Below are 72,089 nucleotides of genomic sequence, written 5' to 3'. Positions count from 1 at the left end.
AGAGTCGCCAAGATATGCAGTGTGTGATAGGGTAGACGTAGGACCAGATGACGATGACAGGATGGAGGGACCAAGACATCTAGCCTTCGGGGAAACGAAAGGGGAGAGGGATATCTGGGAGAGCCCCCTAATTGAAGGTGATGACCTTCTACCATTGAATCTGAGGAAGCAGAATGTTGGGTCAGAGGATAAGCCTCAAATACCATAAGTGGAATATGACTGGGACGAGCAAACCACCAAGGAAAATTTTGACCTATTGCATGAATATTAATACCTATTCTCGGCTTCAGTGGCAGAACTGAAGAGAATAAAAGGAAACCTTGTGGAGATGAAAATTGTCTTGAGACCAGATGCCCGACCAGTAAAACACAGACCATACAAATTAAACCAACGGGTGAAAGAGAAAGTTAAGAGGGAAATTGACAAAATGTTGGAGGCAGGAATCATCTTCCCGATGGATGAAGTTGAATGGATAAGTCTAATAGTTATTTAGAAAAAGAAGGATGCAACTGAAATCAGAGTATGTGTCGACTACAAGAGCCTAATTAATGCATTTGTGCATGACCTGTTTCCCATGCCCTTTAGCGATGAGGTCCTAGACAATGTTGCAGGGAACGAAGCATATTCGTTCACAGATGGTTTCTCGGGTTACCATCAAGTCAGAATAATTGAAGAAGATAAGAGGAAAACAACATTCACTATGGAGTGGGGTTCATATGCCTACAATTTCATGCCATTTGGACTGAAAAATTCACCAACAGTCTTCTCAAGAATCATCATAGCTGCATTCAAAGATTATATTCATAAGTTCCTATAAGTTTACATGGATGACTGGACAGTATACAGTCTGTTGAAAAAACTTGCCAGCTTATTAAGAATAATGTTTGAAATATGTAGGCAATTGTAGATCTCCTTAAACCTCAAGAAATGTATCTTCACAGTCCCCTTTGGAAATCTGTTGGCCATATTGTCTACAAGGATGGATTATGTGTAGACCCTGCCAAGGTTGCAGCAATTATCCACATGGAACCATCGCGCAATGTCAAACAACTAAGAGCAACGCTAAGGCATACGAGGTACTATAGGCAATTTATCAAAAATTATGCATCCATCATGGCTCCAATGGAGAAATTATTGAAGAAAATGGAAGAGTTCATTTGGACTGTAGAATATCAGACAACCCTAAATAACTTAAAAGAGAGACTAGTAAGCGCCCCTATATTGGTGTATCCTGATTGGAACAAAATCTTCCACGTGCACATCGATGCATTAGGAATAGCGCTGGGAGCAGTCTTAGCACAGCCATGGGAGAAAAACATGGACCATCCAGTGTAATATGCTAGCAAGAAGTTGTCTACTACAAAAAGGAACTACACAACAACCGCAAGGGAAGCCCCGACAATGGTTTACTCTCTCCAAAAATTCAGACACTACTTACTGGGCATGCCATTCAAATTTTTCACAGACCATTCTGCGCTCAAGTATTTAGTAAACAAGCTAGTGCTAGAGGGGAGAATATGCCAATGGTTGTTGTTGTTCTAGGAATTCACGTTTGAAGTAGTGGTAAAGCCCAGCAGACTCAATGTGGGACTAGACCACTTGTCGCAGCTAGAAACAGGGGAAAATGAAGGAGCAGTAGATGATTAGTTTCCCGATGCTGATTTATTCAGAGTAGAGGCGATTCTGAACACCCTGGAAAAAATCACCTTATTCTTCACAACTAGTCATTGCCCATCAGAATACACAATAGCGCAAAGACGACACTTAGTAGTTAGGGCAGCAGATTACCAGTTGATTGCGGGAAACCTTTATAAAATGGGCTTAGATCAAATACTGAGGCACTGTGTCCTTCAACATGAAAGGAACAATGTCTTATGGGAGTGCCATGCAGGGGTTGCATGAGGTCATGTAGGAGGGAAGGCCACCACAAGAAAGATACTCCACACAGGACTGTGGTGGCCAACTATCCATAAGGATTCTAAATAATTTTCCAGGACATGCGACAACTATCAAAGGGTTAGAAAGCCGTTGAGACATGATGAGCTACCTCTACATCTGGTCCACACAATGCAGGTCTTTGATAAGTGGGCAGAAGGCTTCATTGGACCCATTTATCCACCAGCAAGACATTCACGAGCAAGGTACATCATAACAATAATAGAATACCTCACAAGGTGGGTAGAGGTAGCACCCGTAAAGGACTACACAACAGAAACAGCGGTAAGGTTCATATTTGAGAACATCATTTCACGGTTCAAATGCCCAAGGAGCCTCACAAGTGACCAAGGCACACATTTCCTTAACGAGACCGTTGAGTCTCTATTAAAGACATTCATGGTTCAACACAACAAGAGCAGCTTGTACCACCCACAAGCCAATGGTGTAGTAGAAGCGTTTAACAAGATATTGGAGAAAGGACTCACAAAATTCATATCTGCCAATAGGGATGACTAGGATGAACGAATACCCGCGACCCTATTGGCATATAGGATAAAAGTAAAAAGAATCCATAAGAAAACTCCATTTCAACTTGTATATGGAAGGGAAGCGGTAATACCAGAAGAATTTATACCACCCAACATGTTCATCTCAAAGGCAACGGGAATGATAGACAACAATGCCTTAAGAGAGCGACTAAACTAACTGATGGAACTTGACGAAACTCAGTTTTTAGCAGAATTCCATCAATTAGTAGAGCAACAAAGGCAGAAAGCTTGGCACGATAGGCATATCAAGAGGAAGTCATTTGGGGTAGGGGAACAAGTGCTCCTTTATGACAGCAAGTTCCAAAAGTTCCCAAGGAAATTGCAGATGCACTGGATGGGTCCATTCATAGTAATAGAAATCCGAGAGTCGGGTGTAGTTAGGCTTGCACAACTAGATGGAGTCTTACTGCATGGATGGGTGAATGGCGCACGCCTAAAGCCTTTCCGCAACTGAAAAAAATAAATAAATAGATAAATAATAAAAAAATAAAAATAAATAAATTAAATTAAAAATTAAAAAAAAAAAAAAAATTAAAAAATAAACAAATAAACAAAGAAAATAAAATAAAATAAACAAATAAACAAATAAATAAAATAAAATAAAAAAATCATCATCAATAAAATGGGCAGCAGATATCAATAAGATTGTGGCAGAGTTTTCTCTTACCGCAACCCATTTGTGGTCCGAGGGGGGAATTAGCGTCAGTAGGCACACATGTAGTCCCTGTCAGTAGAGTCAGTGGGGGGGGGGGGTGTAGCATGAATGGATACGCATTCAATCCCAACCAGTAGAGTTAGTGACCACATATGTAATCCTAATCAGCATAATACACATAGGCATGCACTTTTTCCAACATGTATGACCATGCAGAGACCTATCCCGTCTTCCGTACCAGTAGTCATTTCCTGATTAAGTAACTAAATAAGCAGTTGTTAGAGTAGGAGCGACAATATATTTTCCCATTAAGCGTAAAGTTAGTTAACAAATAAACACATCACGACAAAATAAATACGCCATGCAGCCCACTTTGTACCTTCGAGTCCATGTTAGGTTGTCACGTCCAAGTTGGCCAGCAGCGGCAAAGTCTAGCCAAAATACATGGGAAGATAGATGAAGTAATTAGTTATTAAGGCCTCATCAGTCAGGGAACATCATGTTAGGACCGGCTACTTAAGTCGCAGAAGAATGAAGGGAATTCCAGAATTCCAATTGCAGATAGCAGAAGAGTTACAAGTTCGTCCTTAAGAACAGGAGCAGAGACAGAAAACCAGGAATCCCCCAGTGCAGAGAGTTTATCACAGGAGAAAGGAGATGGCCAAAGGACTTGTATTAGTTCCACAAGATGCAATGGATGCATGAATTGAAGTAGTCGACAATTTATATGGCAAGTATGACAAGGCAAATCTGATAGACAATGACTTCACAGACTGTTTCCAGTTCCTAGCCTAAAGGAGGATGGAACTAAGTCCTCTAGGGTCAGGGAAGAATTCAAAGGATTACAAAGATCAACACTCCTCCATTTGAGGAGCCTACCTATGTTCGACACTCAATTTGTCGTGATGCAGTGTACCAAGCTACTAGTGAGAAGGATGCATGGAAGGTCACAGTAGCTGGATAAGGAGTACCCTATCCACATGGAAGATATCAGTTGGCTCACAGGACTGGCCGAGGGTGGAAATGCAGTTAGCATTGCGTTCTAGGCAAGGGTGAATCGGGGCAAGAAGTAGAGTGAGGACAAGATTTATGCCAAATATGGGATCGAACGGGGTGGCAGAGGGGAGAAGTTAGATAATATCAAAAAGAATGACATTAAATTTTCCTGTTACCTCATTGTAGGAAAAATTATGTGGCGCTACACAAAGAATGAATGCACCTCGGATGCCATCTCAGTTGCGGAACATTGCTGCCGAGCGGAGGTGCTCAACTGGTCAGCCTATGTTCTCTACGAGTTATTTGAGGCATGCAAGGACGTATATAGAAGGGGTACCAGGTTCATGTTTAGATATCTGTTGATGTCACTGGCAATGTGGAAATGGAGGCCATCGAAGAAAAGGAAATTGGCACCCATCCTTGAGGGGCAACCAATTGCACTTTGGTATGACCCCTGGAAGGCATCAGGAGACCCTAGCACAAAGGAGATCAACGAGATAGCCTTCAGGGACTGGTATGAGCAGATGTTGGCCACTGTCAGGTCGAAAGAGAGGATACCAAAGGCTCTGTTAGATGAGTTCTCAGAAGACCTTTGGTTTGGTGCCTCCCACACACATACGTACCTACAGCCAAGGTGCACCCATCCTCAAACGTTTAAGATGAGACCTCTGAGGTTTGTCCTAACTAAGGAAGCGCTACACAGAGAAGTGGGCTCATGGTCGAGAGTGGCTTGCGAGATAAAAGAAGGTAGGCACAAGTACCTTTTTGGAGCGCTGACTCCCAGGGGCAAGGCGAAGATGGGGCTGAGAGCAGCAGGAAGTGGCCAGCCGAGGATGAAATCAAGCCAATGGTGCTCCAGATGGAAGAAAAGATGTTCGAGCTCCGACGAACAATCGCCAGCTTCGGGTCAGGTGAGAGCAACTACCCCACCATATTTCAAGGCTCCACTATGTTTACACTGATCATCATGACGGCACTATCCATAAATCTCCCAACAGGCGTAGCACAAGCCCCCTCTCAGCCCACAATCCCCAAGCCAAAGAAAAAGCTAGTTGCCTGAATCCCAACTATCAAGAAATCGGAAGTTAATCCACCAGCTACAATCATCGACCTCACTATGGAGGTCGAGAAATCAATCCCCACAACCACCATCATTGAAGAGATCCCCACCACCACCTCCACTGCATTACACCAGTCACGGGAGTCATCCCCGCACACTGCATCAACCTCCGCGACTTTATCTAAAACCCTTCAACCTGGCTGGCGAGGGACGACTACGGAAGCAGAAGTCCAGTCAGCTAGGTAGACAGAGGGCACCACTCATACCACTGGGACGCAACCTACAAAACTCACCACATTCCCGATGCTTTGGTCGGACCCACCAGAGGGGGGAAACTTGGAGTCTACTCTACAGGGGGAGGGTTGAGCCGTACCTACCACCCTTCCCTATAAGTCTCTCAGTCTGCCTGATTCCCAGCATCATTCCACCCACTCCACAGTTCACCCCGCCATCACAGGAAGCCCATTCACCCGCCTCCCATTCTGAAAAATCAATCGCCAGAATCCTACCCCTACAACAACAGTTCCCAGACCCTAGCACAATGTAGACCGAGACGCTCCAGCACTGGTCGTCAGCTCAATTGTTTTCATTTATTCAGCAAGCAGCACACAGAGCCAAAAGGATCCATGAGGACTTGGCCCAGGAGCATGAATGACAAGAAAAGTAGTTGCAGATGGTGACCGATGAGCATGATCACCTACGGAAAGAAAATGTTGGATTGCAGACCCAGGTTGATCAAGTCACACAGCAGTTCAGATCACTATGGCCGACCATCACCAAGGTGGATGCTGAATTATTGATAGACATGGATAATTGCACACTGGTTAGCTATTGTGACCACATCCAGGTAGCATGCTCGCGTCTGGCAGCCAGCAATACTGAGATGAAGAGAAAAGTGGTGACGATGAGATTTTCATTACCAGATCCAGTAGAAATTTATGCAAGGATAGTTGAGGGGAAGGTCAAGGAGCTAGAAGCCAAGGAGCAAGCCTTAGCCGATGCCCTCACTGACCGATATGCCCTGATGAATAAGGTCCATGACTGGTCTGGTAGCCTGGCACTGAATAACCACTTGGTCTACCCCCTCCATGAGCAAATACAGACTTTGTTTGCCATCATGAAAGACTGCACAAACCCCACCCAGCTGCAGCAAATAAACAATCAAATCGACACCCTCCAAGCTCAAGTTGATAGTATAGAGAAGGAGTTCACATGGATGAAGAAGATCATCAAGGATCTGCAGCCTCTGGTCCGAATGCAGGTGTTACTTCTGAAAGAGGTGTGCGACTCCAGTGGGCAGCAATGGAGCGACATCGAAATCCAACGGCCAACTGAACTGACGTCGCACTTGGCTGAATTGTTTACTCAAGCTGTCGATGCAATTCTCACCCAGCAAGACACTATTGTTCAAAATTACACAGTCTGCAGGCAGCAGACAATGACCTCTGTCCCGAAGTTGGAGCCTTCATTTGGAATGGGGGAATTGCAGGAGCAAGAAGGCACAACAAAATGATATGCCACCCTACAAGCAATGATCGAAGCAGAGGAAGCACCTGCACATCTGACAAAAGAACCAGAGCAGCCAATAGCACAGCCACCACCCGTAGGATCAGCAAGACTGACAGAGGATGAAATGACTTGACTTGGGGATGAGTCAAGGAATTGTGGTCGGGGCCTGTTGGGGCCTTTGTTTAAATTTTGGAAAGGTTTTGACCCATTTTGACTGATTAGGGGATGAGAAGGAAACGGGTGGTAGCAATGGTTGGTTGGTGGAAAAAGCAATTGCACAATAGTTGCAGCAAGGTGGAAGCGGGAGGCAAAGGCAGCCAAGGGTGCGGGAAGGTGCAAAAGAAGCCGAGGGGAAGAATTGGCAGTCCAAGTAATGGAGAAGGGATATATAAAGAGAAGACCATGAAATGAGTGGGGTTAGATTAGGCCAAGTTAAGGGAAGGTTGAAAAGGAATCTTGTTGCAGACGATGGAAGGGAAGATCGCAGGAGCTGATAAGACATGGTCTATGAAGTTGCACAGTACCTGCAGAACTGATCCGGGTATTTCTGTAGTTGTTAACAACGAAAGTCGAGTGATGTTGTAATGGTTAACTTTTATGATTAATATAAAGATCTGCTAAGATTAGCTATGGTTTATTATGTATTCAGGCCGTGTGTATGAGGGATCTTTAAACTTTTTTTCAATGACTTAACAATTGCATGTAATGGGTAGTTTGTGTGACATCATGAGTATGATGTTATCTCTATGTTTTATATAATGTATTCATGTATTTGATTGAATGCAACTCAATTAAGCCTTGCATGACTCCATTCTGAACCCTTCTCCCTTTTGGTCGTGACGCGCCTCAGGTGAGACTCCTTCCCCTTTGGGGTAACGTGAAAATGTCGGTGCTATCCTAGACTACAGCGGACCATTGTTGGCCTCCTGTGCCCGAACCCAGGGCCTTCCCCCTGATGACTCTCGCGAGGCAATATGTATCCAAGGAAATATCCTTGTCTGTGGTTATTGATAAAGGTTTTGGCAGGATTCTTAGAATAAAACTTTCTCCTCTGCATAATCTTGCAGTTGACCTAATAAAAATTCAATTTGTTCAGGTCCATGTTCTCCTCCTCTTCTTCATCTGGAATTCCCATTTCCTTGAGCGGCAGGTGTCTGTTGATAATTTGGGTGGATGGATGGACGTCCAACGAAGGGAGATGAATCTGCATCCCGGATCCTTGTTTTTGTTACTGGAGATCGAGCTCGAAATTCTTAGTAAGATCTTCTTATTTTTTCTTCCCTTCTTCTTCTTCCTACCTCCTTTTATCTTCTTCACACTTTATTTTATGTTCTTCTTCAACCCTTTTCTTCTCCCTTTCCTCTTCCTCCTGTTTTCTTCTAAGCTCTTCTTCTTCCTTTTTCCTTTTCTTTATCTCTTCCTTTTTTCTCCCCTTCCTATATTCTTCTTCTTCATTCCTTTTCTTTTTCTTGGCCTCCTATCTCTTTCTTTTTTTGTCTTCCTTCTTCAATCGTTGTTCCTCCTCCTTATTTCTCTTATGTTCCCCTTCATGTTGCTATTGTTGGATATCCTCGGGCTATTGGCCTCCTAACTTCTGCGATTGTTTCAGCTCCTCTTCCCTTTTTCTCCTTATCTCTTTCTTTTGCCTAGAAAGAGTTGCATTTAGTTATTCCAGGGTTTCTCCATCCTCATCTCTCTCTTACTCATTTAATGGGTCTTCTTTTTCATTTCTCTTATGCATTTTATGCTTCCCCCCTATATTTTTTTGCTCTTTCTTCCTTTTAAGTGTTGTTTTATGGTCTTGTAGACTTATGTTTTCTTGTGATTCTTCTACCTACTCATCCTCCTTTTCCTGTTGTTCACTCGACCCTAACTCCCTGGTAGCATTATACCAATTCCTAACATTATCTTAATGGAAATCCTTGTTGTGTGCATACGACCAATTGAAACGTGATTTCTTGTAGTGAGTTGCCACAACCCCACTTGGGTCATAAATGCGATGACTCAAATCTACAAAATAGTACCCTTTCATTCCTTCAACTTATGTATTAGCTTCCTTAAAACTCTCAAGGATGTATGCTCTGATAGTCAAAGGAAAATTTGGCCAAGGCTTCTTCTTTCCTTTATGGAATGTTTTGGGGAAGCTCGTGGTCATCTGATAACAAACCTATTGCAAGAGTAGCTTATTCATCACCAGACTAGGGAGAGAATGAGGAGCCTTATATGAGCTAAAAAATCTAATGAAAGTGACTTCTTGAATAGGGAACCAGTCGACCACTCTGGTGATTTTTTTCCTCACTCTCTTAGACATGCATGGAGCTTCCTCTCTAAAGAGAAGTTGGTAGAATGGAACGAGGAATGAATCAGAGGTGACTTCATGCATATTCTTATATTTTGGATCCCAAAAGATCTTGTAATGAAGGTGCACAACCTCTGCTACCTCGAGGGTCCAGTTACGTCTCTAATCCTTGGAATGACACCTTACACACACTACATCTAAGAGATTTGAGGCCATATAAACCTATAATGGTTGGTCCTTTTGTAGGTTCTTAAATGGTTATATATTGGTCTTCAGAGCTGAAGCCATAATGATTTACCAGCTGAAAATGGTTCCCTTAGTAGCCACCATATACACGATAAGTACCCGAGTCCCGAGGAAGGTGTCGATATCTTCCCTCCCATACAAATGGTTCATCATTTCTGTCATAAGTTGGTAGACCTTCATAAGGCCCTCTATTCTGTAAATATGATTATTCTTGAATCAGAACATGGAGAGTTCTTCCCACCATGGTTTAAGGATGTCTGTAGTTGACATTTGGGAATCCAACATTCATTTAATGTTAAAGGTCTTCTCTTTCTCAGGTATCCTGTAGTAGGAAGCAATGTCTGTAGTAGTAAAAGAAGCAAAATCTTCACCTGTGTGGCTCCTTATAACCCATCGCTTTGTATCTATGTTCTATAGTATCCAGACAAAGGTTTCTATGCATGGGAAGACTAGAAGATGCGTGGCTAATTTGTGCAGCTAGGACCTCTTGATATTAATATATACTATGAAGTCTTCCTAGTCCCGGGGAATGATTTTCTTAGAAAATTCAGAGTATATATTGAACCAGGAGAGATTTGTGGTATTGTTAATCTTGCATGTCATGTCCAAATAGATCAGTGGTGGTAGTCCTGCTGGAACTTTTTGGACATTACTCTCAGAAATTTTGCAAGAAGACTTGACCATTAGGGGCTCCATCTCTCCATAGAAAGATGGTATTTATATATTGTGTAGATCGACATCACCTGGCATTTCAAACAAGTAATCCCCATATGAGAGCGATGACATAAATAATATTAATCAGAAGAATGACCTTGAAACGAACTTCAAAATATGAGGGATAAGATGAGAAATTTTAACTTAAAACTTGGTACGGAGGCTAGGTCGCAGGTCACACAAATATAAGGGTTGCCAGACCTAAGGGGAGAAAAACAGTGACTTGGCGACAGGATTGCTAGATAGAGTTAAGGGTTGTAGGTCATGGTTTGAGATAAATCGAGTGGTCACATTATGGGCTATTTTACAAGTTTGTGGAATGAGAGGGGTTGCAAGCTCGTGGTTTGGCGTAGGTCGCAAGGTTGTGATATAGACCTTATCGTCCTTTTTTGAAGCATGAATTGGTTCCTTTGGTAGATTTAATGAAACTTTCATGGCTTGAGGTGGAAAATTGGATCTCACGAGGCTTAGGAAATAATGACGGTTGAGGGCAAGGGAGGTGGGCTTCATATTAGGTTTAGTGCTGGAGAAATGGGATGCTAAATGGATAGACAGAGAGTCTGGAAGGTTTTAGGATGAAATGAGCTTGGAAATGGCCCAGAGGAACAAATAAACCCTACTAGAGGAGTGTTACACTAAAAAATGTCACCATGACTATTTACAGTTAGTATGGCTCAATCAACAGTCATGCTACCCTCTTAGGCAAGTCTTATGCCTCTGCTATCCATCTCAAACTCAAAAAAGAGAGAAAGTCTTGTAAAAAATGTGTTTATCTCTGGGGACGCAGGTTCTCTCAAGCCTTACCTGCGGGGACGCTCACAATGTTCACAAAGGCTGCATCCTTGGACGCTCTGTATGTTAAGGGACAGGTGCGTCCTTCTGTAAAAGGCAAAATGCGCAAGTTTCATCTTAAAAAAGTTACTTGTGGTTACTTCTAGAACTTTCTAGAGGTCGGTTTGATGAAATGGATGCGCCTCCAGTTGGTTCATGTATCCCTATTAAGGAGGAACTTATCCCATCAATAAGGGAGCTATCCCACCCAAGGAGGGGGATTATCCCATTGATGGTGGACCTGAATAACCTCTTTACAGCACTATAAATAAAGGCATTGAGCCAGAAGGAGGGGAGGTTGGAGCTATACATTTTATTTGGGTAAATGCTGCAGGAATTAGGACTCCCATTTAGAACCTTGTGAGGAGAGATTGTCTTTGCTTGATTCTACTTGGAAGTGGGTGAGCTTTGTCAAAGTAGAGGAAAACCCTTGATGGACCCTGGGAGGAACTTGCACAACACCAAGGCCAGGTTGTAAGAGTTTCTTTGTTTCGTTATTAATACAAACTGGTTTATTTTTCTCAATAGCTTGTGTTAATGAGTTATTTCATGTGTTCCTTGGTCTGCATGTTAAATATATGTTTTATTATATGAAATGCAAGTGCTTGGTAATTGTTTGATTGTTTGTGGTTGCAGGAATTGACTTGAAGGAGGAGCTCATCCGGATCGGCAAGGACGGACTACAACAACCGCGTTTTGGAATAAGGTAAGCCTAAACACTTGTAGTTTTCATGTGTTAAAAGATATATTTAGAGAAAGATCACTCCATTTTGTCTTGTTTGTCGCTAGAGAGTTTAGACTCCTAGGGAGGTCAGTTGTGTCCGCACAAACGACTTTTTCCGCCACAACAAATTGGCGACTCCACTGGGGAATCCATTAATGAGAAAGTCTTTTCCTTTGTGTGAACTTTGCTCTGAGAAAATCATTTTTATTTTTTGGTTTTTGACTGTGAGAATTAGTATTTGGGTGGCTTAGCTTTAGATTTAGTTAGATTTGGTTTTTCTTAACTTTTCCAGAAGGACGCACCCTCTGAGTACTGCACAGTGCGTCTTTGGACGCGCTGTTGCCGTTTGCACAGAGCGGGCCCGCGCCTGTTCTAACGGGTTGCCTGCGTCTTCCTGTAAAAATTTAGGAAAACTCCATTTTTGCTTTAATTGCTTTTAGATTTTGGTTTTTCTTAGTGTTTTCTGCCCAGATCCTTTAGTACCCTGTCAAAAATTTTCACCTGAACTTGTTTCATTAGCATTCCTGCTTTTAGCTTTCATCAATTGGGTGTATTGAGTCTCTTTTTTGAGAAATTCTTAATTTGATTTCCTTTGGTCATTACTTGGAGGTTTCTTTCAGTCTTTTCACAATTTTGCATCTTTTTGCTTTTGTTTTTGCAAAAAAATTTCCCCCTCATTCGCCGGGGGGGGCTAAATTGTGTATGAGTGTTAATCGCCTTTGAGTGTTTTTTATGTTTTGGTCTTTGGAACTCTCACCCAATTTTCTCGACTTGCACTTGATTGGTTCTTAGATTACATTAGAATCATCTTGTGTTTGAGAATTCTCTTGCATAGATCACATTTGCATAATTAGAGTTCTCAGTTTCAGAATATGAATGAAAAATGTGCATAGATTACATTTGCATACTTTTCATGTGAATTGTGCATAGATTACAATTGCATAGTTTACATTCTGAAAAATCAATCGTAGATTTAGATCAGCTTTCTTTGATTATAAAAACTGGTTTGGAATTGATTTGCATTAGTTTTTCTTGATGAAATTAGTGCATTAGAGAATTTGTTAAATTTTCTCTTAATGATCAATTTTTTGCATTGTTGGAAGTGAATGGAAACTCTCTCCTTACTCTAGTTAGGATTCATCGAATTGAAAGGATTGCATTATCATATTCGATTGCATTCAGTTGAGTCGGGTCATAACACCATTGGTTTCATCTCCATTTACCCATTTGAGTAATAACGGCCTTAATAACACAGCGCTTAATTAAAATTCATCTAGTAATTTTTACATTTCTAGGGCTCTGAAACACCAACATAGCTTAGGCTAGGGTCTTGGAGTAGGTGAGTACTTAACTCTCCAAGACTACAAAACCAAACAGATAGTTTATCTTGAGTAGAATAAATCCAATTGTTTCAATTGCACTCTGGGAAAGCTCCTCTTAAAGGAGAAGCACGAGCTCGTGTCCGAACCAGTGAGGGGATCATTCCCCCCTCGTTGGGAACGACGCCAGACAGTACGTATTACAAACGGTAAACCTCGGATTAACCATTGTCGAGGAGCCAGGGGTCACTTATCGGTAAACCTTGGATTGTTGTCAAGGAGCCGGTAAGGGGATTGAGCTTGCTACTCTGCCCTTGCGTGCTGTCGGAGTTTAGACTGTTCCCCCAGGTGTATTTGTTACTGTTGGTGACCTTAGTGACCATAATCTTTAGGGTTCTACCGAGGTGACGGTTGAGGGAAGGTCCCACTGTACCTGGAGCAGACGTCGGTTATACTCACTTGGATTTTCCGGGGGGTTCACTTCACTTCGAGACGGTTAAAGTGGAGGAACTTGTGCCGGTCTATTCATTAAGCAGGTTGCCGGGGTAACTGTTCCACCCGCCATTTCTGTACTGAATTCTGCGAGGTTGGGCTTCATCACCAACTAGTGTTTTCGGTCCGGAGAGCTTACTGTTTGTGTGTGGTTTGACTCCTAGACTTGATAGCGCGTGTTAATTTGTTTGTTTTTACTTTTAGAGACCATAGGTGTGAATTGTGAATTTTAGTTGTTAAGTGTGAATTGTGAATTGTTAATTTTAGTTTTAAATTGTTAATAAAATTCACTGAAGTTGAATATAATGGCAAATGTTCCGGAATTTATCAACCTAGGAACCCCTCCTAATGAGAATCCTAGTACTTTTCCTTACTTTGGAAATGTTGGTCCTCCTTATATGGCTACTTTGTCATTACCTGGATTTACAATAGGTTTACCGATATGGTTATTTTCAACTTCGTTGGCCCAAAATACTCCAATTGTTCCATCTCAACCGGATGCTTCACCTCAACAGAGTTCACCATCTCAACATCACCAACCTTCTGTTGACCCTTTACCTTCTTCGCCTAATTTTTCTTCCTCCATTTCTTCCTCTTCGCCTGGTAAAAGCCTTGATGTTAGTAACCAGGAGGCTAAGAAGAAGAAGAAAGGGAAGAAGAAAAAGAAGAAGAAGAAGAAGCAAGATAAGAAAGAAGTCAACCAACCAACCATGGCTGTAAGTGTTAGTTGTGTTGAGGAAAATTCCGACATGCATCGTAAACCCAAATACCCTTGCAGGCTTTGTAAGGGTGACCACTTCCTTGTCAATTGTCCTGGTATTCCAAAGGTCTTGGAAGTATGGTCAGAAAAATCTTATCAACTTTCCGTTGATCCATCAACCAGTGATAGTCAGGTTCCTGGAAAAAGGGTAAAGTTAGGTTTCCTTGTAAGTTATGCAAAGGGAGTCATCAAACTCACATTTGCCCTCACATGGATGAAGCCTCAACATTGTTGGAAAACCTTCCTGTTCCACAGCAAGAATTTCCAACTGGTTACCGTAAACTTTCTCCCAACCTACCGTCAACTGACGGAGTGATTGATTTAAATTCAAGTACAGTCGATCACACTCTTCCATTGGAGAGTGAAACTCATGTCACCCAGGTTGATGATCCGTTAGTTGATCAAGTGGTCGATTCAATTTCACATTCGGTCGATCACACTTTCCCTTTGGAGAGTGAACTTCATACCGCTCAGGTTCTTCTTGTTACATCAGATTCTTCTATGCCGGGGGGCATTTCACCTGTTTCTACAGAACCCCCTCCAAGTACTGAGGTCTTTTCCTTCGATTGGAATAGACTGACAGAACCTCGTCTTCCTTCCTCCATCCCTTTCCAAATCATTGTCAAGGCTGGTGGTAGGGACATACATCGTACTCAGGTAGATGAAGGTGCTTCTGTTAGTATTTTATCCTCAGCTGTTTGGAAAGCTTTGGGTTCCCCTCAGCTTGCGCCTATTACGCAGAATCTGAAAGCTTTTAACAGAACCATTAGTGAACCTTTAGGGATCCTTCCTAAGTTTTCTATTACCTTGGAAGGTAAAACTGTTTGTGTTGATCTTATGGTAGTTCGAGGTCCCTTGGATTTCAATTTACTCCTCGGGCGAGACTATGTTTATGCAATGAAAGCTGTCGTATCGACACTCTTTCGCGTGATGTCTTTCCCTCACAATGGCAGTATTGTGACTGTAGACCAGCTTTCGTTCCCTAGTCTTTTTTCAACTACCAATAATATGACACCCCTAAATGTTCCTGATTCTAAAGTGGTATCTACCCTGCCACGGGTTAATTATGTGGCAACCGGTCCCATGATTTCAGTTACCGATGTAAGTGAGCCTCTCACTGTTTGCTCATCTTCCTTTGATTTAGCTCCGGTAATTGACATGGAAAACTCTATGGGATTACTTGAACACGATATTCTTATCCCTTTTGAGTCCCTTGACATGTGTTCCTTCCCAAGAAGTATTCTTCCTTCGGATGAAGACCTCTTGGAAGCCATGATCAAGGTGTGTCCATTGACATGTCTTTCCTCTAGTTGGAAGCCATGATCAATGTTACGAGGATAGTTTGTTCCTCTCTCAACCTCGTTAAAAAATGAAATTGGATGTCATGAGGACAGTTCTTTTACTGAGTCAACCTCATTAAAAAATGAATCAGCTAGTTTTTAGGTCATATAGATAGTTAGAAATTAGGATGTAATGAGGAAAGTTCCTTTTACTGTGTCAACCTCGTTAAAAAATGAATCAGTGTGTACGAGGAAAGTTCCTTTTACTGTGTCAACCTCGTTAAAAAATGAATCAGGTATGAGGATAGTTCTTTTCTTGTGTCAACCTCCTTAAAAATGAAACAACTCCCTTTTCAAGTTAAATATTGAAAGTAAACCTTCATTCCTTTCATCCATCTAGTTGAATGCAATGAAGCCTGGGGGGCATGTACCTTGTTTTGCATCATTATGCTGGGGGCATGCGAACTTGTTGAGCATAGTTCCTTGTCTTGTGTCAAGCTCGTTAAAAAATGAATCAAGGATTTACGAGGATAGTTTTTTCTTGTATCAACCTCGTTAAAAAATGAAACAGGCTGGCATGAGGACAGTTCTTTTACTGAGTCAACATCATTAAAAAATGAATCAGCTAGATTTTACGATATGTAGGTAGATTGTAGAAAGTAGGGTTTGAGGATAGTTCTTGTTACTGAGTCAACCTCATTAAAAAATGAATCAGGTTTGAGGACAGTTCCTGTTACTGAGTCAACCTCATTAAAAAATGAATCAGGTTTGAGGATAGTTCCTGTTACTGAGTCAACCTCGCTAAAAAATGAATCAGGTATGAGGATAGTTCTTTTCTTGTGTCAACCTCTTTAAAAATGAAACAACTCCCTTTTCAAGTTAAATATTGAAAGTAAACCTTCATTTCATCCAGCCGGTTGAATGCAATGAAGCCTGGGGGGCATGTACCTCATTTCGCATCATTATGCTGGGGGCATGCGAACTTTATGAGCATAGTTCCTTGTCTTGTGTCAAGCTCATTAAAAAATGAATCAGGGATTTTAGAGCATAGTTCCTTGTCTTGTGTCAAGCTCGTTAAAAAATGAATCAAGGTTTTTAGAGCATAGTTCCTTGTCTTGTGTCAAGCTCGTTAAAAAATGAATCAAGGCTTTTAGAGTAAAGTTTTTGTTAGGTAGATTGTAGAGAGTAGTTATGAGCAAAGTTCCTTGTCTTGTGTCAAGCTCGTTAAAAAATGAAACAACTCCCACAAGTCTTTCCAAGATCTTGAAAGTAAAGGTTCATTCCATCCACCTCATTGAATGCAATGAAGCTTGGGGGGCATGTACCTTGATTTGCGTCATTATGCTGGGGGCATGTGAACTTATAACAAGCATAGTTTTTCATTTCAAGCTTGCGTAAACATGAAACCGAATCTGAGCATAGTTCTTTTCCTGTGTCAAGCTCATTAAAAAATGAAACAAATCCTCCTCTACTTGAGTCAAGAGTTTGACTGGATCTCGTAGATGTTAAGTTGTATATTTAGGTTAGTTATTTTAGTTTTTCTTATAGTTTTAGGTCGAGTCTTTCAATGATCTCGTAATTCAACCTTCATTTCATCCAATTGGTTGAATGAAATGAAGCAGGGGGGGCATGCGCTCTAGCAGTTATGCTTAGGGGGCATCAAGCACAGTTTTCTCTCTGTTTCAAGCATGAGTAAAAATGAAACTACTTTGAAGCATAGTTTTGATCTGTTTCAAGCTTTTGTAAAAATGAAACCTATCTCGAGTCAATTTCAGTTATTTTCAAGACTCGTTAAACTCATGAAAATCCCGAGATTATTTTGCTATTTTTCATTCTCGTAAAACAAATGAAAATGCCGAGTTCTTTCCGTCTTTTCCTGCTCGTAAATTAAACTGAAAGTCGGTCATATGAGTACATTTTTATCCCTTTTTCGAACTCATTAAAATTTACGAAAAACTGAAAACCATGAGTACATTTTTATCCCTTTTTCGAACTCGTTAAAACTTACGAAAAAGTGAAACCTTGGAGTTCTCTTTTAAGCCCTTTTCAGACTCCTAAAACATGAAAAGATTGTCGAGCGTTTCTTTTACACTCGTTAAAACGGAATTAAAAGACGGTCCCCTTATAGCTCTTTTCTGACCGTAAAAACAGGAAAAGATTGCCGGGTTTTTGTCGTTTCAAACTCGATATGGAAATAAAACGACGTGTCCTTGATCGCTTTTTACTTTTCAGGTCAGTGGCACTAATTATGAAAGTACTCCTTGGTCGCAAGATCAAGCGGTTCCCCCAGGTATTATTTTATACTTTTTCGGGCTTGAGGGACACAAATCTACGAAAAAGTTCAACGTGGAGTCTCCTTTAGTTTTTTCAGACTCTCTAAAATTGAAAAACGCCGAGTTTCTCCTATACTGGGCTCGTTAAACTTTTACAGTAGAGGACCTGTTCAATTACAAACAGGAACGAACCACTCCTTCCTAGGGTTCGAATTTAAACTAGGTTGGACTCGTCCGAAGGATGAGCTTATAATCAAGCATATGTTATCCTCCTCAAGCTTGTTAAAAATAAAGAGGTACTTGCCAGAAATGGTGGGGGAAAAGAGAGAAGAATGAACGTGTTTGTTACCTTTTGTCTCAAAAGAAACTTTATTACCACTCTTAAACACGACACTTTTTCATTCACCTGGGTTGGGAAATCTTTTACCTCACAGTTGACCAAACCACTTTGAAAGTCTTTAACCGGGTTTCGGGGATTAACTTTGAGTTATTCGTCACCAAGCCATCTGTCGTGTCGTTATGTGTTCAAGAGGTCTGCAAGCAAAACTTTCATCTGCAAAATACTTGTCATCCATTTGACCATCCCTGAGTCAGTCCTTACAGCAACATTTCTTCAACTTGAACAATGATTTCGTGTTGCGGGCTTGCCTGCAACGGGTCGCTTTCTATCGACATCGACACATTATCTAGAAAGATGACTTAGGAATCGACAGTACCTTGAAGTCTGCATGCATCAATGGCAGGTTTCTCGCCTTTGACGTCAGTTTACATCATTGACTTTCGATCAAAGGATTCCGTGAAGTGTTCGACATCAAAACATCTATTCACATTTCACGGGTTGTGCTTGGTACTTTGAGAACCATTGACATTACTGGTGGTCTCTCTCACGCTTGTTAACAGTTTACATCATTGACTGGTAATCAAGTGGTTTCTAACATGTTCGACATCAAATCATTTAAATCACATGGCTAGAATCGTACCAATTCGGGAAGTAGAAGTGAAGACCCTGGATCTAGTTTCTACCATCCAGGCTGCGAGGAGTTTTGTATTCATTATCTATGTAGACTAATCCTAAACAGATGGCTGCGTCCATACTGTGTCTACAAAAGTCTATAAAAATGATGTATTGCAAGATCATTCCTGTATCAGAGTAGTTAGTCCATTAGTTAAAGTTTTGAATCTGAGTATGGGAATGCCTACCTCAGTGATGATATAATCTTATACATGTATTTTGTGTTGAAAATTGCAGGTTCCGACCAGGTCATCCACAAGACAATCCTTGAAATGATAAAGCGCTTCACCCTTCCTAGAATTATAAAACCCTAATCTATTCCAGGCTTCGCACTTTAGGGGGCAATCTGTTACACTAAAAAATGTCACCATGACTATTTACAGTTAGTATGGCTCAATCAACAGTCATGCTACCCTCTTAGGCAAGTCTTATGCCTCTGCTATCCATCTCAAACTCAAAAAAGAGAGAAAGTCTTGTAAAAAATGTGTTTATCTCTGGGGACGCAGGTTCTCTCAAGCCTTACCTGCGGGGACGCTCACAATGTTCACAAAGGCTGCGTCCTTGGACGCTCTGTATGTTAAGGGACAGGTGCGTCCTTCTGTAAAAGGCAAAATGCGCAAGTTTCATCTTAAAAAAGTTACTTGTGGTTACTTCTAGAACTTTCTAGAGGTCGGTTTGATGAAATGGATGCGCCTCCAGTTGGTTCATGTATCCCTATTAAGGAGGAACTTATCCCATCAATAAGGGAGCTATCCCACCCAAGGAGGGGGATTATCCCATTGATGGTGGACCTGAATAACCTCTTTACAACACTATAAATAAAGGCATTGAGCCAGAAGGAGGGGAGGTTGGAGCTATACATTTTCTTTGGGTAAATGCTGCAGGAATTAGGACTCCCATTTAGAACCTTGTGAGGAGAGATTGTCTTTGCTTGATTCTACTTGGAAGTGGGTGAGCTTTGTCAAAGTAGAGGAAAACCCTTGATGGACCCTGGGAGGAACTTGCACAACACCAAGGCCAGGTTGTAAGAGTTTCTTTGTTTCGTTATTAATACAAACTGGTTTATTTTTCTCAATAGCTTGTGTTAATGAGTTATTTCATGTGTTCCTTGGTCTGCATGTTAAATATATGTTTTATTATATGAAATGCAAGTGCTTGGTAATTGTTTGATTGTTTGTGGTTGCAGGAATTGACTTGAAGGAGGAGCTCATCCGGATCGGCAAGGACGGACTACAACAACCGCGTTTTGGAATAAGGTAAGCCTAAACACTTGTAGTTTTCATGTGTTAAAAGATATATTTAGAGAAAGATCACTCCATTTTGTCTTGTTTGTCGCTAGAGAGTTTAGACTCCTAGGGAGGTCAGTTGTGTCCGCACAAACGACTTTTTCCGCCACGACAAGGAGGAATATGCAGGGTTGATGGTCAGAGTCAGACACATGGAGGGAGGAATGATTGCAAGGGAGTTGAAAAGATGCCTACTTGCAGAGGGGTCGTGCATCTACTCAGTCACCAAGTCCCTCTGTTGTTGAGTGTTCTGATCAGCTGAACAAATGAACTATGGGGAAAGGGATTTATATATAATTTGTTCACATGTGCAGGGGTTTGTTAGGTCACAAGGTCACATTGAAGAGGCACTCGCTAAAGTTAGGCTTTAGAATTTTGTGACCTTGCGACCATGCGCCTTTGAAGTCTTGAGGTATTTGAGGTCGTAATGTCGCAATGTAGTCTAAGTTGTGGAATGGGAGGTTAGATGCATGTCTATTGTGAAATTTGGCGACTATGCTAGGTGATCAGCATAGGTCGCAGGTCGCAAAGTTGTGTAATTTCAGATTTTATGAGTTGTGTGACCGCGTGGTCTTGTGATTTGGCAATTTGGACCAATCAGAGGTTCTTGAATAGGGGGGTTGCGGGTTCTAATTCAAACCTCAAGTGAGGTCTCTCTTTGCAACTTGTGACCTTGAGAGAGTTAAACTTTGGAGTTTGCAACTTAAACTTTTCTCAAGTGCCTAAGGAAACTTGACCCGCTATCAGGATGTGGAAAACTCATTAAGGTTTAGATGGAGGATCGAAGTCTTAATTAGGGAGCTCCAAAATTTTGAAAGGGTCAAATTTGTGGGGTTGTTGTAGCGGCTACAACAAAAGGATATCATTCTGACCACCTCAATAATGGATACCCTCTCTTCTTCTTTGTGAATATTTCGAAAGTGATTCATGATAGCTCTAACTAAATCCTTATATTTTTTAACCTCCACACCATCAACAACAACCATAATCTAAACAATATTAAATTTTTCATATGACTAGCATATTGATGGATTTTTTTTAATTTTTCATGACCTTTGGAGAGTCGAAGCACTAAGCTCTACAACCCCAGGGAATTTTTCTTCTCATCTTAAAATTTTCTCCTTATTTGCTTTAGATTAGAGACATATTACATGGTTTCTTATTAAAGAAACCCAACACCATCAGACTCATATAACCTCTCCATTTTTACTTCAACATCTAACAACTCTTTATCATCCTTTACTTTTGTTATCATGAGCCCATCCAATGGTATCATATTTGATATTTTCTAGATTAAATGCAAAATGAAAATATGTTCACTCCTTGAGGTTCGTATTGAAAGGAAACCATATATCCTTTGCCATATGCACAAAATCTACTTCCTCTAACCAAATAGTATTAAAATTGAAAGGGATAAGGGGGCTCTTTCCAGCTTCAACCATCTCTAGAAAAATAAGAAAGTGATATGCCCATGGGGTTATCTGTAATGTAAACTTGAAGGTGATGGTAAAATTGAAAGTAAAATTTTATGTATTTTAGGCAATGGGTCGCTTTGCAAAACACATAAAATTATGAATGTTAAACTTAGTTAACATCATAAAACATATACAATATACCGTATCAGAAACACATAACAACAAAAATGATAAAGGAGTTCACCCCTCTTGGGCTACATCTCCTGGTCCAGCTTCCAATGTTGGGCCTCTTTCATTAAGTGCTCAAATTTGTGTTTAAATGGATTTACAGTGCTCAGAATGTAAATATTATGTCTCCAATGGCTTCAGAACTATAAAAAACCCCTACCTGGGCTCTTGTTGGGCTCAATTTGGCCAAAAACTAAAGAAGTTATGCTCTCCCAAAGTTTCTTTTGTTAATTGAACCACAAACTACACTAGATTGCTAATTGATCTACGATTTTTGCCTTTCCAGGGCATGCCAAGCAACAATTTCACCTGGCACCAATGAAATTTGTGCGAAATATCGCTTGTTTAATTTCCCTAGTAAGGCCTTGGGTGGAAAACTAGGGCCACATGAGGCCATGCACCTAGGGGCTGGGGCTCACTGCCCGCCCCCGTCAGCATAGCCCATGGAAACTTGGCGTTGGTTTCATGTGCGACATACAATTGGGGTCATTCCAAACTTTACGTTCCTGTTGTAACAGCCTCCATCGAGCCCTCTGTCGTTAGTTATATGGTGGCATAATGTGACCCGGGTTGGTCCCCTTCTCCGCGCCCTTTCCTATTGGCTCCACACTATTTTTTGTTTGTGGTCCTGTGGTTTTTACCATGGGTGCCTAAACCTAGTGTCGGGGCTAAGCCAACACCCCTAGCTCCCCTGCCTATGTTCCTGTGGGTGTGGAGTGACCGGGGGCCAGGGCTTAACCCTGACCCCGTTCCCCAAATGTTTAACGGTTAAAATTTAAATAGAATTGTGCCACCAATATAGTTAAGTGACACTAGTGGATTGGCAGTAAGGTGTTTTGCTGCTAGACTAGAGGTTCTGTATTTGAATCTGGCCAGTTGTAGTTCGGCCACTAACCCAAACTTTTAGTGGACCCTCAAGGTGCCACATGGCAACCCATGATTGGGCCACGTAGCATTCCCCCCATTGGTCCAACACAAAAATACAAACACCAATAAAAAATCACTAAAATTTGAACCAACCACACTTGGAAACTTGTCAACCTTCCATTCGCGCAATATGTACAGTTAGCCTACCCAGCAACCAATCTACAATTATTTTACCTATTTGGGAAATTGATCAGAATATGATATTTGGAGCATAATGTATCAGTTTTGAGCGATTCAAGTTGCATTGTATTTTGGTCATCAATATCTATGCACGGGTATAGGTTTCAAGCACTTTTAAACACTTTGAATTTTTAGCACTTTACTTATCCCTTGGATCACTCCTCCCTGATGGAAGCTTTTGGACCTCCAAAAGACTACTTTCAGTCAATAAACATAGGAGGTTACAGTTCCCTCGCCCTTACAATACCAATCCATTTGGATTTTCTTGGATTTTTTTCTTTGAGTCCCACACAAAGGTATTCCACATTCCCTCGTTTTGAAGTTCATGTTCTTCTGTCAAGGATGGTGTCTTGCTATAATTCTTCAAGAAATTTTGGAGAGAAATATTCTATTGAAGGAATCTTAACATGATCTCCTTGATCATCAATCAAAGGAGGCTCATATAATCTCAAATTCTCAACATTAACAGCGACATACATTTTCATATATGGATGAAAATCCAACCAGAAGGCATTATTACTAATCTTTTCTAGAATCTTAAAAGGTCCATACCTTATTAGCTTCAATTTTTTACCTTCTCCTTTAATCCTCTCCTTGCTAATGTAAAGCCAAAATTCATCTCCAACCTAAAAATTGTGGTCAACGCTATGTTGATCATGCCTTGCCTTGTACTTGGCTTGGCTCTTTTCCAACTGTTCTTGAACCATTTGATGCACCAATCGAACTTGTTCTATGAATCGCTTGGCCTTATCAGTGTCACTATCACCATCAATAGCAACATATTTCCCAAAGATAAAATCTAAAGAATATTTTGGTAAGTAACCAAAGCATGCCTCAAATGGAGATGTTTCAGTCGATGAGTTCTTTTCCCGGTTATAAGCATGTTGAATGTAGTGTAAGTGTTCATCCCAAATCTTAGGATGTTTGTTGCAATAACCACAAAGAAGATGTACTACCGTTTTGTTCACCACTTATGTCTAACCATCAGTTTTTCGATGGAATGTTGTACTCATTTTCAACTTGGTGTCCATGAGTCCCCATAAGCTTGACAAAAAGTTCCTGACAAATCGAGAATCTCAATCAGAAATAATGGATTTGGTCAACCCAAAATGTACCCATGCATGTTGAAATAACATTTTTGCAGTCCGATCAGTTGTAACTTTCTTCTTACAAGGCATCAAAATACACATCTTTCTGAAATGATCCACCACAACATAAAGATGATCGTTTTTTTTCTTAGACATTGGCAGTCCTCCTACAAAGTCCATAGAAACACTTTCCTAAGGACGGGAAGGAACTAGAAGTGGAGTATACAATCCTAAATTTCTATTTCTAGGCTTACTTGTAGCACATAAATAACATCCTCTTACATATCGTGACACACTTTCATTCATTCTAGGCCAATAACAATACCTTTGTAATTGTTCCATCATCTTGCCTACACCAAAATGGCCAGAAATAAGAGAAGTATCTGATTCCCTTATGATGTTGAATCGTTCACCCTGTGGAATGCATAGCTTGCCAAGATGATACAAAATTTTATCAAGCAAATGGTAATCCAATTCCTCTACTTGGTTTCCTTGACACAAAGTTGCATATACATCTTTAAATTCATCATATAAAGCATATTGCTTAACATAGCTCTCATGCATGATAGAATTATTCTTAAGAATAATTGAATCAATAATAATTGGTCTAGAAAGCATGTAAACAACCTTGCTATAGATACCTTTCTTATACATTATCACCAAGTGGGATTCCTACAAGAAACCCATCCATTTGAAATGCCTTGCTTAATGTAGCTTCGTTTGTGATTGCGAGTATTGCAATGGTTGATGACGAGCATGAATGATAGTTTCCTTTCCCATCAAATAGTGTGTCCATTTTTTCACACTTTTCACCAATGCATATAGTTCCTTGTCATATGTAGGATAGTTAACTACTACACATTAAAAGTTTCAAATGGTAACTTATGGGCTTACCATGTTGCATAGAGACCACTCCCATGGCATAGTCACTTGCATCTATTTGGATCTCAAATGGTTGTCTTAAATCATGAAGTGCAAGAACTGGAGTTGCAATTATTATTTACTTCAATGCATTGAAATATTTCTATTGCTTTCCTTCCCATTGAAAAAACTTCTTCACACTTGTCAAGGCATGTAATGGAGATGCAATTGAAGAAAAGTTAGAAATGAACTTTATCCAATATTGGGTTGCTCCCAAAAATCTTCTAACCTCAGTTACATTATTGGGCTTAGGAAAATCGACAATGAGTTTTACCTTTGACGGATCTATTTTCAATTCACCCCCTCTAACAATATGCCCAAAATACACTAATGAGGTCTTTCCAAATTCACATTTAAACATATTTAATAACAACTTTTCTTTCTTCAAGACATCTAAGACTTGCCTAATGTGCCTGACATGTATTCACGGGTTTTATTGAATATAAATATGTCATCTAGGTAGACAATCACAAATTCATCAAGAAAATACCTTAAGACATCATTCATAACTCTCATGAATGTTGCAAGAGCATTACAAATCCCAAAAGGCATAGCTAGCCATTCAAACAAACCTTGCTTTGTTTTGAAGTTTGTCTTCCATATGTCTCCTTCAACAATCTTAATCTAATGATAGCCACTTCTCAAGTCCAACTTAGTGAAATACATAGAATCTTTCAATTGATCAAGTAAATCATCAATTTGAGGAAGAGGGTAACGATTCTTTAACGTAATCTTCTTCAAGGATCTAAAATCCACACACGTGCGCCATATACCATCTTTCTTTGGTACTAAAACAATTGGTGACCTGAATGGTGATGTGCTTGGTCTAATGACCCCTTTATCAAGCAACTCTTGGATTTGTTTCTTGATTTATGCATTCTCCATAATAGACATCCTGTACATGCCAATGTTTGGAAGAGGAAAATCTTGTTGCAATTGGATCTCATCTTGGATTCCTCTTTTGGGAGGCAATCCTTTGGGTTCCTGAAGCATCTCATCATAGGTGTTAAAAACCTCATACAAATCATATTTTAACTTTGCATCACATCCTTGGAAGGCTTCATTTTCAACATTTTCTTTTGGTTTGATCATTAATATTACAAAGTTATTACTATCATTAACAAGCCTCTTCATTTGTCCAGCATTCACAAGTGATAAATTCAACTTCTTTCTATGGGCTCTAACAATGTACTTAACCCCATCTTTAAACAAGTGATATTTATTCTCATGGCAATGAAATATGGTTCTCCTATCATATAGATATGGGCTTCCCAAAACAATACCACAAATGTCAAGTGGAATAACATCAAGCTCTACCTCATCTATAAAGTTTGTAGTGATGGCAAATCTCAATTTACATCTTTTTGTCACATGCAATTTTGCATTGTCACATATCCAACCTAAAGGATAAGGTTTAGGATGTGGAGTGGTTTCCAAATTCAATTTCTTAACAATGTCTTCAGAAATAAGGTTTGCTTGTGATCCACTATCAAATAATGTATCTATCTTGGTATGTTTTGAAATGACTCTAATGTGGAAAAGCTCTATTCTTTCTTTTTCATGTTGAGTTTCATTGAGGCTACTTGAAGAACTAGTACTTGCAATAGAGTCCTTACCTTTAAATCCCATGGTTGTGATCTTTGTTTCATCCCCAGAATTGGATCCTAAATCATGTTGTGTAGTTGCAGTAGTATTTTGTTTCCATTTGTCATTAAACTTTTTGGGTCTCATTTCAGGATGAAGTTTCCAACAGTGATCTTCATCATGGCCTTCTTTTGAAGATTGTTTAAAAGTTAGTTTTTCTCCATCTTTCTTGATTGAAGCATTCTTCTTCCCTTTTCCTTTTAATTTCCCCTTTCCTTTTTCTCCACCCTTGAATGGATTTTTTTTGCCCTCTTGAGGAACATTCTTCCCTCTTGCTTCTAAATGAGTTTCTTGTACACAAACTTCATCTAGTTTTGTAGGGTTAAACATGAGAATTGTGTGTCTCAAATAACTATTCAATCCTCCAATGTATTTGAGTAGAGTGGCTTGAGAGGATAAATATATACCCAAAGTCAAAGCTCTTTTCCTAAATTCTTGAGTATAGCTTTGTACATTTTGACCCTTAGCTTGCCTATAGTTTTTCCAATCCATGATAGCCTTTTGCATGTATGCTAAGGGATTAAATTTTCTTCTTATTGCAACAACAAAATCATTCCAAGTGGATAAAACCTTACCATTTTTCTTCATTTACTCTTGAGATTTGGCCTCCCGCCAAATAAGTGATGCACATTCTAACCTAAGAGAAGAAAGCTAGATTTTGGTCTCATCATCCTTGATTCTTTGTATGTTGTAATACACTTCAATTTGACAAATCCAATTATCTAATTTCCCAACATTTACCTCTCCATTGTACATAGCCAATGGTTTGTATGTGATGGATTTTGGTCCAACAAAATTAAGTTTTATATTTCCTTAAGATGAAGTCTGATGTCTTTGACAGGTTTAAAGAATTTAAGGCTCTGGTGGAAAACCAAATAGAGAAGGTAATAAAGGTGTTGAGGACAAATAACGGTGGAGAGTTTTGTAGTAAGGAATTTGAAGAATTCTGTAAGAAGTGTGGTATAGCACGACAAAAGACTACTCCATTTACACCTCAGCAAAATGGAGTTTCAGAAAGAATGAAAAATACATTGATGGAAAGGGCAAGAAGCATGCTCAATGGTACCAGGTTAGGACAACAATTCTGGGCAGAGACGGTGGAGATAGCATGTTACCTGGTCAATAGATCACCTTCATCAACGTAGGAGGATAAGACTCCACAAAAGGTACGGACTGGTAAGAAACCCTCTCTTTCACATCTGAGAGTATTTGGATGTGATGCATCTGTACATGTTCCAAAGGAGAAATGAACCAATTTTGATAGTAAATCTGAAAAATACATCTTTATTGGGTATAAGGATGGTTTAAAGGGTTATAAGCTTTGGAACCCAGTAACAAGGAAGGTTGTGTACAACCAAGATGTGGTGTTCAGAGAGGTGAAAAATGTTATTAAACATGAATTCCAACCAAAGGAACCTGAGAAGATAGAGTTTGAGCTAAAGGAGGAAGAATCAGACTCTACAGTAGAGGAGGAATCAGAAGATGAAGAGCCACAAACTTCGAGTGTGAGAAGATCAGTTCGAGAAAGAAGGCAACTAGAAAGGTATAGTCCATCTACTTTCTGTTCAAATTTTTATTTATCTATTACTAATGATGATCCCAGAATTGTGAAGGAAGCAGTAGATTTAGAGGATGGAAAACTCTGGAAAGAGGCCATGGTTGATGAAATGGCATCTTTGCACAAAAATGAGGCTTGGGATCTAGTGGAGTTGCCGGTTGGAAGGAAACCCATTGGCAGCAAATGGGTGTTCAAGAAGAAGTAAAATGCAAAAGGAAAGGTGGAAAAATACAAAGCTCGATTAGTATCAAAAGGTTATTCCCAGGTGTCGGGAATTGATTTTAGTGATATGTTTTCTCTTGTTGCCAAGGTAGCTTCTATTAGATTACTTTTATCTGTTGCTGCTGCTTTTGATTTTGAGGTAGAACAGATGGATGTGAAGACAACATTTCTTCATAAGAATTTGGTAGAGGAGATCTACATGAAGCAACCTGAAGGCTTTGTGATGAAGGGTAAGAAAGAACTAGTATGCAAGTTAAAGAAGTCTCTGTATGGGTTAAAACAGTCACCAAGGATGTGGTATTAGAAATTTGATGCATTTATACGGGGACTTGGCTTCACCAGAAGCAAAGCACATCACTGCGTGTAGTTTAAATTAATTGGTGACCGTGTTATTCATCTGCTCTTGTATGTGGATGATATGTTGCTGGTTGGAAATGACAAAGAAATTATCCAGGATTTGAAGACCCAATTGTCCTCCAAATTCGACATGAAATATCTTGGTGCTACAAACTATATTTTGGGCATGGAAATTAAAAGAGATCGGGCAAAGAGGAAGCTTTGGTTAAACCAGAGGAAGTATGTTGAGACAATATTGCATAGGTTTAATATTTAGAATAGTAAACCGGTGAATGTTCCTATTCCTCTAGGTGTAAAGTTATTTGTTGAACAGTGTCCCAAGACACAAGAAGAGGAAGAGGATATGTCCCGTGTTCCATATGCAAGTGCAGTCGGTAGCCTGATGTATGCGATAGTCTATACTAGACCAGACATTGCACATGCAGTGGGAGTACTGAGCAGGTTTATGTCAAAACCAGGGAAGGAGCATTGGACAACAGTGAAGCGGGTTTTCAGGTATTTGCGTGGCACTAGTGATTATGATTTGTTCTACCAAGGAAGACCAAGATTGGACAAAGTTTTGGATATTCGTGGCTTTGTTGATGCGAATTGGGTTGGAGGTCTGGATTATAGAAGATCTATAAGTGGGTATGTGTTTAACCTATTTGGAGGTGCAGTCAGTTATATGAGTAAGAAACAATCTGTAGTGGCACTATCAACTATAGAGGCAGAATACATGGCAGCCACTCATGCAAGCAAGGAAGCAGTTTGGTTGCAGAGATTATGTTCAAGTATGGGGTTAGTATAGGGAGCTATAAGGATAGACAATGAAAGACAAAGTGCAATTTTCTTGGCAAAGAACCCTGCTTACCATTCAAAGGCAAAGCACATTGATGTTCAGTTTCACTTTGTGAGGGATATGATAAAAGACAAAAAGGTGTTGCTAGTAAAGGTGGACACTTTGAAGAATACTACAGATGCATTGACAAAATATGTGAGCTCTAATAATTTCTCTTGGTGTAGAGAAACAATGGGCGTTGCAAGGGTGGATAAATGACTAAGCTCTCTTGTGGCCCTCTGTGGAAAGAAAACAACAAGTGGGAGAATGTTAGGTTGTGTTATTCTTTCCACGACTAGCCCATGGACCCTATATTAGGTTGGGCAGACATACCTATGGTTTTGTGCATGATTTTCGCACATGGTTTTGGACGCGATGGTTTTCAGTCCATGGTTTTGGATGCGATGGTTTTCGGTCCATGGTATTGGATGCTTAAAAATGTATAAATATGTATTGTAACATTGAAAGGAACATAATGAAAAATCAAGCTGGTATTCCCAGTTTTGGGATCCAGGGGAAAATCTCTGTGTATATGTGTTTTATGTGTTATGCTCTCGCATTGTTTATTTTCTGTGTTTTAGAATTCGTATGCAAGTAATTTCTGTACAGGGTTAAAACCTACATGGAGGTGTTAATGGTAGAAGAAGTAGAAGATGAGGATGAGGATGGAGGTGAAGGTGGTGGTTTGTCACCATTCCCTCCATTCCCTTTTGGAGGTTTGTCTCATTTTCCTCCATCTCCCTTTGGATGTATTGAGATCTCCTTGCAATCTTGAATTCCTCTCCTCATAAAGAAATTTTACCATTTCAGACATCTCAAAGAAGTCTTTTCTAAAAGTTATTTCATCCTCGTACATCCCTTCGTGACCTTCCTCATGTGCCATGAATATTGAAGCTTGAGGTGTATGCGTTATCCTTGAAACAATGTGAGGCCTTGGCTCCACAAGTTCTCCTTCTCCTCTTTTAAGCTTCAACCTTGTAAGCATCAGAAAACACTTGCAAACAAAATCAATACTTCATAATAACCTTGATCTCTGATACCAAAAAGATATGTAATGTAAACTTTAAGGTGATGTTAAAATTGCAAGTAAAATTTTATGTATTGTAGGCAATGGATCACTTTGAAAAAAACATAAAATTGTGGTTTTTAAACATAGTTAACAACATAAAATAGAGACAATATACCTTGAGTTGTATGTGTTATCCTTGAAACAATGTGAGGCCTTGACTCCACAAGTTCTCCTTCTCCTCTTTTAAGCTTCAACCTTGTAAGAATCAGAAAACACTTGCAAACAAAATCAATACTTCATAATAACCTTGATCTATGATACCAAAAAGATATGTAATGTAAACTTGAAGGTGATGTTGAAATTGCAAGTAAAATTTTATGTATTGTAGGCAATGGATCACTTTTGAAAAACACATAAAATTGTGGTTTTTAAACATAGTTAACAACATAAAACAGAGACAATATACCATAACAGAAACACATAACAACAAATATAATAAAGGAATTCACCCCTCTCTTGGGCTACATCTCCTAGTCCATATTCCAATGTTGGGCCTCTTTCATTAAGTTCTCAAATTTATGTTTACATGGATTTATAGTGCTTAGAATGTAAATATTATGTCTCCAATGACTTCAGAACTGTCAAAAAACGCTAGTCATGCTCTTGTTAGGCTTAATTTGGCAAAAAACGGAAGAAGCTATGCCCTCCCAATGTTTATTTTGCTAACTGAACCACAAACTGCACTAGACTACTAATTGATCTATGATTTCCGTCTTTCCAGGGAGCGTCGAGCAACAATTTTTTCCCACCACCAACAAAATTTGTGTCGAAAATGGTGCAAAATTTTGCTTGTTTAATTTGCCCAAAAAGGCCTTGGGTGAAAAACTAGGGCCATGCCCCTGGGGGTTGGGGCTAACCGCCCGCCCCCATCATCATAGCCCTTGGAACCTTGGCATTGGTTCCATGTGTGGAATATAACTAGGGTCGTTCCAGAATTTACACACCCATTGTAACAACCTCCACCGATCCCTGTGCCATTGGTTATATGGTGATGTAATGTGACCCGGGGCTGGTCCCCATCTTCGCGCCCTTTCATGTTGGCTCTACATTGTTGTTTGGTTGTGGTGTTGTGGTTTTTACCATGGGTGTCGAAACCTGGGGTTGGGGCTGAGCCCATGCCCTTGGCTCCCCGACTTGTGGTCCTATGGGTGTGAGGTGATCGGGGGTCGGGGCTTAGCCCCGGCCCTGTTCCCCAAATGTTTAAACGGTTAAACTTTAAATGGAATCACACCACCAATATAGTTAAGTGACACAGGTGGCTTGGAAGTAAGGCACCTTACTTCCAGACCAGAGGTTTTGCTTTCAAATCTGGCCAGTTGCATTTCGGTCTAAATCCAAAATTTTAGTGGACCCCCGAGGTGCCACGTGTCAGCCCATGATTAGGCCACGTGGCATTCCCCCCATTGGTCCAACACAAAAATAAAACCACCAATCAAAAATCACAAAAATTCGAACCAACCACACTTGGACACTTTTCAACTTTCCATTGGCCTAATATGTACAGTCAATTTGCCCAGGCAGCAGTCCTGTAACCAATCTACAAAGTTTTTACATGTTTGGGAAATCGATCAAAACGCGATATCGAGAGCATACGATATCAGTTTTGAACAATTCAAGTTGCGTTGGATTCAGGTCGCTGAGATCTACGCACTAGTATAGGTTTCGAGAACTTTTAAACACTTTTAATTTTGAGCACTTTACTGATCCCTTGGATCATGTGTGTAGAATAGATAGCAATGGGGTGTATCGTTAAGTCACTCTATGATGTGAAGGTCATAGGTTCAAAACTTCGTGGGTAAAAATCCAATCATGTTAAGGGTTGGTGTGGCCAAGGCCACGTGTGATCCCCGGGTGATTTTGAAAGCTTAGATTCCCCTGGGTCGCAATTTCTCAAACCATAGGTCAAGCCTAATGTAATCTCTGATGAACTCATACCACTTGACAAACAAAACAAAAACCAATAAGAAAGTGATCAAATTCTCCCACTAAGCTAACAAACCACCTTATCCTAAAATTTTCTTCCAATAATGAATCAAACATGAGAAACCTATATAGTATTTTTGAAATTATGTTAGGTCTCACCCTTTTATTCCTCCAAGTTATTTTTAGTTTCATAGGCTCTATATCTGGGAAACCAACATCTCCTAGTTTCCTTAGGAAAAAATTCAAATAAGTTATCCACTTGTGCATTAGAACTACAAATCTCCAAACTTCCCAAAAATAAGTTCAAATCCCCACCCCATCCCCCACCAACCATTGCAATGTTTTCCCTTCTCATAAAATCCTTATTTAATAAATTTTCCCAAAATCTAGTCATGTTAGTGTAGCGACCATAGATATTCAGAACCAACAACTCTCTTCCTAACACCTATGAAAAAAGTTCTAATGCCAACCTTGAATCAATAGACCAATTGTAGAAACTGGAAAATACATACTTCTCCAACTAGATATCAATCCCCTAGCCCTAACTCTACAATATATATACACAAAATACCAAGCCCCAAACATCTTAATCACATCATCCACAATATTCCCTCACTCACACACAATTTACTATAGGAGCATCAAATTGAGATTGATTATATCCACAATCCTTCTTAAAGTCATCTTTTCAGAGGGACTGGATAGCCTCTTATAACTAAAGGAACTGTAAATGATCACCTAGGGTCTCCCCATAAATGGATAACTTCCTATGAACCCCATAAATGGATGACTTCCGATGAACCCCATTAATGGATAACTTCCTACTATTCACTACTTCAGAAGAAGCCCTTACTTGAGCGAATGCATAAAATATTTTCTCCCTTGCCCTAAAGTTTTTGGACCCAATCCCTCACTCCAATCCAATCCCCTAATAACCTATCCAATCCAACCATTCGAAATCTCCTTATGTGCCCTTAAATTATGCCTCTTATGAGTTTGATGAGGTACCTAGATTAGCTTCCTCAACTGGAATCGTACTCTCCCCCACCTACCCACTAAAATCCATTATTGTAAACGCTTTGAAGATTGCAAGAAAAAATACCTTTAGAAAAAATTCCCAAGAAATTCCACTCCCACTATCGATAAGATGGCTAAACACCCAAACTTAATCAAGATCTAGATACAAAGCTAAGACCAAGTTCCTGCCAAAAATTTTGATGCATTAGAAGTTAAATGAACAAGAAAAGATAAGAAACCCTTCAAGAGCACAGATGGCTTGTAACCTAACACAAGCTTCCAGATACCAAATATATAATAATTCAAACCCTTACATCTAAAAGGACAACCAAGGAAAATGTCAACTACAGTTATCTTTTCCAATTGCACCACTTCATGCATATAAACTTCCTCACTTAGAACTAAGAAGAAATCCATTGTTTCATGCTCTTCCATTATATGTTCTTGATCTTTTTAGTACCACACCCTTCCTCTAAAACCCCACTAACATGACCAAGTGAAATGGAATTATCTCCCCCTCTGCCCCAATAAGGAGACTTACCAGCATCCCCCATTGGTTTAGAAAATTAAGAGAGCTACCAATGAAACCTTGCCTGAAGCCACAACAATATCCAAAGAAAGCCTTGATTCCAAAATCAACTGAAAAGCCATAAAACCTCGCACCATATACCATGGAATAAAGTCCCTTGCACACTCAATCACTATCACCAACCACACATGTATCCATTAATGCAAAAGAGACAGAATTCACTACCCAACTATAGAGAAACTTGGATCCCCTCTGGCTATTAGTGTGCTATAGATTTGAACCCCTCTCGAGAATCCATGGAATAATTCATCACACCCAAAAATCTCTTCCTTTCCCAAATATTTCATGTGTCCAATATTATTTTATTTATTAAAAAAATATATAATATGTATTAGTATTATTAATAAAATTGTAGTTTATCAATTATTAATTAAAATCCATGTTTTATTAATTAAAATCTAATTCTAGCTAGATGACCTGCATCCATGGGCTTGGAAGCAACGTGGTAGACTATGTTATCTATGATCTCCCTCTATACAACGAAATAACAAATTTTGACATCTTAAATGACCAGGGCCTGACTTTGATAATGGGCCTTTACTTATAACTCTCAATTTTGTCATGCATAGAGTTCCCATAGAAGATAATCCTTACAGCCAAAAGAAGTTAATCTTTAATAGAAATAAAAAAGATCTCTTTCTAAATGAATTAAAAACTAATTTGCTTCCTTTATTTGGCATAGACAACATAGAAGATCTCTATCATAATTTTACTACAACCCTCTCATATTCGATTAACAAGTTCTCCATTGAAGTTTCAAGTAATAAAAGAAATAGCAAAACCAACCCATGGTATGACAAATATTGTAAAAGTGTGAGGAGAGAAATTAAGGAAGTTGTTGATGAATCTCTTAAAATTGGCAAGATAAAAATATACAAATCCCTAACTAAAAGAAAAAAAAGGCAGTATATTCGTAAAAGACAAGAGAATCTCTTACACCTCTCTAAGGTAGCTCCTAAGAAATTCTGGAGGCAGATTCTAACTAGGAAAACTAAAGATAATAATAAAATTGCTTTACACGACTGGAATTCCTATCTTAAAAGGCTTTATGAATCTCCAAATGTCATGGATAACTTTGAAACCCTGCTCACAACGAAAGAATTTTTCTCATTAGAAGACATTGATTTTGGGGTTAATCGCTTGGCTAATGGGAAAGCTAAGGACATTGAAGGTTACCAGGCGGAAATCTTAAAAATTGGAGGTCATGTCCTCATCCCCCACATTCACAAGCTTTTCAATCAAGCGGTCAAGCAAGGGTTCCCTAAAACATGTACTCAAAGCCTCATTATCCCTATTTTTAAAAGTGGGGATACAAATAACCCCTCTAATTATCGAACAACTATGATCAGCCCTCTCCTAGCCAAGTTATATGGTATTATTTTGGAAAGGAAGTTAAGCATATGGCTTGAAATGAAGGTAAGCGGGCTAAAGGCCAAGCGGGTTTTAGAAAGCAGCACTCAATGATAGACCACCTCATTACGCTTAGGATCATTGTGGAGGAATGCCGCAATGATAAATCCAATCTCTTTTGTTGCTTTGTGGACTTTAGAAAGGCTTTCGGTACGGTACCTAGAAACAACCTGTGGAATAGATTACAAGAGCTAAAGGTTCCTTTTGAGTTGACAGCTGCCACTATAAGGTTATACGAGAATGTAATTGCCAAGTTAAAGAGCAATGAGGGGTGGTCGAAAGATATTAAGTGTAATATCGGAGTTAAACAAGGTTTCCCCCTCTCTCCTACCCTATTTGACATTTACATCGACAAGCTAGAAGGTTGTTTAGAGGAAGCAGGGTGTGTTGGCACGATCTTAGCTGGGATAGTCATCATCTTCTTCTCTACGTTGACGATATTGTTCTTCTCGCAAGGTGCCCACCTGGTCCTGATAAGAAACTTATACTTCTTAAGGATTTCTGATCTACCATGGGTATGATTGTTAACACTGACAAAACAAAAGTTATGATTATCAAATCCAAGAAGGACACTTACGCTAATTTTATGTGTGATAATAGTAACTTGGAGGAAGTGTCTTCCTACAAGTACACAGGAATTGATATTCATCACAAGCTCAACTGGAACTATAGCATTGAGAAAAGGATTAATGGGGGATGGAAAGCTTATTTTGGTCTTGAAAATAATTGCAAAACGACAAACCTCGTAATGTGGGATAGAAAGAAGTTCCTCTTTGAAACTTTAGTCACTCCAGTTATCTTATATGGATGTGAGGTTTGGGGTTGTAGCATCTCTAGAGAATCTTGGAGAAAGATTGAGCAAATCCAAAATCGTTTTATAATGTGTAACCTCAAAATTAAAAGCAACACACCCTATCCTATTCTCCTTATAGAAATGGGTCTTTCCCCTATCGAGAGCCTAGCTATGACTAAGCTTCTGTTGTACAAGCACAAACTCAATAACATAGGAGACCATAGACTTCCTAAGCTAGCTTTAAATTCCAACCAAAACCACCTAAGGCTCAAACGAGGATGGCATCCTGGTTAAACCATTGGGAGATCGACAAAAATGTTGCATTGCAAAACATTAATAGCATTAAAAATATTGTTACTTCTAAGTTCAAAGAAAAAATGTGGTGTGAGGAAAATTTAGCAGCTAAAAAAAATTAAGATATTATAAGGAGGTCATCAACCCCACCCTAGAAGATCAAAAGTATCGCTCTGTTTTAACTAGCTCAAAGAATAAAATTGATATAGCCAAGATTAGAACGAACTCTCATGAGCTCCATAGTGAAACAAGTCGTTGAGCAGTTCTTAAAACACCTTGGATGGAAAGGTTCTGCCATCTCTGTGAGAATAGGAACATTGAGGATGAAAATCACTTCTTCTTAGAGTGCCCCATGTACAACCACATTAGATCTCAGTTTCAAAATCTTTGTTGCAATACTGACCTTCCTAGCCTTTTATGTTGTCAAAATTACATTGAGTTGGGGAGTCTTCTCTCCAAGCTTTTTGAGCATAGGAATAAAATCTTAGACCAAAGTTTGGTCTCAATGAACGTTAACCACCATCATCATCATCAAGAAAATTATAGTTTCTCAATTATTAATTAAAATCCATTGATATAATATTATTATATTTGTTAAATTTTAATTGTGTTGTATATTAATATTATTAATTAAATTAATAAAATATATTTAATAAAATAATATTATTTTATAGAAAATCTTGTATAAATATTATTAAAAAAGTTAAAAATTTGAATAATTTGTATGTCTTTTATATTAATATAATATATAATTTTTTAATATATTTTCAATAAAAATATTTCCTTGAACCATACCAAATCCAAAGTCAAATAGTTTTTAATTGTGATGGAATTCTTACGAATGTAAGTGAACCTCTCCCAGATGTAGGTGATAAAATTTATCGGAAAAAATTTCGGACATTAACGTCATTTTGGAATGGACTTTTTGATGGCAAGAAAAATGTCGATGCAACCCTCGTAAAACGTCCACGAAGAAAAATTTCCCGCATAGTAATAAAAGCACTACTCATGCATCGACACTACAATTAATACATAAAAACATCGGAAAAGAAAACCCGAAATAGTAAAGGTAAAAGTACACAATATTTTACAATTCGTTAATAAATTTATTTTAAAAATTCTAAATGGTCTTAATACAATATTTTACAATTCGTTAATAAATTTATTTTAAAAATTCTAAATGGTCTTAATACTAAGTGAGATTTATTTTAATTTCAGATTTATCAAGAGTAAAGGGATTAAATTTCTTTTTATTTTAAAATATGTTTGTTTATCAAAAGATTTGATTTCTTTAAATGTTTGGTTAATTAGAAATTGAGATGGATCTAAGCAAGTTTAATTATTAATTATAATTATTAATTTTATGTGTTTTTATTTGTATTCTTAGGTAATTTGATCAAGTCAAAATGTTTTATTGCCCCCGAGAGGCGATCTACAGCGGAGTATGGGAGAGATAGTTATCATGCAACGTTACATTTAAAAATAGTAAAATAATAGTTTAAATTAACAAATTAAAAATAGTAATAACAAAAGAAATCAATGTCGGCATAATTAAAATGTTTCAATTTGCACTTTAATTTTACATAACTTTATATAAACACTCTTGCACCGCACATCATGGAAATATTCAACAACATCATTAAGCAAGGATTCCCAAGCGACTCAACAACTAGCCTAGCAATACCTTTTTTTAAAAGTGGAGACATTAATAATCCTTCAAATGGTAGAACCATTATGATCAATCCTTTGTTTGCAAAGCTTTTTGGCAGCATGGTAGAAAATAGAATCAGTAAGTGGACAGAAGTAAAATAAAAGTGGGCAAAAGGACAAGTGGGTTTTAGGCTGAAGCATTCTACAGTGGATCATGGTATTACATTGAGACGCATTATTGAAAAGGTTTGGGAGGACAAAGAAGAAGTATTATGCTGCTTTGTTGACTTCAAAAAGACATTTGACACAATCCCTAGAGATAAGTTGTAGCATAGAATGTAAGAACTTGAAATTCCTTTGCATTATAGAGTCATCATCCATAGACTTTATGAAGAGGTGAAAGTCAAAATTAGAACCTTAGCGGATATTTCAAAAAGCTTTAGAAGTGACATTGGATTCAAGCAAGGTTGCCCTCTTTCCCCTACTCTTTTTGGTTTATATATTAATAAACTGGTAGAGTGGCTAAATATGCAAGGTGGAGATGGTGTTTAGTTGGGGGAGTTTGTGATCAAGCTTCTTTTATATGTTGATGATCTTGTATTGATTTCTAAATCGACCCATGGATTGCAGACGCACCTATATGCCCTTGACCATTTTTGTAGAGCAATGGGATGCAAGTCAATACTAGCAAGACCAAAATAATGATTTTCTCTAATAAAAGGAAGGAGAGCCAACATACATTCTTCTTTGAAGGCAACATTCTTGAAGAAGTAAATGAGTACAAGTACCTCGGGATTGATTTCAACAACAAACTTACTTGGGAGGACGGCATAAATAAGAGAATTTTAGGAGGGTGGAAAGTATTATATGCTCTTCAAAACATATGTAAAGAGGCAGAGTTATGGGATTGGAAAACCATTAAAGTGCTTTTTGGACTTCTAGTTTGTCCGGTGATGTTATATGGGTGTGAATTGTGGGCTAGCAGCATCCCCGTCTCAAAATGGAAACAAATTGAGAAAATCCAAAAACATTTGATTATGAGCAAGTTCAAAATAAAAAATTTGGTACTTTATGAGATAATTTTGAGTGAAACACGAGCAACTCCCATCAAAGCAACTGCTATAGTGCAGCTCATAAGATATCTAAAAAGAATTGAGCAAATGGGAGTAGGTAGACGGCCTAATGTTATCTTCAATGAAGGCATGAGTGAAAGAAAGAAAACATGGATGAGACAAAACCACACATGGATGTAAAAATGGAATACCTACCTCAATGCCTGTCCCACAAATAGCAAGGAGCTAAAGCATTTTGTTATGGAGAAATTTTGTGAATCGGTATGGGGAAAAGAGTTGGGTAGAAAAAAGTACTACATTGAGGAATTCAACCCTATGTGTGATCTACAACAAAAAGAGTTCATTGGAGCTACCATTCCGTGGAGGGCAAAGGTTCTTATTGCTCAATTAAGAACCAACTCGCATCAACTTTGGTGTGAAGAAAAATGGTGGAAAAGGCCTAAAGAAGCTTGGGAAGAGCGAGTGTGTACATTTTGCACGTCTAGGCAAGTGGAATCAGAAAAACATTTCATTTTGGAATGTGATGCGTTCAAAGACATCAGAGAAATTTATGGGAATATGTTAGAATCAGTTTATTGGCATTGTCTTTTCAATGAGGGGATTGTTGGAAGGTTGGGCCAACTCATCATCAATTTGAATAAGAAAAGGATTGAATTGCAAAAGGTGAAAAGCAAGAACTAATGGTCCCGTAGACTATTTTTAGTCTCGTGGACGTTAAAATATCATTTCATTTCATTAAAAAAAAGAAATTGCATTTTAGTATGAGGAAGAAATGTAATCTATTCACTACTTAATATGGAGATGAGTAAAAAAAAGTAGTTTACTTTTTACTATGAGGAAAAATTATATTTTCTTCACTACTTAAATTGGAGGTGACAAGAAATAGTGTTATTGAATATTACATGATGTGTAATTCATTCTATGAAAAAAAAATACCTTTATAACAAAAAGTATTTTTAGTCAATCATAAATAAAATATTTCAATGTCCATATTAAATAACATAATTCTATTTCTACTTTATTAGAGAAAAATAAAGTAATTTTAATTGAAAAAAAAAAATCTTATATTTTCACTTTCCATAACTAAGAAGATATATTTATTTTATTTATAATATTGATTGATTGATATATAAGATTTTAAAAATATCAATAACAAAGTAGGTTATAAATAAAAGAAATCCAATAAGAAGGTCGCTCCTTTCTAATTTGATGTATGAGGATATTTGTAATTCTTTCTTTGCATAATATGGATTTGATATGTAATATTTTAGAAAATATTAATAATAAAAATAATTAAATATATGCATACAAGAAAAAAAATATGAGGGGCTTGTTTTGATATTTTAATGCAAAGAAATTGGATTATAAATAAAATATTTTAATGTCAACCACATACATATAATATCAACCTAGATCCATCTTAACTCCGGATTTACCAAGCTTTGAGAGTGATCAAATCTCTTTTCGGTCCAAAAGATGAAGATGTTTTCATCTTAAGAGATTTGATCTATCTCAACACTTGGTGAGTTAAGATGGATCTAGATTGGTTGATAATTATAATTATAAATATAAATATTAGTTTTATTTTTATTATTTTATTAGTTTTATTTTTGTTTTGTTTTGTTTTTAATTTTAAATCATTTGACTTATTCAAAAGGTTAATTAGGACATCACATTACAACATCTTACTATACAAGCTTAGAAAGCGCCTTTCAGCCTAATGATTACTCGAAAATCTCAAAAATAAGCAAGTAGTCTTTAAGTGTGACTTTTTGGAAAGTTTTTTGGTTTATTTTTTTATCTAATTTTTCTAGAACTTTGTAGGGATTCATTGAAATCACAAGCTAGAAAAGTGAACTCTTGCCAATCAAAGTGCCCCGAGGTTTTTTTGAGGGTGTTGAATTTATATATACAGTTAAAAAAACAGTTTAAACAACACATATCAAGATTTAGCCACAAATATTTTTTAGAGATATCCTTGAAATAAATAATAATAAAGGTATCAATGTGAATTTTATCATAATTATTTATCTTTGAGTTTTATATATCATATATCAAATGTGGGTAACTTATTTTATATATACATTCAATGCGTAGTTAACGATATCCATCTTAACTCGGGATCTGCCATCAAATCTCTTGAATTGCAAACATTTTTTGGACTAAAAGAGATTTGATTCCTCTAGAAGCTTGGGAGATCCGGAGTTAAGATGGATTTAGGCTGGTATAATATGTATGTGTTTGACATGAAAATGTTTTATTTATAATTCTCCACATTAAAATATTAAAACATGTCCCCTCATATTTTTTGTATGCATACATTTAGTTTGTTATTAATATAAATATTTTATAAAATATTACATATCAAATCCATATTAAACATTGAAAGAATTACAAAAATCCTCGCACATTAAATTAGAAAGCAGTTATTAATGGAATATGAATTTTTTCAATATTTCTTTGTCTATACATGTTTTATGTTAAAATCGTTTACTCAACTTATTGAAATTTTTTATTTATAACTTACGTTAAAGTTTTATTTGTTATTGATATTTTTAAAATCTTATATATCAACTCCATACTATAAATAGAATAAATACACATCTCTTGGTTATGGAAAGTGAAAATATAAGATTTTTTTAATTGAAATTACTTTATTTTTGTTTGAGGCTGACTTTTGGATTAATCACACAGGATTCAAACCTACTAATGAGGTTCATTTTCAAGATCAAGGTGAAAAAAACAGATCAATCAATGGAATTAAATAGAGGCAAGATGCATCAAGTTCAAGAATTAGTCATTAGTTTTTGAATAAGTGATTCAGTCTTAAGAAATTATTAAGATAGAAAAAAATAAATAATAATAATAATAATGCTTATATTAATATGGTAGAAAAATAAAAAATAAAAATAAAAAAAGGGAACAAGAACAATTTTATTTTTATTTTTATTATTATAATAGTGAAAAATAAATAAATAGATAAAAATATATAATAGAAATTAAAAATAAAATAAAATAAGAAAATATAATCACAAAGAAAGGCTTGGAATCCAACTCTTACTTAATTTCCGACCATCGTGATTTTTGATTTGCTTCTCAATTTCAATGGCCTCTCTCAACTTCCTATGGTGGAAATGATAGATCTTCACATTGACCTTAGAATCCTCAATGCAAACATGGTATTTAGTTTTCTCTGCAAGTTCAACAATAGCTTAGGAGCGAGAACAATTATGCATGATGTTTGTTGCATGCTCTTGAATTCTCATATTAATGGAGCGATCAGTTTCTCCAATGTAGGGAATCCCACATGAGCAGGGGATAGAATAAACTTATTTCATGTCTTTAGGGTTCACAGGGTCCTTAACAGATCTAAGGGAGCTCTTAATAATGTTAAGGGTCTTGAAGGTAGTAGTCACATTATTCTTCTTAAGAACACGAGCGATCTTATCATCGGTTCCATGGGTGAAAGGGAGAAGAACATTTGAACAATATTCATCAAGATATTTCTTATTTGAAGAGCCTTTATAGGTTTTTTGAAAAGCTACAAGACCTTGATGTTTACTATAGCCATTGTTTACAAAGACATCTAGAAGGTGGGATTTTTCATTTTTCAGGTGGTTTTCATTTGAGACCCTCAGAACATGGGTAGAAAGGGCGTTAAGAACTCCAATTGTTTGCGCTGGGAAATGGTGAGAATTGGCATGAAGATATTGTTCAGTGTGAGTTTTCTTGCAAAACACCTAGTGCAATAAGGAGACATATTCCTTTATGGAGAGGGTAACATCAAGGAAAGGAATACTTCCATCAACTTCAACCTCCATTGTGAATTTGATGGAGTCCAATTGAGAATTAAGATGAGTAAAGAACAAATCCAACTTTTCATGACCATGGGGCTAGACAAGACAAGTATCATCTACAAACATTTTCCAGAGGTTGGGTTGAAATTAAGCAAAGGCCAAAACTTTGGTCTCAAAATCCTCCATGAATAAGTTAGCAACAACAGGAGAGAGCAGAGAACCCATGGAAAATCCACATGTTTTCTCATAAATTCCACCCTAGAAACTGAAAAAGGTAGATGTCAAGCAAAGCCCAACTAATTTGGCAGCGTCATCATCAATAATCTGATTTATGACTTTATTTTTGTATAATAAAGTAGATATAAATTTATGTTATTTAATATGGAGATTGAAATATTTTATTTATGTTTAACTAAAAAATATTTTTTGTTATTAACATATTTTTTCTATAAATATCACATGTAAGCTGAACATAAAATGAATTACACATCATATAACATCAATAATACCATTTCTTGTCACCTCCATTTTAAGTAGTGAAGAAATTACATTTCTTCCTCATACTAAAAGGTCATTTTTTATTTTTATTTTTTACTTTTTTTTACTTTATATCTCTATATAAAGTTATGTAAAATTAAGGTGCAAATTGAAGTATTTTAATTATAGCGGACATTAATTTCTTTTGTTATTATTGTTTTTAAATGTAACGCTAGGTGACAATATCTCTCCCAACCATAGAGAGTGATCAAAACTCTCTTCACTTTAAAATAGCTTTGCATCTCAAGGGATTTGATCCCTCTCGATGCTTGGTAGATGATCCGGAGTTAAGATGGATCTAAACTAGTTTAATTATTATTTATAAATATAAATATCAATTTTATGTTTTTATTTTATTTTATTTTATTAATTTTATTTGTATCGAGTCAAAATGTTAAAGATTACATCTCTACCATACTCAGATCAAATGTTTACATATAAGTCAAGTTTACTTATGAACCTCAAATATAAAGAAAAATTTTAATAAAAAATGAACTGGGTGAGGGGAAATTTTGCATAAAATAAATATTACAATATTATATGTTACCTAATTTTAAAGTTGAGATTGTTTACTTTTAAACTTCAAATATAAAGAAAAATTACAATAAGTGGACCTATTGAGGTGAAATATTGGGTAAAATGTAATATTATAGTATTATATTTTGCCCAATATAACTCAGTAAAAAATTGGATTGAGGTAGACATAAATATTAGATAAAATGTAATAATTATCGAGACAAATGCCTTGTGCGAACATATCCATAAAAGAGTTTTATATTTACAGGCTACGCCATTTTCTACAACTAATTATGTATCTAAATATAACATCAAACTAAGATGGATCTAGGCTAGTTTAATTTATGCATCAATGATATGGGTCAATACAATTGATTCTTAAAACCATGGGTCATTTTTATTTATTTTATTATTTAATTTTTGTAGGGATATTTTTATTTTGTTGTATAGGCATTCAATGAAGGAATACGTATATCCCTCATACTAAAAAGTATCAAAAATTGAAGTATTTTATTTATGGCCGACATTGATTTTTATAGTAAAGTTATTAATTTTTTTTAAACAACGTTACACATCACATATACATATATTAGTCCACACACACACATATAGAGTGGCCCTAATGGTTAAGAGCATGTGTTTCCTCCTAATAAGTCATAAGTTCAAAATCAGAGGGGGGTAGAGTATGTATGCCATTGTAGACTTAACAGTCAAATCGTTGCACAGAGGTGGATCCTCCCTTGTCATGCCCCTACCTTGGCGGTAGCCTTCCAACTGCTCGTAGGAGGTGCGGCACCACCACCCAATTTCTTTTCAACAATACTTTCAAGTGTGGACTACGCCTAACATCCCATACTTAGTTTATTTTTCACTTTCTAAGTACCAACATTCATATACATAGCGGAAACATTCAATTATTCTTCTTTCATCATTATTACCATTTACACATATGCACAACATATATATTTAATGGGAGGGGAAACTCCTTAAATATGATTCTGCCCACAATGATAATAACAATACTTCATAAAATATATAAGTACAGTCTTTGTGAGGAAACCCCAAATTTCCCTTGTACAGTTTTTTCCAAAAACGTGCAACTCGACCTGCACCGTGCAACCTACCCGAACCACCGTTCGGAGCACCCGCCCTTATCCGGTCAAGTCTCCCAACTCGTCGGGCAAAGGCACCCACCCCAGGCTACCCTGCGCACCAACTTGTCTTGCCCACCATTTATACCGCTTGTCACACTGTTCCACACAACTTGTGCTCGTTTAGCTCGCCCATGACATGTCGACCTGCTCGGCACCTGTCCGCAGCTCGCCCAACCACCCGACGCTCCATCCGCGCGTCCTACCATAGAGTTAACCCACATGAACTCGTCGTTCGATCATCGTACAGCGTCGCCCTTCGTAGGTCACCTGCCCAACTCACCCTGGGCGCACTGCCCACTACCCAACCAACTTACAAACCTACCACATGGCTCACTCACTCGCCTGCAACGCGCTCGCACACTGACCTGCGGCTCGCCTGCCTGCTGTGATGTAGCCACCCTCCCGACCTACGGTCCGCCTACCCAAGTTCATTATTCTCTTGTTCCTCGTCTTGGTGTTGCGGCCAAGAACCATATGCACCTCGCCCTTAACTCATTCACCCACTCACTTGCTCATCCACCTTTCCCATGAATTGAGTTATAATTCTTGAACTTGAAACTTGATGATTTCTTCCTCCATGGCGTCCGCCCATATATACGTTTTATCCATGGATTAGTCATGGGTCGGCCTACCCAAGCCAACCTACCAATTTAGCTAATTCGCACCCCATCGTTACGTCGTCTCGCCCATGTCGCTGCCCCACCGAGTCCACATACCCAACTTTGCATGATATAAGTCCACTGTTGTAACTTCACACACTTAGCCAAATTTCATTTTTTCGACCCTCCATTGGCTCGTCATGCTCGTGTCCCAGGAACCCTTAACTAACTACCCTAGTTCATCGCTCCTCCAACTCGTCCCATCGTTGCAACCTTTCGTCACAACCGACTCGTCCTCTCGTCGCACTCGCCGACTCATCGCTTGCCCAGCTCGTCGCATTTAACCAAGAGCGCGCCCACCCAACTCGTCGCATGCCAACCACTGACTCATGGGATTGACATACTCCCCCACTCTAAATGGTTTTCGTCATTGACAACACTGTCATATGACATCACAAAGTGTCGCTAGCACCAACATCCAAAATGTCTGTGTTTCCCTCCTCTGCTTCGCCATGCACAAGCCATAAAGGCTCATGTCTCCATGAATCAGAATGTCTCCCCAATCCATGATCATAAACCACCTCCGTCGCAACTCCACATGCTTCTCCACCATGGAAGTTTGGTCCCTCCAACTCAAGCTACATGCTGACTACAACGTATCGTGTCAACCCCATCATGTATCGTGATCGTGTGAACTGCTGCCATGATACTCCAACGCAACTCTAACACATCTCAGTACACTATCGACCCACATAGTTCGAACTGGTCGGGTGATCAGTCCAACTGTCACACTCAAACCATAAGAATGCACCTCCTCATGCCATCATTGGTTGTTTCTTGATCCAAATTGGATCCTTAAACACTCTTAAAGTTCCAGAACTCTGTAAAACTCATACCGAAGTTTCAAAGCACTATGGATGTTGAAGCTTATCAGAATTTACCTCTGAACAATGGCAATTTGTGGTCAGCACGGAACAACGAGGACCCTCAGTCAAAGTGCGCAGATCGTTGGCCCATGGTGACCACGCACTGGCACAAGTTGGCAAATGGGAGGTCAAATACAAAACTAGAGGCAGTTTCTGATACGTGATTAGTTCTAAAGCACTAATCATGTATCACAAGGCATCCCTCTGAGTGAAGGAAATCCCCAAGTGCTCAGTCACGAGGAAAAGCATAAAACCGTATGGAAATAGCCGATTTCATCAGAAGGTGGGTCCCGTGCTAAAATCAACAGGATATCGGGAGGACTTCAAGCGGTAAGCGGGTTCAACTGAGTCCCACGCGATGCCATACACTGGGGGACATGTGTCCAATGGATGAGAGAGAAAACCGCTCCCATCGTGTGGTTAACAGTCATGTTACTTACCCACGCGATATGGACGGAGACCGTAGGATCTGGAGGCTCCAGATCAACGGCGGAGAAATGATCCGATGGATTATCAGATTCAACAGGGAAATAGGTTGAGTCATATAATATTTGAGGTGCAGCATGACTGATGAGTTGGCAGAGGAATCAGTTTCGTGGGCAATCTTGGAACAACAAAAAACGACCCTTCAAAGAGAACTGGCACTTAGTTCGTGGGGAAACAAGTGGCCACCTCTCTATGAAGCGTTACATAGTGATGATGACACAGAGCAAGGGAATTCCAGCAGACAGAGGCAGGAGATCCAGAGAGCCGAGAAGTGGAAACAAACAGTCAGGGAGCAGATTGGATTTAAGCCACAAAGAGACAAAGAGTAAAGGGAGTAGAGAAAGAGAAGCAGAAAGCCGAAAGGTAAGAAAGAAGTGAATTGCAGAGAACAGGAAGTCGAGCTGACCTGCAGAGCAAAGGCAGCATCGAGAAGATAGAGACAGAGAGAGTCTGGGAGTCGTGAACTCCAGAAGGCTTGAGAGGTTCAAGCAACTCCTCTGTGTATACCTGTCAGGTATTGAGTACCAAATTGAACTCATATCATTGAGACTAGTAGAGGTCGAGATTCAGTAAAGGTAGTTTGTGTACTCTATAAACTTGGGGAATCCAAGTACAATCCTACTTATCATCATCTATTAAAGTGAGACTCAAATTGAGCTCCTTATTGTAAAAACTCTGCTTTAAACACAATAGAAAGGCCACCACTGAAGGTTGGACCAGGAGACGTAGCCCAGGAGGATTGGGTGAACTCCTTATTAAATTTGTTGTGTTTTATATGTTTGCTTACTGTGTTCTCTTACTGTTTCAGTGTTGTGTATTTCACAATCTTATCGATCCGTTGCATAACATAACATAGGCACACCCCAGCACATAAGTCTGTAATACCTTCATTAATTAACTGAGATCATTCAGGGGGTGATTTCAGATCAAGTGATATCAGAGATCTAGGTTGTTAAGGTTAGACAAACTTGTGTTGGATTTTGTTGTTGAATGCTAACTAGATCAAAGCTTAAATTAGGAGAAGGAGAGTTGGTTGAGACTAACCCAGAGATTGGAAGAGTCTATCCTCAGAAGAAAATGTCAAAGGAAAGTCCCTTGGGGCCAGACCCTCAATTTATAGATATTTTCCTGGCCATGAGGTCCATGCTATAGGAAATGTATAGAGACTTTAGGAAACATAAAGATGAAGATTCATCAGGCTCCAAACAAGATAAAGGAGAAGAAGAGTCTCTCCTCCATGACCACTCAAAAGGCAAAGGGAAAGAAGAAAACTTTCTCACACCTTCTAATAGCCCTGAACATAAAAGGAAGACATATTTGATTAAATTAGATGTTAAATTTGATTTACCAATATATGATGGAGAGTTGAATGCAAAGAAGCTGGATAATTGGATCAGACAAATTGATGTTTATTGCAGAGTGCAGAGTATCGACTCAGACAAGAGTAAGATTCAGCTGGTCAACCTACGCCTTAGAGGCACTGCCTTGGTATGGTGGCAAGGCAGGATACAAGATGACATGAAGAAACATGGTAAGAGTCTTTTTGTCTAGAGTTAATTTTTTCTACAATAAAAAAGTAGATCTATCCACTAGCTTACATGCAGCAAGCCATGATGAGCTGGCAAACTCTTCACCAATTGAAAGGGAAAAGTGTACAAGGTTACACCCAAGAATTTAGGAAAAGAGCTTTGATTCTAGCAATTTCATTAGACTCACCTGAGACTCTGTTGAAGTACATAGGTGGTCTACACAGCTACATGAGGCACACTATCCTTATGTTTAATCCCACTAGCATAGATGAGGTATTTGTCCAAGCTACGCATCTAGAAGCTAGAGGAAGGAATGGGAACCCAAAAGTTGCGGGATCATAATAACCCATTGCAAGCAAGAATAAGGAGAAAAGAAAATAGAAATGAAAGAGTGGAAGGCCAACACTGCACAAAAAAGCAAGTCTTCATGCACTCACTACAAGAAGGATGGGCATGAAAATGAGCACTATTGGATTATGCATCTGGAGCTGAGACCTAAGAAGTTCGAGGGAAAGAAGAAGAAGATTGTTGCAGCTATTCAGAAAGATTTGGGGTCAGACTCAGGAGATGATACAACCATTGTAGCCACAGGTATAAAAGGTAAAATTTTGAAGCATCTACTAATAATTCTGCACAATCTACTAATAATGAAGAAAATGAGAGAAAAATACATGAGCTTTTCCATATTCGAGTTATTTCCAAGCATAAAAAGGTTTATACTTCGTTTGATAGTGGCTCACAAGTAAATTTAATTTTTGAAGCAACGATAAGGAAGTTGGGATTACTGATTACACCTCACAAGAAACTATACCCATTAGGTTGGTTAAGTGATAAAGCACAACTACAAGTGACTAGACAATGCAAACTTAAGTTTTCTTTTGGGTCAGCATTTTTAGATGAGATTGAGTTAGATATAGTTCCTTCGCATATATGTGGAATTGTTTTAGGAAGTCCCTACTTGTATGATAGAAAAGCTATTTTCTATAGAGCTGAGAACAACTATCTCCTCATTAAAGATGGAATAAAATATAATGTAAGAGCTCATAAGCTCAAGAATATTTATACTCTCATAAACTCAGGGCAGATGAAACGAATTGTAAATTCATGCAAACAATTTTTACTAATGGTTGTCAAGGAAAAGAAACTTGATAAAACCAATGTATTTGAGGGTTGTGATGCTAAATAGCAAGCTGATTTAGAAAAAGTTGTTTCAGAATATGATATCTTGTTTCAAGAACCTAAAGGTCTGCCACCCAAAAAGGAAATAGTGCATAATATTAATTTGCAGTAAGATACTCCATTGCCTAACATCAGAATGTACAAGTTGTCTACTTTAGAGAATGTAGAAATCAAGAAGCAGGTGCAACGGTTGCTCGAGAAGGGGTTCATCAAACCTAGCACATCACCATGTGGGTCTCCAATCTTTTTGGTGAAAAAGAAAGATGGCTCATGGAGAATGTGCATTGATTACCGAGCACTAAATAAGATAACAATCAAGAATCGTTATCCCCTTCCTCGCATAGATGATCTGTTAGATCAGTTAAAGGAAGTTGTTTATTTTCCAAGTTAGACTTGCATAGTGGATATCATCAGGTCAGAGTTGCAAAACAAGATGCATGGAAGACTACTTTCAAAACAAAGCAGGGATTGTATGAGTGGCTGGTTATGCCTTTTGGCTTAACTAATGCTCCTGCTACTTTCATGAGAATAATGAATGATGTACTCAGACCTTTTCTTGATGAATTTGTTATTGTATATCTGGATGACATTCTTATATTTAGCAAAATGTGGGAAGAACTTTTAAAGCATGTTAAGCAAACACTAGATGTTTTGGAAAAAGAAAAACTTTATGTTAAACTCTCAAAATGTGAATTTGGAAAAACATCTTTGAATTATTTGGGACATATAGTAGGGGGTCGTGAATTGAAGATATATCCCTCTAAGGTTGTAGTCATTGTAAACTGACCTAAACCCAAATCTGCTACAGAAGTTAGAAGCTTCTTAGGAGTAGCACAATATTGGAGAAAGTTCATTTCTAACTTTTCCTTAATTTTAGCTCCCTTACATGCTTTAACAGGATTGAGCAAGGTGTTTCAGTGGGGAGGAAAACAACAAAAAGCCTTCGACACCTTGAAAGGAAAGATTAGTACAACACCAGTACTATCACTACCCGATCTTCAAAGACCATTTGAGATCCAAACAGATGCCAGTGACTATGCCATGGGAGCAGTGTTGATACAGCACAGTAAACCCATATGTTATCATTCTGAGACATTTAATTCTGCAGTAGTTAACTATACCACATAAGATAAAGAATTGTATGCATTAGTACAGAGTGTGAAAAAGTGGAAACCTTACTTAATGGGAAAAGAGACAGTTATACATATTGATCATCAACCACTTCAATATCTACACTCCCAAAGTAAGTTGCAGCAATCAAGACACTATAGATGGATGGGTTTTCTACAACAATTTCATTTAGTCATCAGATAGAAAAAGGGCATACATAATAAAGTTGCAGATATGTTATCCAGACCAATTATAAATGCATCTACTATACTTAATCATAACTCGGTATTGCATGAGAGCTACATTGAACAATATGCTCAAGATATAGATTTTAAAGATGTATATGCAACTTTAAGTCAAGGCAAACGAGTAGAAGAATTAGATTATCACATTAAGTACCAACTCTTGTATCATTGTGGGAAGCTATGCATTCCACAAACTGAAAGAGTAAAGATAATTTGAGAAGCACACACTTCTCTAATATTAGGTCACTTTGGGGTAAGTAAAATGGTTGCACAACTGCAAAGATTTTGTTATTGGCCAAAAATGAATGAGACAGTTTCTAGATATGTAAGAGGGTGTACCATGTGTGCTAAAAGCAAGCCCAACAATAGAAACCTAGGCTTGTACACTCCACTACCAGTTCCTTCTCACCCTTGGGAAAGTATTTCCATGGACTTTGTTGGAGGACTGCCTAAATCTAGGAAAGGTCATGACTATTTATATGTTGTTGTGGCTAGGTTCAACAAAATGTGTGTTTTGATACCTTGTAACAAACAGATTACAGTTGAACAAACTACAAAGTTGTTCTTTCAGCATGTATGGGTTCATTTTGGATTACCCACTTCCATTATATCTAATCGAGACACCTGATTTGTTGAGAAGTTCTGGTCGAGTCTATGGGAACTGATGGACACCGAACTAAAGAAAAGCACAACTTTTCATCCACAAACAGATGGCCAGACAGAAGTAGTCAACAGGACATTGATCCAGTTGCTCAGAGGCTATTGTAGCAAGCATCTCAGACTTTGGGATGAACATTTGTGTTATGTGCAGCATGCTTACAACCGAGCAAAACATTCTTCTACACAAAGATCTCCTTTTGAGACCTATTTTGGTTTCACACCAAGGTCTCCCTTGGATTTTGTCTTTGGTAAAGACATAGCAGTTGATGGACACAGTGATGTGGACAAGGCAACCAAGTTCATTGAAAAAATCCAAGAGATTCACCAGGCAGTACAAGAACAACTGGAAAAGAGCCAAGCAAAATACAAGGCAAGGCATGACAAGCATCAGATGGAGCATAGTTTCCAAGTTGGTGATCAAGTCTGGTTGTATATCAGCAAAGACAGAATGCAAGGTGAAGGTAAAAAGCTAAAGCCAATAAGGTATGGACCTTTCAAGATACTTGAGAAAATTGGTGAGAATGATTTTTGCCTTGATTTACCAGCTTACATGCACATCTACTCAGTCGTTAATGCAGACAGCTTGAGACTATTTGAACCTTCATTAATTGAAGATCCTGAAGAGCAGAGTCAATTAACTTCTATTGATGATCTGTTGCCTGAATATCTCAATAAATTGTAGAAAGACATAGTTCTAGACAAGAAGGTGAGGACGACGCGTAGGGGAGATGTTGAGTACCTCAGGATTGGACTCAAGGGTTCAAAGCTAAGCAGTGCAAAATGTATGGAGATTGGACAAGTGAGACAACTATACCCTCACTTAGTCGATGCTTGAAAACCAACTTTTGGTGGTCCAAAAGCTTTTTCAGTGGGAAGGCCATGATTCGAATTGGATCCTTAAACACTCTTAAAGTTTCCTGAACTCTAAAGTCTCAAAGCACTATGGATGTCGAAGCTTATTAGAAATTACCTCTGAACAATGGAAATTTGTGATTAGCATGGAACAACGAGGACCCTCGGTCAAAGTGCGCAGACCGTTGGCCCATGGTGACCCTGCACTGGCACAAATTGGAAAACAGGAGGTCAAATCCAAAACCAGAGGCAATTTCTAATACGCGATTAGCGCTAAAGCACTAATCGCATATCGCAGGGCGTCCCTCTCAGTGAAGGAAAGCCCTGAGCACTCGGTCATGAGGAAAAGCATAAAACCATACAAAAATTTCCAGCAGAAGGCAGGTCCTATGCTAAAACCAGCAAGATATTGGGAGGACTCCAAGTGGTAAGTGGGTTCGACTGAGTCCCGCGTGATGCCATACACTGGGGGACATGTGTCCAGCGGATGAGAGAGAAAGTCACTCTCATCGCGTATTTAATGGTCATGCTACTTACCTATGCGATATGGACGGAGACCGTAGGATCTGAAGGCTCCAGATCAACGACAGAGAAATGATCCGATGGATGACCGGATTCGATGGGGAAATAGGTTGAGTCATATAAGATTTGAGGTCTAGCATGACCGATGAGTTAACAGAGGAATTAGTTTTGCGGACAATCTTGGAGCAACGGAAATAACGACTGTTCAAAGAGAACTAACACTCAGTTCGTGGGGAAACAAGTGGCCACCTCTCTGTGAAGTGTTACACAATGATGATGATGCAGAGTAGGGAATTCCAGTGGACAGAAGTAGGAGATCGAGAGAGCTAGGAAGCGGAAACAAACAGTCAGGGAGCATATTGGCTTTAAGCCATGAAGAGACAAAGAGTAAAGGGAGAAGAGAAACAGAAACAGAAAGTTGAAAGGCAAGAAAGAAGTGAATTGTAGAGAACAGAGAAGATGAGCTGGCCTATAGAGTAAAGGAAGCATCAAGCAAACAGAGACAGAGAGAGTCTGAGAGTCTGTGAACTCCAGAAGGTTTGAGAGGTTCAAGCAACTCCTCTGTGTATACCTGTTAGGTATTGAGTACCGAATTGGAATCATACCACTGAGACCAATTGAGGTCAAGATTCAGTAAGGGGAGTCTATGTACTCTAGAGACTTGGGGAATCCAAGTACAATCCTACTGATCATCATCTGTTAAAGTGAGACTCAAATTGAGCTCCTTATTGTAAAAACTCTACTTTAAACACAATAGAAAGGCCACCACTGAAGGTTGGATTAGGAGACGTAGCTCGGGAGGATTGGGTGAACTCCTTATTAAATTTGTTGTGTTTTATGTGTTTTCTTACTGTGTTCTCTTACTCTTTCAGCGTCTGTGTATTCCGCAATCTTATCGATCCATTGCATAAAATAACATAAGCACACCCCAGCACATAAGTATGTAGTACCTTCATTGATTAACTGAGATCATTCAGGGGGTGATTTCAGATCATTTCTCCTAACATCCTGTCACAACATCAACGTGATCAAGAATCCATCTCCATCTCCATAAAAGTGTAAATAAGCCATGCCCAGGTCCATGAAGTAATCTCCATCTCATCCGTAACATGTTTTCCATGATGTTTGGTGTCAATGTGCTGCAAATCAGTCGCATCTATCCCAACATCATCATCCATATGTGTAAAACCCATCTCCTCAAAGAGAATATATCCTCTCATCAAATCGGCTCTCTTTGTGCTACATCCAGGTCCATGGAGCAATCTGCATCATATCTGTAATGTGTCATCCCTCAAGTCTGCCAAAGAAACAAGTATACACCTGTCTCATCATCCATGTGTTGTGTGTGGTCAAAAACCAATCAGCTCCCATGTATCAAAATTGGTTAAGTCTCAGCTTAACCCATTCCCAAGTGTTTCCACCAAGGCATCATCATCGCTGTAACTCCATCAACTCCAAAGTACCTCATATCGATCCTCCACATCAATTCACTCTCTCAAGAACACCCATAAATGTACTCAAAAGTATGCACTCCATACTGCATCAAAGTCACTGACCTCAGCTCCTCAATGCATGAGATCCTCCAAGTCCACTATAATATGAAGTCCCTAATGGCTACAGCAATCTCATGTCATCATGAGCCCCATGAATCATCTCCAACCAACATCCTAGAAAGCATACATGTCTCGGCCCCAAAGGTCCCTGCAATATGCCTCAACTCTCCATGTAGTAGAAATGTTCCATAGTATTCTCGCAAGCCCAACCAAGTCCATGGCCTTGTTGTAAAAGAGTGCATAACATCCTCATTGGCTCATAAGTAAAATATCTCCATGTCACATCAGCAAATCCATCCGCACAGCATCTCTTCCTTGGCACTCTTCATTAGATGCCCATAATTCACACCTCTACAAGTGCTCCTACATAATGTCCCTACATAAGACTTCCATGCTCCATCTATCCAACTCGATGTCCATGGCTCAAGTTTCCCATGTTGTCCAACTAGGTAGACCCATCATAACATCAGTCATATTCATCCAAGTTTGCAATCAAATCTAGTGCCCATAGTCACCCAAACCATATATCATCAAGTCACTTAAGTCTGTTCCATCACAACTCCCCCACTAAAGGGTCCACCAAGACTACCTCTTGGTCTCAGCCATGAGAAGTCCACCCAAGCATCATCAAAACCAAGTGTGTGCCCTTCTCCAATCATTTCATGAGTCATGCCGGGCACTTAGCCAATTCTCCATATGGTTAAAGGATGGCCCATTCCTCCGCAATGATCATCACATTCCTCCCTTGTCACGGGCATTTCACCTTCTGCCATAAGGTCACAAATAGTGCCACCAAGCTCAGCAACAGTCAACGGTCCTTGCTTCTCCATACAAGGTCTCATCATAGATATCCATGGTAAAATATTCCACCGCACAGCAAACTAACTTTGCCCTCCCCTGCATATGGCCCATCCTCTAAAAGCTCCAATGAAACATAAGTAATAATAGGAATTCTTACTTCATCATGAGATTCCTCCATGTGAGTGTCCTCATCTATCAATGTCTTCAAAATGCACGATCTTGGTCCAACTTTATCAATTTCAAGTTCCTCCTCCATCGTTGTCATATCTGCAACATCCTCAAACATCACGAATTCCTCTTATTCATCATCGCAATCTGCAGCTACATCCTACTCCATTGCCCAACCAAGTCGAAGAAGTTCATCTTCAACATTCATTTCCAAGACTTCAAGTTCATCTCGAATCCATGGGTTCTCTTCTTTTATCCTCTTCAACCAGTATAAGGTCAACAAAAGCCTCCCTTGGTATTATTCCAAACCTGCCATGTCTTGGCTTCTATCTTGGACCAAGCACGAAGCTTCAACCCTGCTAAACCTGTCACGAAGTGTAGCACTTCAATCTAAAATTTTGAATCACCAAATCCCATGAAATACGAAGCTTTGATACCAACTGTCATGCCCCTACCTTGGCGATAGTCTTCCAACCGCTCATAGGAGCTGTGGTACCACCACCAAATTTCTTTTCAACAATACTTTCAAGTGTGGACTATGCATAACATCCCATACTTAGTTTATTTTTCACTTTCTAAGCACTAACATTCATATGCATAGCGAAAGAATTCAATTATTCTTCTTTAATCATTATTACAATTTAAACATATGCACAACATAAATATTTAACGGGAGGGGCAACTCCCTGAATATGAGTCTGCCCACAATGATAATAACAATCTTTCATAAAATATATAAATACAATCTTTGTGAGGAAACCCCAAATTTCTCTTGTACAATTTCTGCCAAAAACGTTCAACTCGGCCTGCACCATGCAGCCTACTCGAACCACTGTTCTGAGCGCTTGCCCTTACCAGGTCAGGTCACCCAACTCGTCGAGCAAAGGCGCCCACCCTCGAGTGCCTTCCGCACCAACTCATCATTCCCACCATTTATACACCCAACTCATTGTTAAAAAAAACTCGCGCTTTTTCATCTTTCCCACAGCATGTCGCCCTACCCGACACCTGTCCGCAGCTCACCCAACCACCCGGCGCTCCATTCACACATCCTACCACAGAGTTAACCCATGAGAACTCGTCGTTTGATTGTCGTGCAGCAGTGGCCTTCGTCGGTCGCCCACCCAACTCATCCTGGTGCATCGCCCACTACCTGACCAACTTGCAGACCTACCATCAAGCTCGCCCGCCTGTGTGCAACACGCTCACACATTGACTTGTGGCTCACCCACCTACTATAGTGCGGTCGCTCGCCCGACCTGCGGTCTGCCTAACCAAGTTTTCTACGCTCCTTCTCCTCATCTTGGTGCTACAGCCGAGAACTATCTGCACCTCACCCTTAACTCATTCACCCACTCTCTTACTCGTCCACCTTGCTCATGAATTGTGTTGTTGGCTTATATGGGCTTGACCCAGGTTCAGAAGAGTTATTTAGCCCAACAAATCCTGCAGTTACTGGCCCTTTCGACAAGAGCCCGCGGAGCACAGACTGAGGTCTCACCTGAGGTAGCAGGGGAGGGTGCTAGAACTAGGTTTCCACACCCTAGGGATGTCTAGGTGTGGTCTGGAGGTTTCACACACTGGTTTACAGCTCTGGGCTGCTCAGTCATTGCACAGATCCAGCTTGATTATCTCTTTCTTATTAGTGTGCTTTTCTATTAGATGAAGTAGTCACCAATTACCAAGGTATTTAAGCAAACATTTAACCAACACAACCGATTCACACATTAAAATGAACCCAGAAATTAAGAAGAAACTTATCTTTATTTCCACTTTATCTTTAATACATCTAGATCCACCCTGCGCACTTAGTTGCAGGGGTCTGCGCACACAGCTATGGACTTTCCAGGCCTTTGCACACACAGTTGTAAAGCCTCTACCTACTACCCTTATCCCTCAACTCGGACTTACAGATGCTTTCAATATCTCTACTTCAAGTACCCATTACATTTCGTACTATCAAAACTCTTCTCTTTTTACCCATAGAGCCTCGCTCTATTTATACCCTTCTTGGCCCGCAACCCCTACACGGGCGGACTCTATTTATATTTCTTTACATTATTTTCGAGTGGACTACCCTTTGAATCAACCTATTACAATTCACGCTATGTGCATTCAGTGGAGTATTTACCCTAACTTTACCAAAAATGTTCGGCTTCGCGCCCCCTAACCGTTGTGTGGGGCTTCCGCTACCCAACAGTCCCCCAATACAATCATTGTGACTCGTCCCGAGTCACTCGGATCATGCGGTGATCTTTTCACGTAGGGCGGTTAGCATCCTCTGTGCCTCTCTTGTTCCAGCAGCAAATTCTTTTGTCATCTGTTGCATCATTTCCACGCGGGTGGCCGTCAACTCAGTCTCGGACGGTGTTGTCTCAATGGTGGCGTACTCACTTTACATCTGAGCTACCCTATGCTCAATGGTGGTCAACACTGCAAAAGCCTCATCCAACCATGGCTGGAGATGAGCTTTAATCACGACTTCCTTCTGCTGGGCCTCATCAACTTGGATCTTTAGGTCTTGGGCCTCCCGTATCTTAGCCAGGCACTGCGTGATAACGACATTTGACACAGTTCCCTTGATCTTATCATAAGCTTCCTAAAGCTCTCGAGATTCGATTTCCAAGCGCTGAAGGGTTGGGTCCTCTTGAAGGGTCATGAGTGTGACAATTGACTGTGTGAACAAGTCCGTACATTCCTTCATTGTTTTGGTAATCCTTTCGCGAGCAACAGTGAGGATGTTCTTGGCTGCTCCACGATCTCAGGAGGTGTTGTCGGCTAAGTCTGCAATTTTAATTATGAAATCTGCACACTAAGCTATCGATGGATCCTTGCAGCCTCCTCCCTAGCATTATGGAACCTAGTAGCCATCTTTTGAACTTGGGTCTCAATAGGGAGATCAGCCGTAATCTCCAATTCAGGGGCACTTGAGCAAGCTTCTGTGACAATCTGTTGCATTTGGTGGTTCTATGTGACGGCTTCATCCCGTTGGATGCACAGTTATTCGAGATTTATTTTATGTTCCTGGAGAATTTGTTCAGTACAGCCTTCCTGGGTGCGGAGCTCTCTCTTGGCGTTGTCCTGGAACTGTTGCAAGCTTTCATGTGGTAAAGTAGCTATGTTGAGTCCTAGTCCTGTAAGCTGTCCCAGCATAGCTCTATCATCCACATTGTCAACCGATCAACGTGCCCACTGGAATTGAAATAGCACAGGTGACTTGGGCCTTTAGTAATGATTCCGTAGCTGCCATACCGAAACCCTTTGTAGCAGTACTTTCACTTGTGGGCGCGACATGGATTCCTAACGTCTGTAACTGCGTATGGAGCTCCCCCAACACAATCTGCTGCTTGGACATGGCTTCATCAATTACATCACACATGGCCTCGTGAACAACATTTTCGGTGTCATTCAGGTCACCTCTGGTTAGGGTGGTCACCTCTCTATCGGTCTTAGATGCCTTCGCTTTCTTCCATGGCTTCGACCACTCAGGTGTCATAGAGCACTTTAAAGGAGTCCCCGTAGTAGTGGATGGAGTATCTGTTGCGACCAGCTGGGTAGTTTCCTTCTGACTGCCTTTATTCTTCGTCGATGTCTCCTCGCCGGGGTGGATCTTTGTTGCTGCTGCGAGTGCCTCCTCCCAAGCTGCTTTAACTTGCGTGGCTAATAGTGCATTCCTCTTTTGTCGTGTGGTGTTTGGCTTCCTCCTTCTTTTTTTTGAATGGGGCCTCGTCACATTCTTCCACGAAGGGTCTGTGCCAGGCCGCTGGCCAAGTATCCACAATCCCGTCAATAATATCATTAATGGCGATAAACTAGAGTGATGTCCATGCCTGGGCCAGGTCCTTCTATTCCCTGATGTAGACATGACGCATGTCTGCTTTAAATTTGGAAATGTTCTTCATGATTTCATATATCTCGTCAGTTAAGTGGTATTAATCCACTGCCACACAATTGCGTCCTGTTAACACCCAGGTTGTTCCCTATGACTCCCAAGGGAATACGGCCGGGGTAACCACTAACCAATCTTTGGATCACTGTTTCTAGCCAAACTGTGATCAGAGAGGGCTCTCTCTTTATGATTTGTCTCTGTTATGATGGTGTTTTAGGCTAGCTATTAAGTTTAATCTTGTTTCAATTGTTTGGTTGGAAAAGTTTCAGTCAAACGTGTGTGCTCTTCCCAGCATATTATATAACATTGGGCAATGGAGTCAGTGGTCCTTTGGTTTGGTGTGCTATGTTGATACATTAATGAAAGCTGCAGAGCAAGGTGATTGTCCGGGGAACAAAGTTTTGAAATTGAGTTTGTGTGTAACATGTCCAGGATAAGAAAGGCAATTAAGGATCTTTCTATAAACTGGTATGAAAGGAGAAACAATTGTTACCTGGAAGCATTTAAGAATTTCTAGATAACATTCACAGCATGGAATTAAATGTAACATGAGCATTTAAGAATTCATGTCTCTTTTAATCCTGAAGAAAACATTTACAGCAACATAAGATTGAGCATAGGGTGTTAAGAAACATGTCCTGAACTATTCTTTTTCTTTATTGCTAGATATGACGAAAATATGAAAACGAAATAACATAGGGAAACGAAACAGAGTTTAAAGAAGACATATCATTCCACCAGACAACGCAAGGTTTCTGCAACAGCTCTTAGATTATCAACAAGACACCAGAGTTCCAGGAAATCACTGAGCTGAAATTGCTCTTTGTATTAAACTTTTCTGAAAATACAGAGTATACATGCCTCAGAGTAAAATTTACCAACCCCTTATGCGTTACTAAGGGGGGTATATATACAAATTTACATTTGGAAAATATCTGAATGAAGAGTAAATGCTCCATAAATGTCCTACCAACTGCTGGAGTGCAGCAGCTGAAAGAGTAAATGTTGTAATAACTTTTAGTCCCTTAGCTGTCAAAAATGGTCAGAGACTGTTGACTTGGTGGCAATTGGAGTCGGTTGGAGACGTGCTGTTCAAAATGTGGCTAGCTGTCATCGTTAGTAATGAATCACTTTTTGGATGCTTTTCAAACATTAACCCTTTTACACTTGTCTTCTGGTGACCTGAGCTGGCAGTGGCTGAATGTCTTGAAACTACCGTGGCAGAATTTGGAGCATGGCCTGCCACCAGTCCTCCTTAGGCATTTGATGCCTCCGAATTTTAATTAGAGTCTCATCAAGCTCTGTATATCTGAAAAAACTAGGAGGAGTTTCAAATAAATGATTTACCTCATTTTCAATAAAAAAATGAGCCTTCGAGCTTAGTGTACAAGCTCTGTCCTGTTGGAGGAACTGTTTCCTCAGAAGTACTGCTGGATGCAGTGATTTGATTTTCAATGTAAGTGGCCATCCTGTTTGTAAATTGATCTCTGCTGATCAATTTTCCTGTGCTGCTCAACAGGCTAGGCAGTCCTCTTGCTTGTAGCATTCCCATTCTGAGTTTATAATCTTCAACTTCAGTCTGTATCTCATAACTTTTTCTTTCTACTGTCTGTACATAACCTCTGAGAGTTAGCACCTTTTTAGCCATGAGGATGGCCTCTGTTCTGTTGGTGATTCCAACGGCTGCCAGCTCCTCTTTGTCTTGCCTGTTCAAAAATTCTATCAATTGGCTAGCTTGCTCAGGTCTGTTTCCTAACACTGTCTTGGCCCTCTGGACATCTGTCTGGGCTTGTACAATTAAATCCATATGCTCATGGATTGTTTTAATGGATTTCCACTGTTTGATAATGGCTTGGGTAATTTTATTCCACAAGATTCTTTTGATTTCTGCCATAGTATTTTCCAGATTGAGCTCCTTCTCCAGGGCCTTTATTTTATCTTTTTGAGCCTTAATCTGTCTGCCCTGTTCTGCTACCGTTATCTTTGATTGATCATATTTGGCATCTATCTCTGCCAGTTTTTCTTTTGCTTTCTTTATTTCATCCGCCTGTAGCTCCATTGCCTTGACAGCTTTGGTCAATTCTTCTACACTGGGGTGGGCATCTGGAGCTGCTGTTGTACCTGCTGCTTCTGTTGTGGGGGCCACTGCTGCCCCAGAATTTGTTGCTGTTGTGGAATCTGTTGGAGGAGCTTGGAGTGTAGATTCTCCCTGTTTGTCTTGTAATGCTCCTTCCAGCTCTTTCTCTAGTTCTTGGATCCTTTGATCTTGCTGTAATAAGAGGTCAAGTTGTTCATTAACTTGCTTTTCTTTTTGCAATTCAGCTGTCTGAGGGTGTTCTGTAGGTAACAGCTTCAACCTCTTCTTCATGGCATTTAGATCATCATCCTTTTTCTTCATGAGGGCTTTTACCCCGGTTGGATCACTAGGGTCATGCCCTAGATCAACAATAATCTCCTCAAGAGATTTTATCCTATTGTCCTTGGCCTTAGAGGACATCCTCTCAAAATCTAGTTGAGTGTTTGTGTTCTTCAAAGATTCTTTCAGCTCATGAGCTAATGTGGCCTTCTCTACCAAAGTGGCATAGACCATCTCCCCAGTCTGCTTGTGGAGTTCAATTTGGTCCATAGGATGTATGTCTTTGGCCAGGACCTCCACCCTTGTTTTGATGAAATCTGCAGTTGTCATTGGCTGCGGCCCCTTGGGTTTGAAATGGCTGAATATTATTTTTTCTTCTTTGAAGTCGTAGACCGACATCAACCTTTCCTGCTGGGCTGGAGTGGCATCTATAAACTGTTTGTAAACCTCAGCCCTCAATAACTCATTTGCTGCCTTGATTTGTTTGAAGGAAGCCTTAGCACCTTTAAGCTTCTGGCTTTGCTGAGAAGAGGATGACACCTCCAAACCAAGCTGTAAATTCTGCTCCTGCTGAAAGGAGCTTGTCCCTGTATGTTGGCTGCCCTCCCTGTCCTTTGCTGTGTTGTTCAAGACATCTTCAGTAATGTCTTCCACCTCTGGGGAATCTGCCCTTTGCCTTTTAGTTTCTGGCTGGTGGGAGGATCCACTGAGGGGAGTGGACTCTTCTCTTTGCCTTTTAGTACCCCTCTCTTCATGTGCTGGGGTCTGCAAAACTGAGGTAGTTAATGGCTCAGTTTGAGGTGGCGGTGTTTGCATTAGGGGGGTTTCTGGCAGCCCAGTTTGTGGCAGAACAGTTTGTCCTTGTTGCTGCTCTGTTTGTTGTTCTGTTTGCTGATCTTTTTGCTGTGACTGTTGCTCTGACTGTTCCTTTTTTGCTTCATCCTCTGCATCCATTTTTCCTTTTCCTTTATCTAAGCCTGGTGCTGCTGTAGAGAGTGTCTGCGGCGCTGTCCTGGTAACTGAGGTCCCTTCTCCCACTGATTGAGGCAGTCTGAAAGGTACCTGGAGCACATAGTCCAGGTCAATAGTCTTCTCAAGTTCTTTCATATTTTTAAGCATTCTTTCTTCTTCAGTTAAGCTCTCAACTAGAGTGTCCAGCTGCCATTCTTGTAAGTTGGCATACTTTTCTATGTGTGGGTAGTGGCAGTGTTTAATCCCTAGGAGTCTGTACTTAAATCTCCTAGCAGTGATGAAACCTTGAGGGTCATAAGGGACCCATCGAAAACTGTATGACAATTTATATTTGTCCTTGAGGATCAGGTCTGCAGATTCCCATCCTTCCTTCTTGTTCATGATGAAAGGGCCCAACTCATTTTTGAAGTTAAGGTGTGCCTTTTTCTTGGAGCTGTGGAAATGGGTAAGGTCTGACTGAATCAATTGCCTGTAATACTCCAAGGCAAATAATCTCATAGGAACATACTTGGGTAGCCTGTATGGACAGAGCTCACAGCCATATACTCTGAACACAGTATGGTGTTCATATAGGTACCAATCACCTATTTTGTACTTCTTAGATAGCTGCAAAGCTTTCTTGATCTCATTAGATATTCTAGGTGGAGGGGACTTCATAAGCATGCAGGAGACTGGGTACACAAACTGGTCAACAAATTCACAATAGGTATAGGGTGAATTTGTGATTTTATGATAGACTGAGGTCCAGAAGATGACAGATCTCCTCTCTCCTTTATTATCCAGCCTTCTGATGTAGCATGGGAAAGCTTCAGAATGATAAAACATGAACAGGTGGTAGATGTAAGCTGAGTATCTGAAGACCCCCTGTCTGTCCATTTTGCTCAATTGATCATGAATCCTATTGGCTATGAACTTAGCAAAGTTATACTTTCGGGCAGGGGGTTGACGTGGGCTGTAAGCAGACAGCAATACGAGCATGGCTTGATCCACATGCTCACTGTTTTGGTAACCTAACACATAGGCTATCATGTCCAGTAGCAGCCTGCCTGAGTCATTGAAATGTTCATGCAGATAAGGGGGTGGCCCTGTAGGCTGGCACTCAGTTCTCATGTAGTTCCTGGTGACCTTTTGCAGCTCCTCACTGGTCATCTTGTCACCAGCTTCCAGCAAATACCTCATGGAGAATGGGATTAGCAACTCCGTTTGATCAAACTGTAACATCTTGTTGATGGACTCAGCATTTATATAAAAAAGGATCCTCCCTGATGGAGTATTGACAGCTCTGTGCTCCAGATCATAGTTTTGAGCACATAAGTGAATGATTTCAGGGAAAACATTCACAGCTGGGAGACAGTAATAGGGCAGGTTTGACTCCCATATTCCATCTGTACCCAGTCCATCCTTATGGTCTTCCCTCAGTGTAGTGAAGGTCTTCAAAAAGTCCCTGTCTCCCTCAAAGTCATCAATGAGACAATCCTTGTCAATAAATGGCAAGGCCTCCAGTTCCTTATTGGTTTGATTTAGTGGAGTAACACTGAGGGAAGAGGATGCAGAGGCTGCCATGATATAATCTGTATGTGAGCAGGGAGAGGTAATAGTTTGATAAGTCTTTAAAGACTTAAGCAGCAGGTAAACTGTACACAGTGTGATGTCCTCTTCTAGTGCAAAATTGTAAGCAAGTTGGTAAATTGCTGCAAATTCTCAGGGATGTGGATTGCCTAAGGGGACGTTGCAGAGACAGTGATAATTCTTTAGGAAGAGTGCAGGTGGCCTGTACTTGGCAAAAGGGAACAATGCCGAGTACCTCGGGGGCAATTTTGCAGTTTTAACCCGCGAACTGATTGCTCCAATGTCAAATTGTGGCTTAGGGATGGGGCAGGTTGCTTGGGTTTGGTTTAGGTGATCAGGTGGAGCTGAATTAAGTGAATTTACCAGTCTTTAATGGTGAATTCTACAGAGAATTGGAATTCATGGGCAAAGTGGAAGGAAATGTTAAAATACCTGGAAAATCGACTTGGAAGCTCGCGGGCCGGGTTGTGGAGACTTAGTGCCGTCGAATTCTGAACTTTGAATGGTCAAATTTTCGAATTTGATGGCTGAGTGAGAGGTTTCGCAGCAGCTGTTGGCAACGGCTAGTTTCTCTTTCGCATGAAAATGAGCGAAAACAACTCATTTAGTCGTTTAAATCGTTAAATTTGGCAAAAGTGTGCATTTGGCGCTTTTCCGCCGATGACGTCAGCATGACGTCATGGCGGGGCCCAGATACGGAGGTGACGTGGCGGCTGAGGTGTTTGCCAGGGTGGCAGGACACGGTGGCGGGCGGGTACAGTGGCGGGTCCGCGTGGAGGGCCACGGGACGCTGGGGCGGGCACTGGCGAGGTGACGTCAGGGTGACGTGCAAATGACATGGGAGGAGAGTGGTATTAGGGGTGGCGGTAAGCGGGTTCCCCGCACCACCTTTGGGCAAAGGCGGTAACGGGGAGGGGGGCTCCGAACAACCCCACCGCCTGCCACGCGTCCCCTGTACGGGATGGCCAAAACCACTTTCCCCGAACGCTAAAGGTCGGCAGGTCGGGGAGTGAAAATGACCGCCCACCTTTAGATCCGGGCGACGGAGATCTGACGGCTGGCGGGCCTTCCGACTGGTCGAGCATGTTTGGGGGGGGGGTCCCGCCAGCGCAATAAAATATTCAATTCAATGATTGGGCGGAGGACTATAGGAAAGTTGGTTTTTTTCGCAGTTTTTGGGTTTTTTGGGCTTTTTCAAGGGTTTATATAGGAAAACGGGGTTTTTGTGCGTTTTCAGCAGAGAGACGGTGAGGGTTGAGGGACAGGATTTCTGCTCATAACCAGAGGTGAGAGCACATCCAAGACAAGGTTGACCACAGTCCCAGGTGGACTGAAGTCCCCTTAGACCATTTACTTGGCTATAATGCCAAAAGAGAATATGTAGATAATGCTGGGATTTATACACCATGGTGTTTAATACTAGTAGGGGAAAAGGTAATATAGGGGATTTACATAGTAGAATTAGAGTTAATATGGATGAGAGGGTGAGTGGAGGGGGAAACCATTTTAGTTTATGTGAAACAAACTTGGTTTTGAGAGTAGATCAAAATGAAAAGATTTTTAGACAAGAAATGTGGCTTTTAAAGATTAAGAACCACCATGAAAACTTAGTCATTTTCATGAATCTTAGCTGATGGGGAATGCTAGAGATGAAATTGGAAGGGAATGAGGGAAATTAGTCATGCTTCCAGCTGCAAATCGATGAAGAAGAACACCTTTGTCAATTAATTGACTTTGCTTTGATACCCACAGTTACCATCTCTGCAATGGTAGGTATAACTTTCTGCAACCCCAACTACTTACCCAGCTACTTGCCTAGCATTTTTATTTCTTCTTGGAGGGTGCACTTGGACTTGCAGACCCTTACTTGCCTTTTCTTTTCTTTGGCTTTTTCTTTAGCTTTTTCTATCTACTTCTAGCCTTATTTCTTCCAAGGTCCCAGATTAAGCTGTTGAGAGCCCTTTCTTCTCTACCTGAACTAGTTGTCTGCCAAGATTAAGCAGTTTGGACAGACTTCTTTCTCTATTCTATAACTCAAAATTGAAACATGGCATGATCCAGGTTAAACTGTTGGATCATCCACCAAAATTGAAATAAGGTGATCAACATTTGAAACATTTTACACACCTCTTGTTCTCTAGGAAATATGGGATCTTTGTGATATCAAAGCAGAGCATATTTGGACTTTCCCTTGCCAATCATGAAATATGAAACCTATTGATATAGGTATCCAACAGTGGCTCCACATGGGGATGGTTTTTCTTTTGAAAGACCAAGAACAGCAGGTCAGATTGCCTTGTTCTTTGACTGCCCATCTCAATCTTGAAATTCGCTGCTTTGATGTGTCAAAACTGTGTGCTTCCTTTTTGAAAGACCTCTGATCCTATTTGCCTTTTGTTGTTTGGTGAACCACTTAGGAAACTGCATTTTTACAATCTAAATAGAAATAATATGTACATCTGCATATATACAAGGGAACCTGATGTTGCAATCATGGGAAATAGTCAAAATAATGCTTCAGCATCCTGCCATTGACAGGACCTTCATCCAAGTCAGTTTCAGTCAGACTTTTGAGGAAGTAAGTGTTGTTACCTTGCACTGCTTGGACAGCAAATGGTCCTCTCCAAAGGGAATCAAATTTCCCATGTTTTCCTTTTTCTTCTCTCCTTGCATCCCATTTAAGGACTTTATCACCAATGCTGAAATCCTCTGCCTTAGTTCTTCTATCAAAGGCCCTTTTTAATTTTTCTTGTAATATCTGCACTCTGCTGAAAACTTGTTCTCTTGTTTGCTGTAAACAGATTATCTGATTGATCCTCCTTTGCATATCATTTGGCTCTGCTTGACTTTCTTGCAGAAGCTTCATAACAGGCACTCCTAGTGATGATGGAAACTTGGCCTCTAGTCCATAGACCAACTCATATGGGCTGGTCCCAATTGATCTTTTTGTTGTTAGTCTATCTGCCCATAAAGCATTGACTAGTTTCTTATGCCAGTTCTTTTTGTTCTCTTCCAGCACCTTCTTTATGATATTTATTAAGCTTTTGTTTGATGATTCAGCGAGGCCATTTCCTTGGGGATAGTATGCAGTAGAATGGCCCAAAGTGATGTGAAATTTATGGCAGAAGTTCACCATTTTTTTGGATCTGAAAGCAGCAGCATTGTCTGTTATTATTTTGTCTGGACAGCCAAATCTAGCCAGTATGTTGTTTTCCAAAAAATGAATGATTACTGAGTCATTTGCTTGTCTGCATGGGGCAGCTTCAATCCATTTGGTGAAGTAGTCTGTGGCTGTTAAAATCCATCTGTGTTGGCCTGAAGATGAAGGATGAATTTCCCCAATGAAATCCAAGCCCCATTGTTGGAAAGGTCTCTCTGTTGCAATGGGTCTTAAGGGAAGTGGCAGCAACTGTCTTTTGCCCTCAAAGAGTTGGCATTTGTGGCATGAGGCTGTGAATTTCTTCACATCAGAGAACATGGTGGGCCAGTAATAACCAGCCCTCAGTATCTTGTCCACAGTGGACTTCCAGTACAAATGTCCACCACAGTCTCCTGCATGGAAGTCTTGCATGATATTGTTAGTTTCATTCTCCATTAGACAGTGCAGCAATATCCCTTCATGGTTTTTCCAAAGTAAATTTCCGTCCATCACACAAAATCTAGATGTTTTCATTTTTAGGAACCTACACTTAGTTCTGGACAGTCCTGGGGGAGCACACAGGTTTTGTAACACATAACAGATATCAGAGTACCAAGGAGATTGTTCAAAGGCTACATTGATCTTTGGAGTCGCCAGCTCTGTTTCACTGTCCAGTTGATTGATATCTAAGGCTTGGAAATTTGCTTCTGTCATTAATTTGGCCAAACCTTGCCCTTTTATTAGCTTTGTAGGTTTTATTTCAATGTCAAATTCTAGTATGTTTGCAATCCATTTTCCTCTTCTGCCCTCTAAGTTTTCTTGGGTGAGAATGTCTTTGACAATAGGACTTGGTACATAAGCCACAACATGAGAATAAAGGATGTAAATCCTAAAGTCTTTAATGGCTTTGACCAAAGCATAAGCTTGTTTCTCCATAATTTGATACTTTAGAGGGGCATCTCTAAGAGTTCTGTTGAAGAAGGCAATAGGCTTCTCATTCCCTTGGTCATCTTTCTGTAATAAAACAGCAGCAATAGTATGCTGGGAGGCAAAAGAGAAAATGATAAAGTCTCTGTCAAACTGAGGATTGGTTAACACTGGGGTTTGAGTCAAGGCCAATTTTATACTTTCAAAGGCTTGTTTTGCTTCAACAGCCCATTTTACCTTCGAATCTTTCTTTAGCATATTGTTTAATAATCTGATTAGTTCTGCTAAGTTCGGGATAAACCTTCTTAAAAAGTTAATTTTTCCTAAGAATCCCTGCAACTCCTTGACATTCCTTGGGTGAGGCATTTGTAGGATAGCTTGTATCCTGTCTGGATCAATTCTTATGCCATCTTTTGAAATAATGTGCCCTAAGAGTTTCCCTTCTTCCAAGCCAAATAATGATTTCTTGGGATTTAAAGAAATACCATATTTCCTGCATGTTAGGAAAATCTGTCTCAAATGTTTCAGATGTTCTTGGTCAGATTTTGAAAAGGGTGTAAGATCATCTAAGTAAATGACTAGGAAGTCATGAATCTCTTTTGCAAAAGCAATGTCCATTGCTCTTTGAAAAGTTGCCCCTGCGTTTTTCAGTCCAAAGGGCATTTTTACATACTTGAAAGTTCCCCATGGGGTTGTAAATGCAGTTTTGTCTTGATCATCAGGGTGTACTAGGATTTGATTAAAGCCTGAGAATCCATCAAGCAATGACATCCTTGAAGCCCCCACCACTCTCTGGAGAATGTGATCCATTTTGGGTAAAGGGTAGTTATCTTTGAGTGATACTTGATTCAGATTCCTTAAGTCTACACAAAGTCTAATCTCACCAGTCTTTTTTCTTGTAGGGACTAAGTTGGAAATCCATTCAGAGAATCTGATTGGTGCTATGATGCCAGCTTTGAACATTTTTTGCAATTCCTTTTCAATGGAAGGAAGGAGTACAGGATTGATCCTTCTCAATTTCTGTTTGAATGGTTTTTGATTAGGCTTGAGGGGAATGGTATGCTGGATGACAGAAGTATCATAGGACTTTAGATCCTCATAACCCCATGCAAAAACATCTTGAAATTCTTTAAAGAGGTCAATGTATTTGGGTTTTTGATCAGGGGGCAAAGAAGCAGATAGCTTTATTATTTTGGGCTTGTGACTAGTACCAATATTGCATTCTTCAATCGCTGCATCTAATGGCTGCATCTTTGGTTTCCTGGGGACGTCATTTGAATCAAAAATGTCCTCTAGTGGGGTAAGGCCTGCTGGAAGGAAGTTGTCTTTGAGTTGTATGATTTCAGCTTCAGCGTTGCTCACCTCTTCACAGTCGATTTGGTGAATTTGCTGAATGTTTTGATTATTGAAAATGGTTGGATTCAGCAATTGTTTTGCTGTTCTAGGTGATATTGGCTTAGCAGTCTGTTGGAACTGTATTTGTGATTGACTTGCTTCATCAAGTATTTGTGATTGACTTGCTGATTCAGTGTCAATATTTAATCCTGCAAACTCTTGTTGTGAGGTTAGAAAATTGTTTATTTGTATATCATTCTCAAATACTTGCCATTCTTTGACATTGTTTGGAATAGAGGGTCTGTATCTGACCTCGGCTGTGAAACAGTTATTGGGTTCTAGTGGGAATTTGAAGGTGCTGGCAAATGTTGCCAAACTGTGTGCGTGGAGATTGTGGCCCCTTGAAATTTTTGTGATAAAGAACTCAAAGAAAGCCTCCAATATTTCAATTACAGCAGACCTGTAAGATCTCAACCTTTTGTCATTGGTGACAAAACTTCCTTTCACTTGTTGAATTACTAGATCAGAATCTCCCATGATGGAAAGCCTAGGAGCTTGTAATGACTTTGCTAGTTTGAGACCTAGTAACAGAGCTTCATATTCTGCCATGTTATTAGTGCATCTAAAATTTAATCTATAAGCCCTGCCTTCTGCATGGTCTTTCTCTTTGTTATGTATCCAAACTCCAGCTCCTGCCCCTAACTTATTGACTGAGCCATCAAATTCTAAGATCCACAGGATATCTTGCTGAAAAGGAGGTTTAATAATCTGTTCATGGGATGGCCATGTAAGCAGGAGTTGGGGTTTCTTTTCCCGCTTGTTTTCTAGGACAGTTTCATCACTTGTTGGACAATCTTTGACAACTAGAGGAGGGATAATGTCTATTGTTGGACTGATTGATGTTTTATGGGTGCTACTTGCTTGATTAATGTTTTGTTCTTGCAAGAGTTTCTTAGTTCCAATATCATTGTTTGAGAGACTTGCACTGTCATTGAAGAGAATGAAGGAGTCTATGTCTGAATGGACAGCATATATTGGAAAATTTTGAGGCTTTTCTTCACTGCTGACCATGTACTTCATGAGTGTCTCCCTGTAAAGTCTTTTTGGTTGCCCAAAGACAGAGATGGTGGCATATGACATATCTAATTGCAGGGAGCCTTGGAGTTTGGCCCCCCATGATCTTGATAACAGCATCCCATATTTAGGTGGGATATCAGCGACTACAACATCCATTAGAATGGTTTTATTAGGGTATTGAACCAGGGATACACATAAATCTTTTATTAGGCCTAAACATTTGACTTGGCTAGAATCAAAGGAAAACAGGTCTTTGTATGGTCTTGTTATATCCAAGTTCAATCTTTCCATGACTGCTTTTGGCATAAGGTTGTGAGAGGCGCCTGAGTCGAACATTGCATTATGCAGTATTTTATCATGAACATGCAAGCTGACATAAAAAGGTAATATCCCTGTGACCATTGTTTTTCCATCTACCTCTGGGCCAAACAGTAATTCCGGAGTGTCATCTAGCACATTTACATCATCTTTAATATTAGTGAATTGAAGAGATTTCTTGATCTGTTGCTTATAGATGTCATGCTTGGCTAGCTCTGAGAGGGGAATTGCTATCTTTAGCTTGCCAATCTCTGTGCTTAGGTCAAAAGGTTTATCAGCTTGGGTTTTGGAGTTGTGGATAGCAGCCCTTTCTTTGCTCATTAGATCTTCTTGTTGGTTTTCATCTTGACTTTGAGACCTGCCCCTTTTGCTCATGTCTGGAGGGGTGATATCTAAGTCAGGGTGAGAGGACGAGGTTGCCATAGGCCGTTGTAGTGGTGACAAAAGTGTGGTGACCTCTTCAACCACCACTTCTTCTGTAGGCAAGTTTGTTTTGTCATTAGGTTCTGTGACTATGGTTCCTTTAGACTGTTGTTTATCTTTTATCTTTTCAGGCTGATTTACATTTACAGTCCTACTCCTTAGCTTGTACTGTTTGTGAACTTCATAGACAGCACTATCATATCCTTGTTTAAAATCAAAGGATTCTCCTGATTTAGTTTGGAATATTTTGATTTCATCATCCTCATGGTCCTCTTGTGTTAAGAAGACCTGGCTTTTACCATCTAGACCCATTAGATTAATCTCAGGGTCTTC

Source organism: Pinus tabuliformis, chromosome 8 (assembly GCF_031772625.1).
Source record: "Pinus tabuliformis cultivar Carrire ecotype Pingquan chromosome 8, CPIR1, whole genome shotgun sequence".
Taxonomy (NCBI): Eukaryota; Viridiplantae; Streptophyta; class Pinopsida; order Pinales; family Pinaceae; genus Pinus; species Pinus tabuliformis.
The sequence above is the reverse complement of the archived record's forward strand: the minus strand, read 5'-3'. Positions refer to the sequence as shown.